Genomic DNA, 72,089 nt, shown 5'->3' with positions numbered 1-72,089 from the left:
TGATACTTTGATGAAACCAACAATCCCTCATTACAAAGGATGTCAATAAATCAATGATTGAACCATGTTCTTATGCAATGTAACCCTACACTAGATGCAAGCCTAAGTCTGATTACCAATCTTTGAAAATTATCGTCACCAAGCATGTAGCAAAATCCTAGATGTCATACAATTCCCACTAACATTGCAATCATAAGAATATGAATAGGACATATGTTCTAGTTTTATCGGGATTAAATGTAAGCATTCAAGGTGTAAGAAGCCAAAATGACTAGAACATTTGTCCCGATGATGTAGCGAGTGAACATAAGCATCAAAGCATAAATGCTAGGATGACTAGAATGTTTCTTGCATGCAAACACACTAGACACATGAGAGATCCTTCTTATGCTAAGTATTTAGTAATTATTGTGTCCTCAATGACCCTTGCATCTATAAGCTAAGAAAGAAGTGTGCTAAGTATACTCACAGTGACCCGTACATCCACTTAGCAAGATGAGTATCATTATTTATTGTAGCATGAAGAGTTCACTCCAACAAGTAAGGAGAAGAACCAACCTTACTAATTTATTGATATAAAAGGAGTCAAGGTACACATGCCTTCCAATATGAGATTGATGCAGGAGCATCCAGAGGTATAAGGGCAATCCTGTGTCACCCAAAAAAAAAGTACTTAGACTTAGTTTCTATTTCATGTCTTTACATTTTTGGATACCCATTTGGCTCAAATAAAGGTCCCAACTCTCACAGTTCAACTATCAGTGCGTTTGAAAATCTCAAAAAAATAAGAGCATGTATTTGGGCCATCATTTCGGTAAACTAGAAGGTGTGAATTGGCCAGATGAATGTAATCATGATTTAGAGAATTCTAGAAAAAGAATCAAGTCAACAGGCCCCATGGTTTGAAAGTTATTGCAGTTTTTCAGGTTTTGGAGACCTCCTAAGAATGCTTCAAAGTCAAGTTTGGGGCATTAAATGACCTCAAAAAGGGTTGAAAAATGGGGGACGAGAAAAGCTGGTCCATAGGGCTATAGAGCACTTTGAGAGCTTTTTGAAAATGTAAATGGTTCGTCAATCGGAGCTATGGTTCAAAAGTTATGCCTCCCGAAAGTTCGATTACCGTTTCTAGATTCTTCTAGATTTGCACCAACTTCTAATGCAACTTCCAGAACCTTCTATTTCATCGGTGGATGCCTACTAGCACTTTCTACAATGTACTCCTAGTTCTTAACCCTCTGGGGTCTATTTAAGGAGATTTTTGGCATTGTAAAAGGCAGTTCGGAGTGGAGTTTGAGAGGGGGTGCTAAAAGGAGAAATATTCTCCAGATTTATGCTATTGTAAGCCCTTAGGGAATGTTTTGAAGTTTATTTTCTCTACACTTTTTGTACTAGCTTATTTACTCAGTTAATATAATTTTCCCTTTCTATTGGTTCCATTATGTTCTTGGGTTGTGTCCCCATCAAGTGGTATCAGAGCGGGTTTTCCTGAGTGTGTAGACAGAGCGCTGACTGTGAGGCAGTTTGCACCAGGACTGTGTGGTTGTGGGATCGAGTTAGAAGATGCCTCCATGAAGAGAGAATGGCAGAAGGGCCAGAGCTATTGATCCTGAGGAGGTTAGAGCCCTCTAGAGGTAGGTAAAAGCATTGCAAAAGGAGCTTCATAGAGGAGAAAATGTTGCCGCAGCTGACAACAGTGAGGATGACAATGAAGAGGAAGTAATGGGACCAGAAGAGGAAGAAGATGGGGAAGTTTTGAATCCTATAGAGGAAAGGCTTTTTAGGGCCATTACTAAGTTTGGGAAAAGACCTACAATTGAAGTGGGTATATTTTTAGGAAATTTGAAACCAGATGAGTTGATCGATTGGATCAATGAATTGGAAGAATACTTTGAGTATGAGGATATAAGGGAGCCAGATAGGGTTAAGTTTGCAAAGGCCAAACTGAAAGGCCATGCCAAAATCTGGTGGCAAGAGGTTCAACTAGAAAGACTTAGAAGAGGAAAGGAGAAGATCACAAGATGGGATCACATGGTGGACAAATTGAAGAAGCAGTTCACTCCTGTGGACTACGAGCTTGATCTATTTAAGAAGATGCATGGGTTAAAGCAAGCAGGAAGATCAGTCCAAGAATATACAGAGGATTTTTACCGAATCTTGATTAGAGCGGGGCATGTAGAAGCAAATAAGGAGAAGGTTGCTTGTTATATCAGTGGGTTGCGACCTAGCATCCAGGAGGAATTAAGTCTGGTAAGAATGACCAGTGTTGAAGAGGCATACCAATTTTCCCTACGAGTTGAAGAGAAGCTGAATAAAAGGTTTGAAGGAAGACAAAGAGGGCGCGGTCAAGGAGGAAGGGGAAGCAGTAGATCATCTGGAGGCCGCAATGAAACCCAAAAGAAAAATGAAGATGTGGGTACTAGCGGAAACCAGAGGAATGAGGGTTTCAACCACTCCCACGATCAAGACTTTGGAAATTAAAGAGGAAGAGGTAGAGGACGTGGACAAGGAAGAGGAGGCTTCCGTGGTACCTGTTTCCATTGCAATGAAGAAGGACATCGTGCCTTTGAATGCCCTCAATGACAAGGAAGGACAGATAGGAGAGCTGAGGGCCAAGCTAGGGTTGCTCATGTGGATGAGGATGCACAATCTCACATTCAGAGGATGCGAAAACAAGAGAGACCTTGGTAAATGAAAGAGTCCTACTAAGCGGTGAAAATGAACCAGGACAACGGAGGAGTTTGTTCCGTACCAAATGCAAGTGTGAGGATAAATGTTGTGATGTGATCATTGATGGTGGTAGCACTGATAACTTGGTATTAGAAGAGATGGTCTCTAAGCTGAAGCTCAAGAGGGAGAAACATCCCCAGCCCTATCAAATTTCTTGGGTAAAAGATGATCATAAGGTCCTGGTAAGTGAACAATGTTTAGTAAAATTCAAAATTGAGAGTTACCGTGATGAAGTTCTCTGTAATGTTATTTTGATGGATGTTTTCCATCTATTGTTGGGTAGACCATGGCAGTTTGATAGACATGCAATCCATGATGGACATGCAAACACATACTCTCTGACAAAGGATGGAGTTCGCCACAAATTGAAGCCCATGAAAAAGGAAGGTGAAAAGGTATGTAGTAGTGTTAGGATTTGTCTTGTTAATGGAAGGAAGTTTTTAGATGGCATGAAACATCAGCATATGTGCTATGCTTTGATTCCTAGGAAAGATAAAGAAGGTAGTAGTGAAATACCATTTGAAGTTTCAAATTTACTAGGGGAATTTGGAGATATTATCTCTGATAATGTTCCAGATGGATTGCCACCAGTAAGGCAAATTAGTCATCAGATAGATTTGATTCCAGGAGCTAGTTTTCCTAACAAGGCTGCTCACAGGATGACTCCTACTGAAACAGAGGAGCTAAATAGATAGGTTTAGGAGCTGTTGAGGAAGGGCTTGATTCGAGAGAGCCTGAGTCCATGTGCAGTACCTATAGTACTTGCACCAAAGAAAGATGGAGAGTGGAGGATGTGTATAGATTCTCGAGCTATAAATAGGATAACCATCAAGTACTGGTTTCCTTTGCCAAGGATGGATGATCTTATGGACTGCTTGAGTGGAGCTCAGTACTTCACAAAGATAGATCTGAAGAGTGGCTATCATCAGATACGGATTCGAGAAGGAGATGAGTGGAAAATAGCCTTCAAGACCAAGGAGGTTCTTTATGAGTGGTTAGTCATGCCCTTTGGATTGACGAACGCCCCAAGCACCTTCATGTGGCTCATGAATGAGGTACTTAAGAAGTTCTTGGGAAAATTTGTTATTGTCTATTTGGATGATATTTTAATTTTCAGCAAGATTTTGGAAGAACATTTACTGCATATTCGTAGTGTCCTTGAAAGGCTAAGGGAAGAGAAACTGTTAATTAATCTAAAGAAGTGTGTCTTTGCAAAAAGGGAGTTAGTCTATTTGGGATTTGTTATATCACCTGAAGGTCTCAAAATGGATCCAAAGAAGGTAAAAGCCATCTTGGAATGGCCTACTCCAAGGTCTGCTACTGAGGTAAGATCATTTCATGGTCTGGTTAGTTTTTATAGGAAGTTTATTAAGAATTTCAGTGGCATATGTGCACCTCTAACTGATACAATAAGAGGGGATAGAAAAGAGTTCAAATGGACTGCAGCAGCTGCGAGAAGTTTTGAATTGCTGAAGAAGAAGGTGACTGAACAGCCTGTGTTGGCACTTCCAGATTTTAGAAAAGTATTCTAGGTGGATTGTGATGCTAGTGGTAGCGCTATTGGGGCTGTATTAAGCCAAGAAGGTAAGCCTATTGTATATTTTAGTGAAAAATCGAATGATGCAAAGAAGAAGTATTATGTTTATGATCAAGAGTTCTATGCAATTGCCAAAGGAATTTGTTTTGTATACTGATCATCAGGCATTACAGTACCTAAATAGCCAAGGTAAATTGAATCAAAGGCATATGAAGTGGGTAGAATTCTTGCAGAGTTATACATTTGTGTTGAAGCATAGAAGTGGAAAATCTAACAAGGTTGCAGATGCATTAAGTAGGAGACAGTTGTTGCTTACAACAATGCAGGTTGAAGTAGTTGGGTTTGATGAACTCAAGAATTTGTACCCCGAGGATCCTGATTTTGTTGAAGCATGGAAAGCTTGTAAAGAACCTGTTGCTGTAGATAGAACCAAGTGGTTAGACTATTTGATTCAGGATGGCATGTTATTCAAAGGTAGTCAATTGTGCATTCCAAGGAGTTCCATGAGGGAAAATCTGATTAAGGAGAAACACAGTGGAGGGATGGCAGGACATTTTGGTCAGGATAAGACCATTGCCATTCTTAGAGACCATTATTTTTGGCCTCAAATTACACAAGATGTGAAGAAGTTTTTACAGAGTTGCCAGGTTTGTCAAGTTTCCAAGGGGTTTAGTCAAAATACTGGCCTATATCAACCATTGCCTATTCCATCAAGGCCATGGGAGGACATAAGTATGGATTTTGTTCTTGGATTGCCGAGGACACAAAGGGGTAATGACTTAGTATTTGTGGTGGTTGATAGGTTCTCCAAAATGGCACATTTCATTCCATGCCACAAAACTCATGATGCTGTCCATATTGCAGACTTGTTTTTCAAAGAGGTGGTAAGACTACATGGTCTTCCAAGGAGTATAGTTTCTGACAGAGATACTAAATTTGTGGGGTATTTCTAGAGGACATTGTGGAAGAAGTTGAGAAAAGACCTGAAATTCAGTTCCACGCATCACCCATAGACTGATGGCCAAACAGAAGTGGTAAATAGAAGTCTGGGCAATTTGCTGAGATGTTTAGTTGGAGATAAGCCCAAGGGATGGGATTTGATTCTACCACAGGCAGAGTTTGCTTATAATAACTCTGTAAATAGGAGTACTGGAAAATCACCATTTCAAATTGTATATGGGAATAGCCCAAGGACTGCACCAGAATTGAGGAAGATAGAACAAGGGGAGAGGACAAGTGTTGAAGCTGAGGAATTTACTGAACACATCAAGCGTCTACATGAGGAGGTTAAAGCACACATTATCAAGATGAATCAAGAGTATAAAGCTAGGGCTGATCAAAGGAGAAGACATAAGGAATTCCAAGTAGGGGATCTAGTCATGGTGCACTTACGAAAAGAAAGATTTCCAGTTGGTACTTACAACAAGCTGAAAATGAAGAAATTTGGCCCCTACAAATTTTTGAAGAAACATAACTCATGAAATGCATATGAGGTGGAGCTGCCAGATGGTATTCACATTTCTCCCATTTTCAACATTGCAGATTTAATAGAGTATCATGATGATGGTGCAAATGAGGAGCTAGTTTTAGAGCCATGTCAAATTCCTGCTTCTAAGAAGGAGGAGATAGAAGACATTCTAGATCATCATGTGTGTAGGAGTACCAGAAACAAGCAGTATGAAGAGTATTTGGTCAAATGGAAAGGACGGTTGATCGAGGACTCAACTTGGATTTCAGTAGCTGAGGTTTCCCATTTGGGATTTCCTCTACCATCCATAAAGTGACAGGGTCACTTTTCAATCTACCCTGGGTGTCTGATGTAGGAGCATCTAGAGGTATAAGGGCAATCATGTGTCACCAAAAAAAAAATGTTCTTAGACTTAGTTTCTGTTTCATGTCTTTACATTTTTGGATACCCATTTGGCTCAAATAAAGGTTCCAACTCTCATAGTTCAACTATCAGTGCGTTTGAAAATCCTAAAAAAATAGGAGCATGTATTTGGGCCATCATTTTGGTAAACTAGAAGGTGTAAATTGGCCAGATGAATGTAATCATGATTTAGAGCATTCTAGAAAAAGAATCAGGTCAATAGGCCCCACGGTTTGAAAGTTATTGCAATTTTTCAGGTTTTGGAGACCTCCTAAGAATGCTTCAAAGTCAGGTTTGGGGCATTAAATGACCTCCAAAAGGGTTGAAAAATGGGGGATGAGTGAAGCTGGTCCATAGGGCTATAGAGCACTTTGAGAGCTTTCTGAAAATGTAAACGGTTTGTCAATCAGAGCTACGGTTCAAAAGTTATGCCTCCCGAAAGTTCGATTACCATTTCTGGATTCTTCTAGATTTGCACTGACTTCTAACGCAGCTTTCGGAACCTTCTATTTCATTGGTGGATGCCTACTAGCACTTTCTAGAATGTACTCCTAGTCCTTAACCCTCTGGGGTCTATTTAAGGAGATTTCTGGCATTGTAAAAGGTAGTTCGGAGTGGAGTTTGAGAGGAGGTGCTAAAAGGAGAAATATTCTCCAGATTTATGCTATTGTAAGCCCTTAGGGCATGTTTTGAAGTTTATTTTCCCTGCTCTTTTTGTACTAGCTTATTTTCTCAGTTAATATAATTTTCCTTTTCTGTTGGTTCCATTTTGTTCTTGGGTTGTGTCCCCATCAGAGATGGAGACTCTTATAGTAGACGCCCCTTTTATATGGATGCTTTAGATCATTGGAACTAAACCACAAGTGGAAATAAAAGAAAATATCATGCCCCCTATCCTCACTTCTCTATTCAAAAATGTCATCATTGAGTTGCTCAAAGAGACATGATAAAGCAAAAGAAAAACAAACAAAGAAAAGCTCAGCATATCCCAAATAAATTCATCATTTTCAATTCAGTTTCTATGTTATAGGACTAATGTCAAGTGTCAATGTTTGGAAGATTTATGAAAGAAATCTATTTAGTAAGATGATGATAGTAGACAAACATGATTAAAACAACCAGTGGCTGAAGTCAAAGAGAAATCTTCAGTAAGAAGAATCTTAGTAGGAACTAAGTGACAGTAGACAAACACAGTTAGAATAACTAGTGACTAACATGAGAGAGATCTTCCATGAGAGGTATGTTAGTTGTGATACTAATGATAGTAGGAAGATATAGTTAGAACAACTAGTGAATGACATGAGAGAGATCTTCCATGAGAGGAATCTCAAAGTGACACTAGTGATAGTAGGTAGATGCAGTTAGAACAACTAGTGACTATTGTGAAAGAGATTCCTATGACACTATAGGGTGTTGCCCTTGAGTTATAACAAGATTTAGTCCATGGGTGCATGAGTAAAAGTAGAAAACTAAAATAGGAAAGCAACTGCACAGGAAGCCAGAAGATGCACTACAAGATATAGCATTTGGAACAAGAGGCACCTGTATACCAAGTTTTCACCTTCTTGGCAGAGATTTTTTTTTTTGCTACCATGATGCCTATTTGTTAGGTTTTCATCAATGGCACTTTATTTTTCTTTTTCTTTTTTTTTTTGTATTTACTCCTTTTTATTTTTTTGTATTTTTGAATTTTTCTATGTCTTTTTGTAATTTTTGGAATTTTCCAATTTTTTTGGTACTACTAAGGTGCCTATTGCTAGGTTTTCACCAAGATAATGACTTTTTCGGGATATTTTGCAACTTTTAGACTTTTTTCAAAATATTTTCAAATTTTTAGAACTTTGCTAGAGATTACTATCTCTCAAGAAGGATTATATTGATTTTGTTCTAGTGTTTAGCAAGGTGTAGGATGAGATGTAGTAGCAAGCTGGTGGATAAGTAGAGATGGATAGGCAAGGAGTATAAGGTAGTGAATTTTACCCTCAATGAAATTCTTCACAAGATTACCCAATATAGGGAAAAAGAATATAGCAATATAAGCTCATGGTTTAATGAAGGATTCACATAAGTAATCCAAGAAAATGACCATGTCAAGATATTTCTAAGAACTAAGTTTTCTTCTTTCTTTCATTGATCATGACCAAAGGTTTAACTAAATAGGATAGAAAGTTTTTTTATGGAGGTTATGAGTGAATGACTTTAGAAATGATGAAATCTAAAGGATAAGCAAGATTATGATTGGATGTCATGGATGGAAGAATTTTGCATGATTTATGTTTACCAAGTTTTCATCATGGTATTTATCCAAGGTTCCACAAGAAGTGGTTTTCACCATAGGATGGACTTATTTTTCTTTTACTTTTGCTACCAAGTGCCACAAGAAGTGGTTTTCACCAAGGCACTTTTTAAATTTTTTTCTTGTTTGTTTTTTTCTTTTTTTTGGATTTTTAAAGTTTTCAAAAAAAATTTGAGCCTTTTTCAATTTGAATAGTGCTCCTATTGCAAGGAGAAATTATGATAAGCTAAGACCATAACAAGGTAAGCTCAAAGATGCTAATAAGGTAATGGAAGGGAAATGATATGAAAATGAGAGGTAGATGGAGGATAACGTTATTAGTTTTTGAAGATTGAAACAAGCAAGGATAGCAAGTAGATGTAATATTTAGAGGATTTCATGAGGGTGGATGAGATATTAGGCAAGATCAACATTGACACACACCTTGAAGGGTGATGGAATGATGGAGAAATCATGGACAAAATATATTGAGGCTTAGATATATGAGGTAGCAAAGCCATTTTGGAGGAAGGTGGAGTAGAAGGTTTCGAAACCTTTTTAGGAAGATGTTGGGAAGAAGATGAAGTGGAAGCCTTTGGAAGCTTGAATGTCAACTTTGATTTGTTTTCAATATTCAAGTCCTTCAAAAGAGACTTGGGAATCCATATAGCTTTTGATTTTTCATTAGATGCTTTGGAATACATTTCTTTAATAACATATTTAAGAACCCACATTTTCTTTGCTTGAGTTCTTTGAATAGTGGACCTTTGCAATCCCTTTTGTGTATTTTCCTTATTAACATTCACATGTCAATTAAAGGAGACATAGTGAACTTTAGAAAATAGATTTATGCACTTATTTTTGAGTTGATCATCCAAATTACATCCAAAGGACTTGGGACTTGTGGATGAATGAGGCCAATATGACTAGTTTAGATTGAAAGGTGAATGTGAAGAGTTCAACTATGTGTATCTTTGTTGATCTTGGGTAGGGTACGAGGAATGTGTAATGATCTAAGAGTGGAAGTAGGAAATAGAGTAACATAAGGTCCCAATATGGATGGAAGACTTGAAGGTTTTAACTTAGATGGATGGGGACCAAGGATAGATTTAGAAGATGTAAATGGACCATGAGTAGGGATATCAACATCTTTAGAGTGAGTGATATGACCAAAGCCAAAAATAGATTTATGAGTAACTATTATCGGAGTAATATCTTTGACAAGAGTATTTAAAGCTTGAGCATGATTTTGAATGAATATAGTGAGGTAGAAAAATAGGGTGAGGGAACACTTTTCTCTTCAAAAGGAATTTTAGGTAGCATAGGGAAAGTATCCTTTTGTTGGTCTTTAATAATCTCCTTAGGTATGGTAGAAGGAATATCTTGATCTTTATTAGTAGAGGTGCATGACATGGGAGATGGAGGACTATGTGGTTGTTGAGATGGAGGCACAAGATCTTGGAAGATTTGAAAGGGGGTGAAGGAATCTTGGTCTTGATCAACACTTGTTTCTTCATAGTCCTCTTGACATGAAACCAATTTTGAGGATGAGGAAGTATCTAAATCTGTATTTGAATCTATTTCTGAAGTTTGCATAATAGGGTCTTGAAGTTTAGAAGGAAAATTACTTGGAGTGGACTTCATAGGCATAGCAAAGCATGAAGATGTATGATTTGTGAAGGTAGTGAAAAGACTTGCAGCCCAATATTTGTTGGGAGTAGTGAGTTCTTTATTTGGTGAATATTGTAATCACCTAAAAATGGTTATCTAGACTATTAGCCCCCTTTTCAACATTTTGGCTAAATTAATTTAATCATTTATCTAGACCAAATTGCTAATAATCAATTTATTTGAATATAACCTATAGTTTGACTATGCTATCCTAAGTTCATTATTTGATTAAAAGAACATGTCCCCTTTTAATTAAATAAAAGACCCCATTATTCTAACCCACTTAAAGTGCACACATAAAGTCCTTTTTCTATTTTGCAATTAAAAGAAAAGGCTTTGTGACTTTTGTCTTATATGACAAGTCAACTTATATTCTATTGGTTGACTTGTGTATGCACATGGATCACACCTATTTTCGAATTTCATCGTTGATCATCCACCATATTCATCTTGATCTCTACCATCCATACATCTTTAAAAGGGAGATAGCTTTCCCCCTCAAAGCATCCATCCTCATTTTGAATATTGTTATACTGCAGGTTTTCTAATAGGTTTCTTTGGAGCTTTGTGGAGAACTTCTATTTCTTGTCTACATTCTCTCATCCATGGCATCATGGCATTCTAGCTTAGCTTAGCTTTCATTTTTACATGTAGCTTAATCTCACATAGCTTAATAATGGTATTGTAACACTCTCATACATGTTTTAGCATAGCTCCACTTTGCATCTTATTCTAGCTTAATTTTCATTTGCATTGCATTCTTGAGGAACTCCTTGGGACATTTGCATTCTTGCATCTTGTCTTTGGAACCTCTCATTTCATGGTTTACTAGCAAGAAGAGTATCTCTAAGGCTCATCTGAGAGCCCTTGAACTTGAAATACACTCTCTTTCACTCTGTGGATAGGGAGCTCTAAGCTGGCATCCAAACATTCCAACTCATGGAATCGTTTGGATAGAAGGGTTTAGAGTGGGACACTTTCGAGTGTACATTTTTGGCGCCCACCGTGGGGCTTGAATCAATTTTCTAGCTCCATTTGCTTTTATTTCTTATCTTTGGTTTTTTACAGCAGTATATTGAATCTAATCAATTGCTTTTGTAGAATGATCACTTTGGTTTTAAGGCCAACCCATAAGTAGATTGGTTTGAAGACCAAAAACTTAGTTGGTTTAAAGATTTGATCATATCTTTTAAACCGCTTGGATTTTGGTCCTAAAATTATTTTTTCAGGTTTCATATGTGTTCAAAATGTCTCAGTCTTATTTTTAGAGAATTTTGACATGATTTTTGGGAGTTATGATTTTTTCTTTTTTTTTTCATAAAAAGCTATTTCTAATGGAAAATTAGTGAATTTTTCAAAAAAACTTACATTTCCAGAAATATTTTTGAATTCTAAGAGGGGTACTCTCTTTGTGTTTTGACTTTTGAGGTCGTATTAGGGATCAAAAACTCAATTTGATAAATTTGGTCTGTTTTGACAAAATCAGTCTCTAGGGAGCAAATGAAGAGATTTTTTTGAATTTCTTGCATTTTTGGAAAGCTCTCTAATTTTTAATAGGGGTCTCTTCTTTTTATTTCTATTTTTGGATCCGAAATAATAGCAAAAAAGTCTAATCTTGTTGACTAGATCAAAAGCAAAGAGTAAAAATGAGAGCATTTGTAATTAGTTTGCCCTTTCTTTGCATACACTTGATTGGAAGATAACTTGGATATTTGAGGCAACTAACCACTTTTTATTTTATTTTTTTATGTTATTTCACACTAACTTTTGGTTCTAAAAAATTTTGATTGCAAGTTGCCATCCTTGTGAAAAAAATTGAAACATTGCATAAAAAGAACGCATGTCAAAGCTTCAAATGCACAAGGGCTACTAACGATTGTTTGCAGGGCTACCCAACGCATAAAAACCCAATTTTTCTTGTTCTTTACTTTTACATGTGTGTCATATACTAGTTGTTTATTTTTAGGCACATTAAAACTTACAATTGAGATCTTTTGGTGATAGGAGAGTATGCTCTTCACCCTTGTGGTGAATCAGAAATCTTGGTTTACTATTTGGTTTCAAGAGTAAGAGGTAACTGAATCTTCTTGGTGTGTTTGGGAGAAAATGATTGGAATAGGAGAGTATGCTCTTCACCTTTGAGGTGAATGAGAAATTTTGACTTCCAAAAGTTGATCCACTCTTTGTGTAGATTAGAATCCTTTAGAGGGCCTGCTCTCAGACAACCTGAGAGGAACGACCCAAGTGGGGACAAGCAAATTACCCGACTCTTCCAACCCACTATAAACTCAAGGCTATCAAGGACACAAAACCTTGATAGACATAGTGATTGTCTTCGTCTAGTGTGATCGCTTATGAGATTTTGACCATAGGGAGATCACTAGGTAAGAATGCTTAAGGTACTCTTGTGATCGTGAGATCGGTTACTCATCGCAAGGTGAGGTGTCCCATAATTGGGAGCAAGAGGAACACTATGAATGAAATTCCAATCTAAAAACCCTAAGTTAGTAACTACCCTTTTTTAGCCGCTCAACTTCTTAGTGCAAGGATCGATCCTAGTGAACTACCCGGATCACCCCAAGATTTTACACTCACCATCTGTGTTCCCTTGGTTATGCTTATGGAATTTCCATGATAAAGCCAATATCTCTTGTGGGAAACTACTTGGTTTGAGGCAAAGGAGCATCAAGTGTGGGCCAAGTTGTTGAGTAATGAACCATGTCCTTTAGGTAGATATTGCTTGATGTGTTCTCGAATGTGGAGACCTATGAAAATCTTTTGAACATACACATGATGATAGTTCTAGGGATTCATTTTAAGACCTCACATATGCTTATATCATGCAAGGTTGTTTTGTCCCTTACTTGATTGTTTGAAGACTACTTCATGTGTCCCTATCTTGCTTGGAAATAAATTATTTTTGAACATCAAACTTGCTATGCTATCAACTACTGTCAAACTTTGTCAACCAAGTCAAAACATCAAATTCAAACATTTTCTTGTGTTTCTTGCTAAGGGGAGTCTCATCATTTGATTTTTATTTTCTATATCTCTAGTTCTTGAACATGCTTAAAGTTACTCTTTGGTCTTGGTGCTCTTGGTCTTTTTGTCTTCATGGTCTATGTCCGCTTGCTAGTCATCCTTTTGTTGAAATGGTTACCTTGATTTCTTGACTGCACTCTTAGGTTGGGAAAGTTGTTCACTTGTCACCCCACTTGCTCTATCTACTTAGCTATTGGCTTCTTGCCTAGCTCTTGACTTGAGTCACTAGTGTCATAAGTAACTTGGACACTTTCTTGAAAAGTCACTTTACTCTATCATTACTATATTGGCAAGTGAATAATCTACCTCTCTAGTTTGGAAATCAAGTTATCTTGTGTCATCTATTAGCTTCCTCTAGTCTCCTTCATGCTTGATTATCTATCTATCACTATGGAATTCAAAGCTTGTGCTACCAAACCTCAACCAAATCTAGATGATCATGATATCCTCCATGTCACTAAAGAGTTTCAAGATCTATATGCACAATATAAAGAACTAGAAGAGACAAATGATCTTTCTTACCTTCATCTCTCTAAGCGCATGATAGAAATGAAGTCTAAACTTGAGAAAAGGTTAGAGGATAAGATCGCATCATTATATGAATCTTCCTTAAGGTCTTTACATGCATGTGAGGAGTCACCTTCTTTGAGGTCATCCTCTTCTTCTAGGTCTACATGCTCTACTTCAAGACATCAAATGTCTTCATCTTCTAGATCTAAAGACCTCTTTAGAGAGCAAGCAAGTGATACCTCCTTTGAGCCTATGCTAAAATTTCATGATGGACCTATCTTTGACCAAGATAATGATGAAGATATGAATGCATTCTATTCACTTGAAAAACAACAAGAAGATCCTAGACATACTTCTAATAGAACTTTTTCTCCCTTGGAAGATTCTTATGATGACACTTTGCAAAAACTTCTTAGCAATAAGATCATCATGTTACCAAAGTCTATCTCATATGGAAACCCATTCTTGGATATCTATTGTGGTTATCATCAACATAATGAGCATAGTACTTCAGATTGCATTGAGCTAAAACATAAAATCCAAGATCTTATTGATAATGGAATTATTGATACCTCTAATGATTCATGCGATGAGGATACTTTTCTTGAGCAAGATTACATTAATGAACCTATGTCTAGTAGTGGCTCCATTACATCTTCCACTTCTTCTAACACTCATGCATCTCTGAACACTTCAAATCTTTCCAGCATGCCTCCATCAAATAAAGAACCTAATGCTTTCCACATAGACTACATGTATCCTTAAAGACTACCTCTAAAAGAAACTCAAGCTAACCTTCACTTCGCTGCAAACCTTTTCCATGTTATTAATCCTAAACATCCTCAACCTTCATGCACTACTATGCCTAATCCAAGAACTACTCCATTCACTCTTCATTCTCCCTTGTCTTTAGAAGTGGCTCCATGTCAAGAGGACTCTCAAAAAGAAAAAGCTATAAATGTCAAGAAATATCAAGATCAAGCACCCTTTCATCTCTTTCAAGATTTTTCCCCTCCATATCCAATATCTTTTCCACCCCCCAAGTATGATGAAGATACCACTTCCATTATCTCCCTTGAGCTTACTGAAAATTATGAGAAAAGTTCTCTTCATATGCTATCCAAAGCTACTTGTCAAGATCAAAGCATCCCCTCATGTTCTACTTCTCCACATCCACTTCAAAATTGTGCTCAAGCTTCAAGTGCTTCTATTAAAAATGTTGTTCCTATCAAAGGTACTTATGAGTCTATTGATGGCTTTGACCATGTTTCTCATTCTAAAGATGTTGATATCCCTTCCCACTATCCATTTGCATCTTCTAAATCTATCCTTGGTCCTTATCCATCTAAGCTAAAGAATTCAAACCTTCCATCCATATTGGGGCCTTATGTTCCTCCATCTCCTACATTCACTCATAGCTCATTCCCTAACTCTCCTATAATACCTCAAGATCAACAAAGACACTCATTCTTGATGACTTTTCACCCATCTATACATCTAAACCAGTCATATCATCCCTATTCATCCACAAATATCAAGTCCTTTGGAAGTGAGAATAAACATAAGAATCTATTGAAAAAGAAAGATCACTATGTCCCATCTAATTGACATGTGAATTCTAAGAAGGAGAATGCACAAAAGAGACTACAAAGTTCCACTACTCAAAGAGCTAAACCAAAGAAAATATGGGTTCCTAAATCCATCATTATACAAATGCACTCTCAAGCACCCAAAGAACGAGGAAAATCTAAAGCTATATGGATTCCCAAGTCTCTTTTAGAAGACTTGAATATTGAAAATACTTCAAAGTTGACATTCAAGCTTCCAAAGGCTTCCATTCCATCTTCTTCCAAAAATCTTCCTAAAAATATTCTAAAGCCTTTCACTGCACTTTTTTCTAAATCTCTTCTACCACGTCATACATCTAAATCTCAAGCTATTTCATCCATGATTCCTCCATTATTCCAATACCCTTCAAGGTGTGTGTCAATGTTGATCTTGTCTAATATTTTAGCTACCCTCATCAAATCCTCTAAAGCTTACACTTACTTTCTATACATGAACTCTTATTCTCCATATACTCTTCCTACTACCATTTCTCTTTCATCACCATATCAACATATTTGAGCATACCTTTCTGTGGTCTCGGCTTATCATGACTTATCTTTTCTATAGGAGGACTATCTACAAACATCTTGAGCTCTTTCTAAAAATTTAAAAAAAAATACAAAAAAATTGAAAAAAGCCTTGAAAAAATCTATCAAGTGGTGAAAACCTAGAAACAAGCACTACTTGAGACCCTTGCACCTATGTCTATCTATCTCAATCATCCACTTCGCTGCACATTTCTTGGCTTGGAATTGTTTCTTATCCTCATCTTGAGGGCATAGCTACTTAGCCTATTGATGTATTCTTGTGCATTAGGGTTTCTTTGACAACTCACAAAACAGTGTTTCTCAACACTTCCCCCACTTTGACATCAAGTGTTTTTTAACACTTTACAGATAGTTTACCTACAGTCTCCAATGTCGCAATATTTCTCACTATCAGAATCAAGTCTTGAAGAAATGGCCAAGTGACTTGCACACACGCACTTTAACACTTAAACGACTGAGCTATGCTGATCTTTATTTACTTTGTGTGCTGTCTATGATGATTTCTTTGCCATGTGTTCCCTCCCTAATAGTCTTTCGAGGATGTCATTGACTAGAAGACTAGGGGCATGGGACATATTTTCTTGGTTTCTACTTGTGGGTATACTTTTGTTTTTCTATAGTGTTGTAAGCATTTATGCTAGTCCTATTCAACATGTTGACTTAAAAATGTATCATCCTTGACTATTTTGCAAGACCGCACTCAGGGTTTATCCTGGCCCTTATGCCTTGATACAAGTGTAATCTTGCTAAATTAAACTTAGGGAATCTAATCGTGTAATCTTGCTAAATTAAACTTAGGAAATCTAATCGTGTAGTTATCTTGACTTACATGTCTCTGATGCTTAGATTGGATTTCCACATACCTATCTAATATCGATCATATTCATATCCTCGTAGTTATACTAGTGATGATTGTATGATCTCATGATGTCCCTAATACATGCTCAATGATGAAATTAAGAGTCTAAATGCTATACACTTCTTGTTGGTAAACCACTTTTCATATTAGCTTGCATTTTAGGTTCATTTTCTAGCTTAGTCTTGCATTCTTGCATATGGGGAGAGCTCTCTCTTCATCTTTTCATAGATATATCGGCTAACTCCTTTCATATATTTCTTTACTTTCTTCTTGTTCATGTCTTTTCACCTTCTTAATCTTTCACTTCATCTCTTTTCTATCTTATCATAACATTAAATAAAGTTTTGAGATCTTAAATAATTTTGACGTCTTGGATTCATTTTCAAGATTGAAATCCAAATTCGAGTTCATCTTGATGGTCAAAATTGTCTTTTAAAATTATACTTTATTCTGAGCAGTTAGCTGACCTTTTGAGGTCTAATCCCTAAATCATCACTGGGGCATCTTCATTTCTTCATGTCTTCATCATTTCCATACTTCATATCTACTTCAATTCACTGTTTCATGTCTAAAATCACCTTTCTACTCGTTTCGACCTAATTTTTATGCTATATCCTTCAAGGTCAACTCTAGTCAAACTAGGGCATTTTATCATTTTTTTTTATAGTCATTCTTGGGTTCTAATCATCTATCTGTCATCTTGGACATTGCTATATTCTAATTTTCTCATGTCTAGCCAATTTTTGCATCCCCTTACCTCATTTCAATTTCGATCCCGAGGGGGCAAAAATACTCTATCACTGATTTCTACAACTATCTATTTCTTAGGAACATTTGTTTGATCTTCTCACTTGTTCTCGATCTATCTACTTTGCTAAGCATTAGCATTCTTCTTGAATTCTGACATCATCTTTTCCTAGTGTTCAATACTACCACTATCAGGCTGTACATTTAGGACTTGCTATCTTTTTCTACATTTCGTTCTTCAAAATCAAATATCTATATCTATCACCGCCTACTTGGCTTTCTATTTTATTTGACATAATGTGTTCTCAGATCGATCATGCATTAGTCAAAAAGGGGGAAATGTAATCACTAAAAATGCTCATCTAGACTATTAGCCCCCTTTTCAACATTTTGGCTAAATTAATTTAATCATTTATCTAGACCAAATTGTTAATAATCAATTTATTTGGTTATAACCTATAGTTTGACTATGCTATCCTAAGTTCATTATTTGATTAAAAAAAAATGTTCCCTTTTAATTAAATAAAATACCTCATTCTTCTAACCCACTTAAAGTGCACACATAAAGTGCTTTTTCTATTTTGCAATTAAAAGAAAAGGCTTTGTGACTTTTGTCTTATATGACAAGTCAACTTATATTCTATTGGTTGACTTGTGTGTGCACATGGATCACACCTATTTTCAAATTCCACCATTGATCATCCACCATCTTCATCTTGATCTCTACCATCCATACATCTTTAAAAGGGAGAGAGCTTTCCCCCTCAAAGCATCCATCCTCATTTTGAATATTGTTATGCTGCAAGTTTTCTAACAGGTTTCTTTGGAGCTTTGTGGAGAACTTCTATTTCTTGTCTACATTCTCTCATCCATGGCATCATGGCATTCTATCTTAGCTTAGCTTTCATTTTTACATGTAGCTTAATCTCACATAGCTTAATAATGGTATTGTAACACTCTCATACATGTTTTAGCATAGCTCCACTTTGCATCTCATTCTAGCTTAATTTTCATTTGCGTTGCATTCTTGAGGAACTCCTTGGGACATTTGTAGTCTTGCATCTTATCTTTGGAACCTCCCATTGCATGGTTTACTAGAAAGAAGATTATCTCTAAGGCTCATCTGAGAGCCCTTGAACTTGAAATACACTCTCTTGCACTTCGTGGATAGGGAGCTCTAAACTGGCATCCAAACATTCCAACTCATGGAATTGTTTGGATAGAAGGGTTTAGAGTGGGACACTTTCGAGTGTACAAATATGTATTGGAAAGATTGGACACTATAGAAGGTGATGTAATGTTGGAAGAAGTAGAAGTTGCATTTGAACCATTACTAGACTTAGTTTGATGATGTTGATCCTTCTTAAGAGCAAAATCTCTAGTAGATGAGAGCTTATATATTTGAATTATGCCATTATCAAAGAGATCTTGGATTTTATTTTTCAGCTCCTTACAATGTGAAGTTTTATGTAAATTATGTCTATGATAGGCACAATAGTTACTCATAAAGGAAACTCCCCACAAAGTGACCTTAGGTAAAATAATGAGCATTTCTTCAAGAAGTTCTTCCAAGGTTAATTCGTAAGATTTTCCCAAAGGTGTGAAATCACACTTTGGTTTAAAATCCCAAGGTTTTATTTCAAAGATACCTTTAGATTTCTTGAGTACACTATTTTCCAAGGGTTTAGTTTCAAAATTGTAAGAAGTTGATGGCTCATTGTCTTTAGAGGAACTGGAATAACTTTGCAAGGAGAAAGTGCTTGTTGATGTGTTTTCCTCTTCTTTTAGTCTTTGAAGTTGAGTACTTATTGTTTCAATTTGTTTCTTCATATTTCTAATTAGAATCCCTTCTTCCTCACTAGGAATGTTAGACCGAGTGTATTTATTGCTAGCCATTTTGTCTCTTCCACCCTTAGTGGCAACAATCATAGACAATGATGAAAAGAAAAATCCTAGATAAGGACCACACCAGAACATAGCCTCAAAGTGGCATAAGAGTGTTGTATACTTAGGTACAAGTCATTTGAATAATGGCTAGAATAGCCAAATATTATGGCTACCATGACACAAATTATGACAAATACAAAAAGACAGAAAAAGATAACTGAGAGAGGAGACTAGTTAACATGTATATCACAAGTTTTTGACTAAGAAAGAAGTCACAATTTGACATTGTTTATATATAGAGAAGTGGTAAAATATTGTAGACATAGATCAGACTTGGAGTGTAGATAACTCTAAAATAATAGTTTGATAGTTTTAGGACAAGATCTCATGTGAGGATTCATAGAGAACTGCACGAGAAAGTACATTAAAGTAGGCAAAGATTTAGAACAGCAAATGTTGACCAAATTTTCTCATGCGAGGACTTGCATAAAGCCATCTGAAGAGTTGATATACTGACAAAAAGACAAAGTGCTAACATAAAAGATAGTATTTTTCAAAATCTTGCATGGATATTTGTAGAGGGTCATGTGAGGACTTGAATAGAGCCATGAAAGGAAGTGAAGACAAGGTGTTTTCTCACGTGAAAATTTGCAGAATTGGGTGTGAGAATCTAGATAGATTGATGGTTTTGGATTGGATTTGAAGAGATTTTTTATGCTTTTAATAGTTTTGAATAGAAGGCTGATTTTTTTTACAATTTTTAGATAGATATTAGAGTAGTTTTAGAGTTTTGGAGAGCATTTTGGTTTTCAAAAAGATAGTTGTTTTTAGACAGACACGGGAAGCAAGCAGTAGTCACAAATAATCCAACTAAGGACAAAGCAACTTAGAGGGATGAGGAATTCTTGACCTTTTGTTTTTATGATAGATTTGGATGAGTTTAAATACTCAAAAAAGACACACTCTATACCTAAAACCAAAAATGGTAGAGAAGGAAAAAACTTTGTCTCACAACTTATGTGCATGTGCACACCTCACATAGCCATCACCCCACTAGAGGGCACCTATGTTTTTGGTGTATTCCAAGGGCTCGATAACATATACACTGAATGAACACCTTTTTGGAAGGGTTCAAGTAGATATACCACCTTCCAATGCCTAGGTACATGCCTATGGTAAGTATCTACAAGAGAGTTTTTTTCCCCCTCCTTGCACAAAGATTATGCCCCCTTTTGAAGTTGAATTGGGTAACAACTAAAAAAGAAGTTTTTACTTGGCTTCCATTCATATTAATCCCAATGGCTTCACAAGTGAATTTAAGACTAGTAGCCCACACTAGCATCTAAAAGTGCACACACTTGACTAGCAAGACTGGGGCTAGGGCTAACCAGTGCAATAGCCTCCTCTTGATATGCAATATCTGTTGGATACAATTGATAATTGCATGATTGTCTTTGATGTTACACAAATGTCATATCAGTCATCAGACAGAGTCTACCGAGCTCACTCGGTAATCAAAGGATTTGTTGCCGAAAGACAGTGTTTACCGAACTCACTCGGTAAACAAAGGATATAAGATAGGTTGTCAGTATTTACCGAGTTGACTCGGTCATCGAAGAAAAGAAGCAGACAGTGTTAACCGAGCTCACTCGGTCATCAAAGGAAAGTCGGAGAAATCGGTGTTTACCGAGTTAAGTCGGTCAGTGAAGGATTTCACGAAATTCTCTGTATTAACCGAGCTCAGTCGGTTAACACAGGAATTATTTTCTGTGCAGTATTTACCGAGTTAAGTCGGTCAGCGAAGGATTTCTCGAAGGTTAAGTAATTAAAGTTAATTACTTTATGTAATGTATGAAGTCGACTCATAGCACAATTATTTATAATTATAACTTGTATTTGAGCCGACTCAATAATCTGAAAGGTATATATGAAGGATCAAGTTGCGAATTCAAATAATGGAAGTATGAATGTGAAAAAGAGAGCAGATGTGATTGAATATCTAATATGCAAATTATAAGGAAGGTCAGAGCAAGTTTTTGAAGGATCAGAGATGCAGAGTTGCATTTGATTAGAGAGGATCTAGAGGAACAGAACAGAGATCTGTATCAGCAAAGATAAGTTGTATTTATTTCAGATCACTCATTGTTACTTTCTAACAATTGTAACAGTGTTTTCAAATCTCTTAACAGAGTGGGTTTAACAGCCTTTTGTAAAATCCTCTAACAAGGTGGCAATTCAGTTGAATTGATCTAAAGACCTCTAGCAAGGCCACTCCTAGCAGGGTGATTAAATCCTCTAACAAGGTCACACCTAACAGTGTGTTTTGTAACCTTTAACAAGGTTGGATCCTAACAAGGCTCACTTCAGAAGAGTGAAAAACAGTAACTAGTTACATTGGTGGTTTTTCCCATATTGGGTTTCCACGTTAAATCTGGTGTCTCTTGTCTCTTGTTTCTTGTGTTTTCAGTTTGATTATATGAGTATCAGAAATGAGTATTTCCTTTGACATCTTAAGGGACTTGTGTGAAAAGTTTTTGTAGTAACTGATTCACCCCTCCCCTCTCAGTTACTCCATTCTCATTTCCAACAATTGGTATCAGAGCTTATTGGTGCTTGCAGGAAAAGATTTCAAAGATCTAAGCCAAAGATCAAGATGTCTTACAAGAGAGAAATTCCAAGACTCAACAAAAATAACTTCTCTGCATGGCAAGGATTGATGAAACTTCATTTGGCTACTATTGGTGATACAAGACTGAAATATCTTGATGAAAAATACAAAGAACCTTCCGGCACATTATTTGTCAATGATATTGCTGAAAAGAAGACTCATAACAATATGATGATAGACATTGCATCTGCACTAAGCTATGAAGAATTTGATGATATCAAGGATTGCCAAACCGCTTTTGACATGTGGAACAAGTTGAAAGAAATCTATGGAGGAGATGACAATGTGAAAAGAGCAAAAGTAGAAAGTCTAAGAGGACAATTTGATCAAATGAGAATGAGAGAGGATGAAAACATTGCAAAATATGTTGATAGAATCAAAGCATGTGTCAGTGCAATCAGGGCATCTGGAGGTGATATCAAAGAAGAGATGGTTATAAGCAAAGTTCTCAGAACCTTGCTTCCCATCTATGCAATCAGAGTTTCTGCAATTCAAGAAAGAAGGTGTGAAGAAAATCATAATATCAATTTGGAGGCTATAGTTGGAAGACTAACCGCATTTGAACTAGACAATTTTGACAACTATGTTCCAGCTTCCAAAAACACTAAATCAGCATTTGAGGCCAAACTTTCACTCAAAGATAGAGGCAAAAAGAAATCAGAGTCAGAAAGTGATGATGAATCAGACCAAAGTTCAGACAGTGATCTTGAAGTAATTAAAGCTCTACTGGCAAAGAAATACTCCAGAGGTAGAGGAAAATATAAAGGTAAAGTTCCTCTAATCTGTTTTTCATGTGAAGAAATTGGTCATATTGCAGCTAGGTGCCCAAACAAGCAGAACAATGATGAAAAGAAAAGTCATAAATGGAATAGAAAGAAAGATTACAAATCATTCAAGAACAAAGGTAAGAAATCATGTTTCATGGCTGAAAATTCTAAGGATTCTGATAATAGTGAAGATGAAATTGTTTATATTGCTGTGAAAGATGATTCTGATAGTGATGAGGAAGATAAAATGGCTCTTATCTCTCATATAAGTATGAATGATACATGGATTATAGATAGTGGTTGCTCTCATCATATGACTGGTGATAAAACTAAGTTTGATCAGTTTGAAGATTATGATGGTGGCAGTGTAAGGTTTGGTAATAATGAACCTCGTTTCATAAAAGGAAGAGGAAGAATCTCTCTAACCAAAGAACTTATATGCAACAATGCCTATTGGGTTGAAGGTCTTAAACATAACTTGCTAAGTGTGGCACAGTTACTCAATACCGGATTTAAGGTGGAATTCATGCATGGAAAGGCAAGACTGTTAAATGAGCAAGGAAAGCTGATAGGATCTGGCACACAAACTAAAGGTAACTTGTTCTACCTAGAACTTGGTGAATGCTCATGTTTTATTGCTCAAATTGAAGAAAGTTGGTTATGGCATAAGAGGTTGTGTCATGTCAATTTTGATAATCTGGTGAAGATAAGCAAATTCAAAAAGGTAAGAGGCATTCCTAATATAAAGAAACCTGAGGTCGGTTTATGCAAGAATTGTCAGATTGGAAAAATGGGAAAGACTAGTTTTAAAAGTAAAAGCTATCAGTCTGAAGATATATTAGAAATTGTGCATACAGATTTATGTGGACCCATTGGAATTGAAAGTTATACTGGAGAAAAGTTCTTCATTCTTTTTGTTGATGATTACTCAAGAATGATGACTGTTATGTACCTAAGGAATAAATCAGAAGCTTTTAAGAAATTCAAATGGTACTTGGCAAGAGTAGAAAAAGAAATAGGGAAAAGATTGAAATGCTTAAGGTCAAACAGAGGTGGTGAATTCATTTCACATGAGTTCAATAACTTCTGCATTGAAAGAGGAATCAAAAGACAAGTTTCAGCACCAGGAACTCCAGAACAAAATGGGATAGCTGAAAGAAGAAATAGATCCATTATGGATTGTGCAAGGACCCTAATGATTGAAAAGAAAATTTCTATCAAATACTGGAAGGAAGCTATCAGCACTGCAATTCATACCTTGAACTGAGTACAACTGAAAAAGGACTCATTCAAAACTCCCTATGAATTATGGTATGGCTACAAACCCAATGTAAGTTATCTGAAAGTATTTGGAAGCAAATGTTATATTCTGAAAGAATCTAGAAAAGGTAAATTTGATGTAAAAGGAGATGAAGGAATATTTCTAGGTTACTCTTGTAAAAGCAGAGCATATAGATGTTTAAATCTATCTACTCACAAGGTCATAGAAAGTGCACATGTGAAAGTTGATGAGTTTGCAGAGAAATTAGAAGAAGAAAGCAAGAAGGTTCCTGAAGACTACAGAAGATTTATTTATATTGAACCTGATACTATACCAAGTACTCCAGTTAATCAGGAATCCTCAACTCCCGAGTCATCAATGACCGAGTTGCAGAAAATTCAAACCGAGACACAGGAAGTTTTTACCGAGCTAAAAGAATCCGAGTCACTTTCAGACTCTACCAAGCAAGTATCTACCGAGTCTGAATCTACCGAGCCAGAACAGCAAGAATCTGAAGTACAAAGGGACAACAATGAAATTCATTCAAGAAGTAAAGAACCTGTGTTAGCTAAATATGTCAGAAGGCATCATACTCCAGATCAGATCATTGGAGATAAATCTGAAGGAACTTTGACAAGAAGTAAATATCAAAGATGCATTGGCAAATGATAGTTGGATTGAGGCTATGAATGAAGAAATAGAACAGATAGAGAAAAACAAAACATGGACTCTTGTATCTAGACCCAAAGATAAGAATGTGATTGGAACAAAATGGGTATTCAGAAATAAACTAAATGAAGATGGCAAGGTATCAAGAAACAAAGCTAGACTAGTATGCAAAGGATATGCTCAAGAAGAAGGTATAGACTATGGAGAAACCTTTGCTCCTGTTGCAAGATTGGAAGGTATAAGAACCTTACTTGCATATGCTGCTCACAAAGGATTCAAAGTTTATCAGATGGATGTCAAGTCAGCATTTCTCAATGGAATACTGGATGAAGAAGTTTACATTGAACAACCTGAAGGTTTTGTTGATCCAGATATAAGAAAATGGTCTGCAAATTACACAAGGCGTTGTATGGTCTAAAACAAGCTCCTAGAGCATGGTATGAAAGATTGCATAACTATCTTATTCAGATTGGTTTTCAAAGGACTAATGACAACAGTAGCTTGTATATAAAAGAAGGTCCAGATAATAAGATTGTTTTGGCAGAAATATTTGTAGATGACATTGTTTTCACAGGTAATGATGATCTATGCAAAGAATTTTCAGAACAAATGAACAAGGAGTTTGAGATGTCTATGTTTGGTGAGATTAAATTCTTTGTAGGTCTTCAAATCCAACAAAGTAAGAATGGCATCTTCATCACACAGTCAAAATACATCAAGGAGATATTAAAAAAATTTGGTATGGAGGATTGTAAACCAGTTGGAACCCCTATGTGTACTGGATTGAAACTTACCAAGGAAGATGAATCCAAAGAAGTGGATCAAACACTGTATAGATCTATGATTGGAAAGTTGCAGTATGTAGTACATACTAGGCAAGATATTGCCCTTGCAGTCGGTATTGTAGCAAGATTTTCAGCAAAACCAAGAGAAACTCATATAATGGCAATCAAAAGAATAATGAGATATTTGAAAGGAACTGAAGATTATGGGCTATGGTATAAATTTGGAGGTAATTTGGATTTGAAAGTATTTACTGATGCTGATTGGGCAGGAAACCTTGATGACAGGAAAAGCACAAGTGGAGGAGCATTCTTTCTTGGAAAGAGATTGGTTTCTTGGACAAGCAAAAAGCATAATTGTACATCCCAATCTACAGCAGAGGCAGAGTATGTTGCCGCAGCCGTAAATTGTTCAAATATTGTTTGGCTTAAGCAGTTATTGCAAGGAATGAGGATGGAAATCAAAGAACCAGTTGTTATATTCTGTGACAATACTAGTGCAATCAATATATCAAAGAATCCAGTGATGCATTCTAAGACCAAGCATATTGCAATCAAATATCATTTTGTCAGAGAATTGGTACAAGACAAGGAGATCAGATTAGAATATGTCAATTCAAAGGAACAAATTGCTGACATATTCACAAAGCCACTACCTAAGGATGCATTCTTGTATCTCAGAGGTAAGTTAGGGGTTGCACCCCTATCCGAAATTCACTAAAAACAAGTTTTAGTGATGCATCAACGCATACCAAAATGAAAATCTATCTGTTGATGCAGTCAAATCTGGAAGCTTTGCATATGAATCAGTACTAAAAGTACATTACAATTCATTTCAGTTCTATTGTCTTTAGCATTTGTTGTCAAAGAGGGAGAGATTTACTTTACTGTCATATCTTTCTGAAATTTGTGTGAAAAAGAAAGTTCTTATGTAATTCCTTCACAGAGGGAGATTACTGAAAGAGGGAGAATCTATCATCTTAGAGGGAGAATTGTTTTGATGACACATTGTGCTGATAAGGACTTATTTTCAAATTTCATTCTGCTATGACATGTTGTGTTGCCATCAATGCCAAAGAGGGAGATTGTTGGATACAATTGATAATTGCATGATTGTCTTTGATGTTACACAAATGTCATATCAGTCATCAGACAGAGTCTACCGAGCTCACTCGGTAATCAAAGGATTTGTTGCCGAAAGACAGTGTTTACCAAACTCACTCGATAAACAAAGGATATAAGATAGGTTGTCAGTATTTACCGAGTTGACTCGGTCATCGAAGAAAAGAAGCAGACAGTGTTAACCGAGCTCACTCGGTCATCAAAGGAAAGTCGGAGAAATTGGTGTTTACCGAGTTAAGTCGGTCAGTGAAGGATTTCACGAAATTCTCTGTATTAACTGAGCTCAGTCGGTTAACACAGGAATTATTTTCTGTGCAGTATTTACCGAGTTAAGTCGGTCAGCGAAGGATTTCTCGAAGGTTAAGTAATTAAAGTTAATTACTTTATGTAATGTATGAAGCTGACTCATAGCACAATTATTTATAATTATAACTTGTATTTGAGCCGACTCAATAATCTGAAAGGTATATATGAAGGATCAAGTTGCGAATTCAAATAATGGAAGTATGAATGTGAAAAAGCGAGCAGATGTGATTGAATATCTAATATGCGAATTATAAGGAAGGTCAGAGCAAGTTTTTGAAGGATCAGAGATGCAGAGTTGCATTTGATCAGAGAGGATCTAGAGGAACAGAACAGAGATCTGTATCAGCAAAGATAAGTTGTATTTATTTCAGATCACTCATTGTTACTTTCTAACAATTGTAACAGTGTTTTCAAATCTCTTAACAGAGTGGGTTTAACAGCCTTTTGTAAAATCCTCTAACAAGGTGGCAATTCAGTTGAATTGATCTAAAGACCTCTAGCAAGGCCACTCCTAGCAGGGTGATTAAATCCTCTAACAAGGTCACACCTAACAGTGTGTTTTGTAACCTTTAACAAGGTTGGCTCCTAACAGGGCTCACTTCAGAAGAGTGAAAAACAGTAACTAGTTACATTGGTGGTTTTTCCCATATTGGGTTTCCACGTTAAATCTGGTGTCTCTTGTCTCTTGTTTCTTGTGTTTTCAGTTTGATTATATGAGTATCAGCAATGAGTATTTCCTTTAACATCTTAAGGGACTTGTGTGAAAAGTTTTTGTAGTAACTGATTCACCCCTCCCGTCTCAGTTACTCCATTCTCATTTCCAACAATATCAAGAATCAAGAGGAAGAAATTAACATGGCTTTGGAGTTGTTTTCTCTACAAATCTTCTTTATTATAGTGATTTGGAATCTTTGGCAAAAGGAGTGTGCTTACTTGGGTCATTCTTGGAGGTTGGATTGCTTCGGCAAGCCCTCTAAAGGTTGACTTAGACTGGTGGTTCAGATCTAAGGGTCCAAGTTTTTGATTTTCCTCAAGGGGAAAGAGCATACTTATCCACCTCATCACCTTTCCCAAACATGCAAGACATGTTAATCACCAAGTTAGCTTAATCGATCCTAACTTGTCCTTTCTCAAGATTTTGACCCCCTAAAAAGAAATCATCATCCCTTCATAGAAAAGGCTCATATAGGAGAACCACTAACTTGCTTGCCTCCCTTAGGTACCATCTTTCAAAGGCTTCTAGGTTTTTGATTTACTCTTGGGCATCACTTCCAAGTAGTAAAGAGCATACTCCCCTATTCCCCTATCTTGTACCCTACAAATTTCACAAGCCCTATTTATACTATGTGTGAAAAGAAATAAATGAAGACATGACATTTAAGTGGGTTTGAAATGAGTCTTTGACATGCATATCTTTGAAAAACATCCTACAATCACACAATCAGTACATGTTTCAAGTGTTTTTATAAGGTGTCTTTGACAAGTGTCTTGCAAACCACTATTAAGCTATAGAAAACTAGAAATCTGAATGAAAAAACTTTAGAAAATACTGTTAGTCAAAACATAATGATAAAGATTGAATTCTTCAAACTACAATTGCATGTGCTGATGTAAAATTTCATGTGAACGCATGCACAGACCTGCACAAGAAAATGATGTGTATTGCACAAGAAACCGCACATTTATACACTTTTTCACACCAAGAAGTGAAATGAAAGGGGAAAAATCTTAAATTCTTAATGTGAAAATGAGATTTCTTGCACAAGAATCTAGAAAATTATACGAATGACAGTGATAGAATAATTTAAAATGTAGAAAACACAATAGATCAGGCCAAAAAACTTGATTTCTTGGTCCCATCGTGGGCACCAAAAATGTATGCGTGAAATGTGGGCCTTTGATTCTCACACACACTTCAACATGGTCATTACTTGAGAGATCATCCTAGAGTAAATATGAGATAATTCATCTGAGTAATCCAACAGTTTGACCTTTTGCCTCCTAACTAGGTGGATTTTTTCATTGCTCTCATAATGAGAAGCTAGTGACCATATCTCTAGTATGAAGGATTTTATAAAGCTACATGAGAATTCAATTAATCTATATGAAATGCATTGTAATCAAAGAACATAAGAAAGAAATTTATATTAACTGAATGTATTTTAAAATCTAATATGAGATTGCAATGTAAGAAATTAAACTATGGATGTATAAAAATGAGTAAATATTCTAGCATTAATTTGATATCAATTCAATTCAATCTTTTTTCTTTGAGGAATTGAAGGCCTCTTAAATAGAATTCCAGAAATCAATCAACAGTCAAGATCAAGTAGAATTGACATTTGAGATTGGAAATGAGATTCAGTTAGAATGGAATCTTCCTTGTGCAAATGAAGTCAACTATTTTAGATCTGAGTGTGATGGAGAGTTAATTGATTCTCATCTATGTGTGAGAAAGAGTTAACTAAGTTAATTCCATTTCAAGTTCTAGTTCACTCAGAATTTCCATTTCTAAACTAAAGAGAAGATTTGGAGAGAATATTTAATTTAATAAAATTGGATATGACCTCATAAATGAAAAAAAATTAATAAATTCAATAATTAAAATGAGGACATTATCAAATTAAATAAAGTTAATTCCTTTGTACATTAGCTAAAGAAGTAATCTGAATTTAATTAAAGTATGAACACTTATAATTAAATTAAACTTAATTAATAGGTTTAATGCAGCTAATTTGAGTCAATACTTATAAATTAAATAAAGAGTGTGATTAATGCAAACTAGGGTTTTCTACATCTGACACCTAGGTCAAGTAGTGATTATCAGAATCAGAATTGCCTAGTAAAATAGGACTTAGGAATGATTGAATAGACCAAAATTGGTTGACATGGCAATGTGCCAATTTTTTGGTATTACAATTACTATATTTTTTTTATTTGTAGAGAACAAGGAGAAGATCCACATGGTTGGAGGATAGTGAACCCTAAAGTAGTGAATTCATATTAGCTTTGGTAGTGGGAATGAAGGCACAACTTATTGTACAAGTTTGTTCTTATGTAGCTACCTCCACTATTGTACTTGCAAATGTTTCTTGGCATACTAGGGGTCAATTTATCTATATTTTAGAGGAGGAGGAAACTCTTAAGGAGATGTAGAAGACTGCAAAGGAACTAGGCATGGAAGATATTGCAGAATTTTTTGTAGGAGATGACCAAAAAATACTTCCCACTTACAAAAATATAGATTTTGTTGTTATTGACTGCAAGATAGAAGACTATAGTCTTCCCTTAATGACTTTTATGACCTTAATGGGTCCATTGATGAAATGTAAAACCATATTAAAATTGCTTGCAATCTCTAAAAAAAAAACTACTTTTGATATTTAATATTGTAGACTGTTACAATAGTGGTGCTAGTTGCATGAGTTTATATCCATCATCAAAAAGAAGAGAGCAAGACAAGAGAATAGAATTCATCATAAGGATGGATATGATCAAATAAATTTTTATTGCATGTCACTAAATCTTATCAGTTGCACAAGTTAATATCCTTCAACAACCAGAAGAGTGCAAGACAAGAGTGCATAATCCATCATGAGGATAAATATGATCAAATTGATTTTTCTTTCAAGTCGCTGTGTCTTATCAATTACATGAGTTTATAACCATCATCAAAAAGAAGAAAGAAAGACAAGAGAACATAATCTTTCATCTGAATGTGTAATATGATCAAATTGATTTTCATTATGGGTTGTTGTTGAATCTTGCTCAATTGACCCTAGTTACAAGGTTAAATATTGGGGACAATCATTAGGATTGGCACAACCATAGATGATATATTGGCAAGTAACTCTACAACTCAAGGATTATATCAAATTGGGGTTGGAATTCATTCAGTTATACAAAAGGGAAGGTACCCAATAATCTTAGGGATTATATCAAATTAAGGTTGGAATTAGTAAAGTTCTACAAAAAATAAAGTGTCCAATAGTCTCAGCACTTCAAAGGAGGGTTTTCCCAATCTAAAGTGTATAGTACTTATAGAAATGCAACTTCATACATATTGCAGACCAAAATAAATGGGACTCCATTAAAGGCTTTTTGTTCCTTGACAAGCAAGGGATTCCATTCATCCCAAAACTCTCTCTTTCTTGATAAATTTCTCTTTTGAGGCTGATTGTGTGATAGTTTTTTGCATTGACATTTTTTATCATTGTCTCTTTCTTTCTTGACATTACAAGAAGGAAGGCCAAGGTAGAGGCAAGCTTGAGGGGAAAATTCCATAATAGTAACATTTTTTTTTCTAAGGAGAGCATTATACATGAAGAACAAGGACAAGGGGATGGGGAAAAGGAAGAAGTAATTGTTGGCAGCTTTCTAAACTTTGGTAATATCAGAAATGGACACGTGGTTATGGAGAAGAGTGAGATAAAGGTAGAAGAATCAACCCCTATTTTGACTAAGAGAAAAGTAGAGGCATGCATTAAATTGGAAAAGAAATTGAAGGAAATTGGAATGGAGGATGAAGAAAGTTTGGTGGATATTCAGGAGTTTATCTTCTATTATTCTAGACTTAGCACTCTTATCTTCATCAACATTGTTGACATGTTTTTTGCACAAATTTTGATTAGTCTATTTCTTGATGATTATTCATTTTTGGCCTCCATATCTAATCATTTTCCTATTCTTTTTAGTGTTGTAATCCAAATAAAATAGAGCCTTTTGAGGCACCCAAGTGTTGGTCTCAGTTTGGTTTTGACAACTGAGTATCAACACACTTAACCAATTTTCATATAGAAGTTGAGTACACTATATATGTCGAGCTACAGTATGTGTCAAGCTAGAATTTTTATAGGTATCAAGTGATCTTTAGGTACTAAGTAATCTTTAGGTTATGAGTGATGATCAATTTCTGAGTGACTTCAGGTGCCAAGCATGATATAGGTGTTGAGTGATATGTAGGTGCCAAGTCACAGTTGATGCTGAGAAAGCCAAAATGTAATAGGTGTCAAGCAAACTAGAGTCATATGTGTTGAGTACCAGCAATCCAGTATGTGTTGAGTAACATAGAATTAGCATATGATTTTGTGCCTTCACAAAATCATATGTAAACTATTTTTTTGAGCTAACATAGAAGGATCTCGAAGGATAACAAGGATAAGAATGAATCTTTTATATTTCCTATGCAATTAGCATGCAACAAATAAGAAAAATGGAGAAAGCATGCAACAATAAGAAAAGTGCAATGAATGAGTGGGAAATAAAGATTCAATATGGATCATAGATCCATACCTAACACTAAGTCTTTGTAATCTTTAAAATGAGGATGAAACCCCATTGTATGTATGGATGAGAGTAGTGTATGGGAAAACTATAGAAAAATTTAGTGGGAAGAGTTAAAAGACTTAGAAGAATAGAGTAGTATTGCAACATCTAGTTGATGAAGAATAAAGTATCAAAATATCAAAGAGTAGCATATCAGATCTCTAGGATCAAGATCAAAATGAGCAAAAACAGTGCCTAAAATTAGCAATTTGAGATTGTAAGCAATCAGGTTTATGAATCTAATACTCTCTAGCAATTGTATTGGAAAATGAAAAATCCTATGTTGATAGTTTAGCTTAACAACTAGTTTGTAGATCCTTTGAAGAGGTGATAAAATCCTTTAACAAGGTGACACTTCATGTAAAGTGTTTGTAAATATTTAACTAGGTCACTTATAGTGTAATACCTTTAACAAGGCAGGCCTTTGACAAGGAAAATCATCATAAGTGGTCAAACATTATTGTTGTAGTGATTTTGTGGGTATCATCCCCACCCCAGTTATACCTTCACATTTTGGAGGGTTTCTAGGTTACCAAATTTGGTGTTATGTGTTGTTGATGTAGGTTTCTACTTCATGTTTATTTGATATGTTTATATGCATGCAATTTACTTTCAGTTAAAAATTTTTAAAGTTAAAAATGTATTACTTTTCATTCACCCCCCCCCCCCCCCCCAAACCTCTCAAAAATATTCTTCCCATTTGATTAGTCCAAAAATTGATATCAAAGTAGGGTTCTCACAAGGAGAAACCTAACAACTTAAAGAAAAGATCTAAAGATGGAAGTCTTCAAACTTGGGAAGATTATAAAGAATCGGGTGATTGATGTGCATCTCACCCTACACAACTTGGAGGAAGCTAGAGAAGAATTGAGAAAATTCCTTTAAAAGAAGGAAGGATATAGCCATAACTGAAAATGACACGCACTACAAGGAGATTGATACCACAAAAGTGTTTGCTAATGGAGATTCCATAGAGTTTGATGCAGCAATAGAAAAATTAATGGAGACTAATAGAGCACAAGCAGAGGAAATCAGAATACTTAAGATTGAACAAGAATCACAAGCCATAATGCTTTGTGAAGTAACTAAATAGAAGAAAAGAGCCATTGAAGACAAGGCCATGCTAGAAGATGACAAGAGAAATCTTACCAATAGATTGGAGGAAAAGACAATTAAGTTTGAAAGAATCTCAAATATATAGCTAGACACCCTAAGCCAAATGATGAATGCACATCATGAGCTAAATATGAAGGACATTGAGATCTCTACACTAAAGATACAAAATGATAAATTGTAAAATGACCTGAAAAGAGAGGAGGAAGTTGCAAAAAGCTTTACAAATCCAATAAGGCTATCAAGTACTTTGAGTAGCTATTGAAATCACCAAGGGAAATTAATGATACCTCAAGACTTGGTTACACCAGCACTAAACAAGGAGAATCATCCAAGACTACAGAAGAAAGGAGCAACAAAGGTAAGAACACTAAACCTACTTGTCATTTTTGTGGTAAAAAGGGACACATTGTTAATGTATGTAGGAGTAATAATGCCCATCAACATGATAAGCCTAAGAATGAAAGCTATTGTCACAAGTGCAAGAAGCAAGGACATAGAGCATGTTGGGTTGCCCTTACACATGTGGGCAGAGGTTGTTAATATTGCAGTATATTTGATAAATAGAATTCCCTCTACTCCTTTGGGTTATGGTATTCCTGAGGAAGCATGGACTGGTAAGAAGGTGAGTTATTCTTTTCTCAAGACCTTCAATTGTGAAGCTTTTGCTCATATAGACTCTGAAAATAAAACCAAGCTAGAAGCAAAATCAAAGAAATGTGTCTTTGTTAGATATGGCATTAATGAATTTGGTTATAGGCTTTGGGATTTTAAAAATCATAAAATTGTTAGAAGTCGAGATGTCATATTCAATGAGAAAGTGTTGTACAAAGATCTATTGCAGAAACATGAGAAGAAAGAAGATGATTATGTAGTGTTGGATGATACTCCAAAAGCTAATGTTCTAGCCATTCCTCATGATGTGCAACAACTGCAACAACAAATACCACACACTCCAGTAAATGTTAGATGATCAATGAGGTAAATTAGACCTCCACAAAGATTTTCTCCCTCTTTGTATTCTATTTTACTTACTGATTCTAGTGAACCTGAAAGTTATGATGAAGCTATGTAGGCGGATAATAAGATTCAGTGGGAGTATATAATAAAAGATGAAATGGACTCTTTGCTAAAGAATAAGACATGGGATCTATGCAAGTTGCCTATAGGTAAAAAGGCTTTACAAAATAAGTGGGTTTATAGGTTGAAAGAAGAGGAAGGAGGTAAGAAAATATTTAAGGCCAAGTTAGTTGTAAAAGGATTTGCACAGAAAAAGGGAATTGATTTTGATGAGATATCTTCTCCTGTTGTTAAAATGACTTTTATCTGTACTATTTTAAGTCTTGTGGGTACTAAAGATTTGCATTTAGAGTAGCTAGATGTTAAAATAGCCTTCCTTCATAGTGATTTGGATGAAGAAATCTATATGGCTTAGCCATGGGGATTTGAGGTCAAAGGTAAGGAGAACTTAGTGTGCAAATTGAAGAAAAGTTTATATGGCTTGAAGCAAGCACCTCGGCAATGGTATCTGAAATTTGACAGGTTTATACATGAGCATGGCTATAATAGGTTTCATTCAGATTATTGTGTATATTTTAAGAGGTTGGATGATGATAGCTACATTATTTTATGTTTATATGTTGATGATATGCTTTTAGCTAGGTCTAACATGGATCATATTAAGGGGCTGAAATGCCAGTTAGCACATGCATTTTCTATGAAGGATTTGGGGGCAACAAAATAAATCCTTGGTATGAAGATTTGTAGAGATAAGAAGAACAAAACATTAATGCTATCTCAGGCTAATTATGTTGAGAATGTGTTGCAATTTTTCTCTATGGAGAATGCTAAAGCTGTAGGCACACCTTTACCTAGTCATTTGAAGTTGACTAAGGAGATGTGTCCTAAGACACAAGAAGAGGAGGATAAGATGTCCAAGGTACCTTATGCTTCAGTTGTAGGAAGCTTGATGCATGTTATGGTATGCACTGGGGTAGATATTGCACATGCAGTGGAAGTCGTTAGCAGGTATATGAGTCATCCAGGATTTGAGCATTGGAATGTTGTCAAGTGGATTCTCAAATATTTGAGAGGAACATCCAATAAGTGTTTACACTTTGGGGGCTCTACTAATGATTTATAGGGCTATGATGACTTAGATTTGGTAGGGGATATTGATACCAAGTAGAGTACTATAGGTTATGTCTTTACTAGTGGTGGGGTAGTTGTGAGCTGGGTTTCTAGGTTACAGAAGATTAATGCTCTATCCACTATAGAGGCAGAGTATGTTGCTGCTACAGAGGCAGCCAAGGAGATGATATGGCTTCAGTTCTTCTTGGAAGAATTGGGACATCCTCAGAAGGATAATTATTTGTTTACAGATAGTCAAAGTGCCATTCATCTTGCAAAGAATTCAGCTCTGCATTCTAAGACCAAACACATACAATTGCGGTACCATTTCATTCGATCAATTTTAGAGGATGGACAGTTAAAGCTGGAGAAGATAAATACCAATGACAATCTAGTAGATATGTTGACAAAGGTTGTAACAAGGGAGAAGTTGAACTCCTCTTCAGCTTCGGTTGGTCTTGTAGACTGAACATGAATAAAAGAATAGCAGAGTCCAGGTTGGTTTTGATCTAGTGGGAGTCCCATGTGGTAGTGGTATTGCTACAAGATCAGTCTCCAAGTGGGAGATTGTTGTTTAGTGTGGATCCTGATCAGTCCCCAAGTGGGATATTGTTAGATTGTGGTGACTAATTAGGAAAGTACTATACATACTTCATAAAAAAAAAATTGGTGCTATTCGCCATTCGTAGATTCACCACTAAAGTTATGGCTAATTTATGGCTGACATGTTATAACCCTAAAGTAGTTTAATACTTGTATAATAGGGTTTAGGGTTGGGTATTTTCATTATTTTGTGATGCAAAATTGGTTCTTGTGGCAGTATTGAGTTGTAGTGATTACGAATTGTAATCAGGTTGTAATCATTGGATTGTAATAAGATCAGACTTGATGTTTGGTGGACGTAGCCTAGGGATTGGGTGAACCATGTTAAATCTTGGTGTCTTGTGTTCATTTTTTTGTGATCTATTATTTTATGTTATTGGTTATATTTGCATGTAGTTTTTTATTTCTATCTATGGTATATCCCAACAGAATCTGTGTATGCCATTATGGCAGAATTCAAATACACACCTCTTGAATTAGACAATACTATGCCTAAGGAACTATATGAGATTATTGATAACAAATGGCATTATTGTCTTAAAATGGAGAAGGAAATAAGAGAATCAATATTAGCACAAGTGATGCCTGACTTGACAAGAGGTCAAATAACTAAGGCTAATAAGAAACATGGTGACAAATTTGCACCAAAGCATAGAGCCTTTAGCATCCTACAAAATAAAATTGAAGATGTTGTAAGCAAGTCCACAAAATTGTCAAAGACAATATACAAATTGACTGATGACAAGGATGGAGAAGAAAATAAGGATGCAAATGCAAATAAGGTAGAGACCAGTGAGAAGGAGAAGGAAGAGAAACAAAAGGAAGAAAAATAAATAAATAAAGGAGAAGAAGAAAAGAAAGAAGAAGAAGAGAAGAAAGAGGAAGAGGAGAAATAAAAAGGAGAAGAGGAGGAGACACAAAAAGGAGAAGAAATGGCAACAGTTGAGCAAGAGCAGCAACAAGACCAGAGTGTGCAAGACACACAGTTGCCACCTCCTAGACCTCTGCATATAACCATCACACTTGTAGACACTATAACTATAAAGGATGTTACTAACAAATCATGTTAGAACATCAATCCACTAACTATAGAGGATCTCACAAAGATCCTTTACCAATTTACACAACAAGTAAGATTATGCAATAACCCAATATTGGTCAATGTGGATGAGTTATAGAAGGCAGTAGCTGACTCATCAAGGGACAAGGTGAATCCACAAGAACCACCTTTTGTCTCTACAGCTACTAGCACTAAACTCCTAATGCTTCCACCACCATCACCAATTACAATAGTTGATACATCTATAACAGTTGACACCATTTAAAAGCTAAGTGTAGAAGCATAGAAAGACATAAAGAAAACAAGACATATTGCTACATCTAATCCTACAGTATAGACAATAGGTACAGCCCACCAATTGTTGTCATTGATCAAGGTAAATTTGAAGATGAAAAGGAGGAAAAATCAAAAGAAGAGGAGTATGCTACAATACAAACATTGGTAGAGTTACCAAAAATTGGCACTCCTACTAAAACTCTTCAAAAGCCAAGCACTAAGATGATACCATTGCAAATCTCTACACCAAGCTTGAGCTCAACCATAGTGACCAAGGCACTTCACTATGGAGACCCTAAGTTAGATGAAGAAATTGTCATACCTACCTATGACTCCAAGACAATCAACATTGAGCATACCACAGAGATACAAGATGCATTGAATAGGAGAAAGAAGCAAGAAATACTCAGGAAGGGGTATAAACATAAACAAGCATTGCATGAGATTAAGGACATCTTTGTGGATGCCTTTAGCTTGCAGTCACCAAATGAGACAAAGCCTATAATGGAACAATTGTCAGATATTGTTGACCAAGTGACAAGTGAAGACTAGGAGACAAATGTGAAACTCATGGAATGGTCTGAAAGGAAGTTTCAAGGAAAGGTGAATGAGAAAATATCCAATGACATAGCACTTCAACAAGTTGAGTTGGCAAAGAAGATTGAAAAGGTTAAAACTATACTTGAGAATATCTTCTCATTATACAACAAGCTATGTGATTTTTCCAATTTTACACAAGAGATAGGCCAAAGAATATTGATCTTGGAGAGAAATCTAAAGATTTCTAGCATGTAGCTACCAAGAGATCTAGCTCAAAGTGAGAAGCATTTTTCCCAATCACTTCACACCCAAAAGGAGTTAGCTACACTCAAAAGTGAAGAGGCCAATATAAAGGCCAAATTCATGCAGATTCAATCTTCCATAACCCCACATTTGGAAGTACTCCATAAAGAGAAAGTCTATGTTGAAACTATTTTAAATAAATATCCTAATCTTTCTACATTAGATGGACTTGTACATCTTGCTGTAGAGACTGCCATCCAACATAAGTCACTAGAAATTGCTTTGGAAAATTGGGATGCAGCTCTAAAAATTATTATGGAGGTAAATAAAGGGGGAGATATAATGAGGGAGATATAACAAAGGGGGAGATACTAAGTATTTTAGTGATTAGATTCTTTCATTCATTCTTTTGAGAATAAAGGGGAAAGATTTTAGATAGGCAAAAAGGGGAGATAAGAGAAAATATATAGTGTGGGGGAGATACAAAATTTTGATGATTTGAGGAGTTTGTAAATAAGAATGGGAGATAACTCTAATACAAAACATAGGTACAGAGCACAGAAATAGGGAAAAGGCAAAGAGTATCAGATACATCAGCACAGGAATTTTGGTTACATAAATGAAATACCACATCAACTCAGGGGGAGTTATAATAATTTTAAGGTATATTGTTTCCTACAAAATTTTGAACAAGTTTTTGAGAAATTTTATATATGTCGAATAGATTGGATAATGTACTCATAAGGTCAGATAAATAATGCTTATTAATTTTTTTTGACACTCATGTCAAAGGTGGAGATTGTTGGTCTCAGATTGGTTTTGACAACTGAGTGTCAACACACTTAACCAATTTTCATATAGAAGCTGAGTACACTATATGTTGAGCTACAGTATGTGCCAAGCCAAAATTTCTATAGGTGTTGAGTGATCTTCAAGTACCGAGCAATCTTTAGGTGTCAAGTGAAGATCAAGTGCCAAGTGACTTCAAGTGTTGAGCATGATATAGGTGCCAAGTGATATGTAGGTGTCGAGTCATAGTTGATGTCGAGCAAGCCAAAATGTAATAGGTGTTGAGCAAACTAGAATCACATATGTGTTGAGCACCAGTAATCTAGTATGTGTTGTGTAACACAATATTATTGTATGAGTTTGTGCCTTCAAAAACTGAGATGCAAACCATTTTTTTTGAGACAACATAGAAGGATCTCGAAGGATAAGAAGGATAAGAATTAATCTTTTATGTTTCCTATGCAATCAGCATGTAGCGAATAAGAAAAATGGAGAAGGCATGCAACTAATAAGAAAAGTGCAAGGAATGAGCAGGAAATAAAGATTCAATATGGATTGTAGATCCATGCCTAAACCTAAGTCTTCATAATCTTTAAAAGAAGGATGAAACCCCATTGTATGTATGGATGAGAGTAGTGTATGGGAAAACTATAGAAAAATCTAGTGGGAAGAGTGAAAGACTTAGAAGAACAGATCAGTATTGTAGCATCTAGTTGATGAAGAATAAAGTATTAGAATAGCATATCAGATCTTTAGGATCAAGATCAGAATGAGTAGAACCAATGTCTAAAATCAGCAATTTGAGATTGTAAGAAATCAAGTTTATGAATCTAATACTCTCTAGCAATTGTATTAAAAAAGGAAAATCCTATGTTGATAGGTTAGCTTAACAGCTAGTTTGTAGATCCTTTGAAGAGGTGATAAAATCCTTTAATAGGGTGACACTTCATGTAAAGTGTTTCTAAATCCTTTAACCAGGTCACTATTGATACAGTGTAAACCCTTTAACAAGGTAGGCCTTTAATAGGGCAGATCATCAGAAGTGGTCAAACATTATTATTGCGGTGATTTTGTGGGTATCATCCCCACCCCAGTTTTACCTTCTCATTTTGGAGGGTTTTTGGGTTACCAAATTTGGTGTTATGTGTTGTTGATGCATGTGTTTACTTCATGTTTATTTGATATGTTTACATGCATGCAGTTTACTTTTAGTTAAAAAAATTTAAAGTTAAAAATGTATTACTTCTTATCACACCCCCCCCCCCCCCCTCTCTCAGAAGTATTCTTCCCATTTGATTATTCCAACACCAAGGTGGTAGGTTAGAGTTCTGTCAAGCTTATGATTAGGATGGAGAGTCTACCATTGATGGTTAAAAATAATATTAGCTTATCAACAAGGGGTGGATGATAAAAAAATTTCACTACTGTTGGCAGGTCATACTCAAGTAAGTTGGATTCCACTAGAAATAACATTGTACTTGTTGCCCATTATAAAATGAACTACCTATGGTACTTAAGATTGTTTTTAGTGTAAATTTTGATAAACAAATTTATCTTTTATTTCAAAAGTTATAAAATAGATTATATTTCCTTTGAATGTGAGCTTTTTTTTAATGATAAATAGTGTGTTTAATTTATTAATATAAATTTACATACAATTATTTGAAAAAAAAAGTGGGTGGATACATGGCCATTTTTCATAGTTACATGTGTAGTGTTTGGAAAGCTAAAATACAAAGGTAGTATCACCACAAATGCAATTGGAAAGCATAAAGGAAAAAAAAGTTGGCCAAGTGTCAAGAGAAATACCAATGTGTAACAAAGGTGGGTCTTTGTCATTTGGCTTCCCTAATACATCAACAAGATTAAGTGTGATGTCAACGAGTGAACTCCCCTCATCAACAATAGTCCTCTTTTATCTTTATTCTTTTGAAAAAATGAGATTACCAATGCTAGCCTGTGGAACCTTTTCGAAGAGTTTGCCATTGATGCATATTGGAGGCTATTGGCTATATTAAGTTTCCTTAAAAGCTAATCTCGTATAGAATACATTTACCTTTTATGTCATAATGAATACAAAAATGTTGGAAATATCTAACAATTTCTAGCATTGGCTATAGCTTGTTACATATTTTGTCTTTATTTTTTGTGTTTATATTTTCTACGAATTTCTATATTATTAAGTCCTCTATAAAAGAGGCACATGTAAATATTTTGAGACAAACAATAAAAGAATGTTCTATAAAGTAGCACATTGGATTCCTTTTATAGCTAAGTGTCACCTCCACCCACTCACTAGTGACTAGCTGCACAAGACTATTGAATAAAAGCCATCTGCAATTTTTGATTCTTCGGCACAAGGAGGAAGTCTTTGCATGAAATCAACATCACAAATCAGTGTTTGAAATGGATTCACTCTAAGAGAGTGGATGAATCAAAGTGAACAAATAATATCTAACACTCTACACATCTTTTTACATTTCACATGAAGGAGTCCTTTTACTTGACAATGCAGAGCAGATTTATATAAGTTAATTGAATGACCATACCAAGGGTAATATTTCACTTTTCTTTACAATATAAATTGTGATCAAAAACATTAACATTAAATTTTTGAAAGCAATACCTTAGAATTGTTTAAGCAAAGAAAGATCAAAGATAACAATATTTAAAGTATCAAAGCATGCATATTTACCTAAAATGCAACAAGGACATAAAAACACATAACATGATTTTTGTAACGAGTAGAAAATCATCAAAACTTACCTGGTTTTGTTATGGAGGGGAAACCCATCCAAAATCTATATCTTTATTGATTCAATGACTACCAACTTATTTAAACTTGTTTAACACCAATGATTACAAGGAGCACCAAGCACTATCCCATATTATAACTAATACAATATCAAAATGCTATTGACCTCACAAATGTCTTGATACTTTTGCAATCATAAGACCAATAACATTTTGTTGACTTCAGATATCAAATTGAATCTAATGCAAACATAGTTATTTTCCTAGATACATAGACACACACTCACACACTGAATGTGCATGCATATACACCCTTTTTTTGCTTCAACAAAGTACACTGGTTAGGATGAGAGATGATGGTTCTAGAGCTTAGCAAACAAACATGAATGTGCAAAAAATAAAACCAAATTTTCTTTCTTTTTTTGCTTCCTATATTATTAAACCCGATTTGGTAGAAATTTTGACCAAATTTGGAAACCCTAATTTGGTCAAAATTTTGACCAAATCGAGCAAAAATAATAATTTAAAAAAGCATTCATAGGCCAATATTTACATTGGTCAAAAATTAGGGAAAATTTTACTAGTGCAAGAATTCGGGATGTTTGAACCACATCTTTTCAAACATAAAAGATGACATATGAGAAGGCTTAGTTGTCACACTCGCAATTGAAAGTGCTATGGAAAATTTGTTAGATGCTATCAATGTTAATGTTTCTGAGGAAATGGTTAATTAAAAAAGGAACCAAGTGTGGGATAGGAGAAATATGTCCAATCTACATAAAAACCTTCCTTCTGTTTGTCCAAGTAAATGATCCATTTTTTGAATGGATGTCAATACCATTTATCTCTATAAAATCTACACAATCAGACACAAATTTAGCCAGAGTGAATATACCACTAGTCTTCTCCATTGCAGATGTGGTGGTGTTGAAATATCCTGCTAGCAATAATTTTCCAATCTAAATAGAAAAAATTGTACAAGTTAAATCATTCCATAAAACTACTTTCTCATTTGTAGGGTTTGGACCATATACAATGAAAAGGGTGAACTCGATATCAAAGTAAGATACTTGTACTTGCATCTAGTTTGGTTGAGTACGGGACAAACTTATGTTACAACTAGTAGGAGGCCACAAAATACACAAGCCCTTGAGGCACCCTATGCCTTAACATGAAAAGACCTCCACTTCATTTGCCAACGGTGTTTTTGTAAGTATGCTTTGATAGATTTGTCTCTTGTATAAGTATTGCACCTATTCTACTCGCATCCAATTTCTCATTGATACAAGATCTCTTGTCTAAGGAGATCAGATGGCATTGTCTTCCTTTCTCATTCATCAAATTGATTTTTGATGGTGCCTCAAGGAGAAATTTGCAGAGACCTTTCGGAAGCCTAGATGAGTTATTATTATTTTTTATAATTTATTATATTTATATGTTGCGCACTCAAGGGAATTTTAAATCAAGACCCTACATAAGAGGCTCACAAGTCACCATTGTGTTGTAGGCTCTTGCTTAAAAGAAATGAAAAAATACTTAGCTATAATTGGTTAATATAGTTTGTTTTAATAATGAGTTAGTAAAATTGATTTCAATAAAATATTAATACACTAAAATACAACTAGGTTATAATAGTAACATAATAAATTAATCTGCAACTTTCGTTCTGCAACTTTTTTGCCCATTTTCTTTTTTAATTTTGAATGATGGAGGGCCCTAAACCTCCGGATCTACCACCATGCCTAGACCTGCAACTGGTGCTTGCGGTGTGTAGAGATGTAGACTAGTTGATTGGCGGTGGGTCCATTGATGTAGATGGGTTAGGTAATGTCAAGTCAGCTTTGGAGGAAGGACGGTCGAGAGTGGACATCCCTGAGCTAGGGGGAGGAAGTTCTACTTGCTATCAGTAGGGGGGTTCCCAAAAGTTGGATGTGGATTCTCTATCAGGATGGAAGAGTGCGCTCATGGGTACCAAGATATCTAGCCCCAACACAAAGAATCCCAAGGTAACTCATGGACAAGAAGGTCATGTGATTGCACTCCCTGATAGTATGATGGATAATGTGACTGTTGGCCTCAAACTTTGTGTTGTAGGCAAATTTGTTGCTTTCCACCCTTCTATCGAAATGATAAGGAAATGGGTGGACCATAAGTGGAAGGTCAAAGGAACTATAAGTGTTTCTGCCATGCCAAGTGGTCTTTTTTGTTTCAAATTTACCACAGAAGAAGATCTCAATGAGGTTCTTTTTGGGACTTGGTATTTTGGGAAGCACTGTCTAGCCCTGACTAGATGGCATCTGGGCTTTGATGCTAGTTTGGAGCTAAAAAAACTTGCCCTAGTGTGGGTAAGATTACCTGGCCTCCCTCTAGAATTTTGGGATGAAAAGATATTAAGATGGGTGGGGAACTCTGTTGGTCATTTTTTTACTACTGACAATGTGACAATGCAAAAATTGAGACTTGTCTATGCTAGATTCTGTGTGAATGTAGCACTGAACAGAACACTACCTACTATGGTCACTTTAAAAACTAAATTGGGTGAGAGAGTTCATCCCATAGAATATGAGAATGCAGGCTTGTTTTGCCAAAGATGTGGGCAATTTGGTCACCTTATCGTGGATTGCAAAGCTAAAATGAAAAAAGATAAATAGAAGGAGACCTCTTCAAGGATAGTTATGGAGACCATTGGGGAACCTTCAGTACAGACTAAGGAGACAGTAACGAAACCTTCTATGACCTTGCCCAATATGACCTCCACGCAGGATAACTGCTTGAGTCCTAAGGGAAAGGATACTAAGGAAGATGAGAAGGCACCGGAGGAATACCATTTTAAAAGAGATTTGGAGGATCTTCTGGGCTCACCTTTGGTGAGGACTTCGGTGGAGGAGTGTTTGGAAGATGGAGAAATAGAAGGAACCAACACTCTATAGAATTTAACAACAATCCAGATTGGGGGGAGCAAGCTCAAAACCCCTTCTAAGGAGAAAGGGGTAACCCCCTCTATTATGGGCTCCTCAACAACACGGGGGAGGGGGGGACCATAAGCCTAAGGAAGGTGATTTAAGGGAGTTAGTTTGCACCCCTGTGAGGATGGTCAAGGCCTTGTACACTGAGATAGCGGTGAGAGTAATGGCAACCATTGATAATACAGATAAGGAGATGAGCTCCTCTTTGCCTCAGGAGGAGGATAATGGTGAATGGGAAGTGCAAAAGAAGAAGAAAAGGGGGGGGGGGGGGGGGGGGAAACTAGATATTGGATTATCAGGAACAGCATGAAGACCATCAAGTAGAGTTACCAGGACAAAGCAAACTGCTAGAGATGTAGCCAATGGTAAACAACTTACACTGGAGACAGTAACAAAAGGTAAGAAATGAAAATTCTATCATGGAATATAAGGGGATTGAATAATCCCCAGAAGCAGTATGCTCTTAAGCAATTAATATCTTAGGAAAAAATAGACTGTGTTAATTCAAGAGACAAAAATGTCTAGCTCAAATTTTGAAAAAATTGCTAGCTATATTTGGCCAGGGGTGGGGTATTTACATAGGGATTCAGATGGAGCATCGAGGGGAATTGCTACCATGTGGATTCTAAACTCATTGAAGGGCTATGAGATCTGGAAGGAAAAAAACTTTATAATTACTCATTTCCAATCGAATAGCCACAGTTGGAAACTAATTAATATCTATGCACCTAATAGCAGATTAGGGAGGAAGGAAATGTATGACAATTTGATAAGGATATCTAAAACTATGTTGGAAGAGCAATGGATGTGTATGGGTGATTTCAATACTCCTCTTTACCATTTGGAGAAGAGGGGAGGCAACAGAGAATGTCAGGAGAGCTTGCAAGACCTAAGTGAATTTATGAGGAAGTTGGACTTCATGGATGTGGAGCTAAGGGGTAACCCATACACCTGGACTAATAATAGGAAAGGTGAGGATCTCATTCAGGTTAGGCTGGACAAATTATTTCTATTAGGGAATTGGAATAGCATGGGTAACTCCTACTTGGAGAATCTCAATAGAACGGTGTCTGACCACTCACCCAATTTATTCCATTGGGAGGATGGCTTTAAAGGGGGAAAGAAACCTTTTAGATATGAAATAATGTGGGAGTCACATCTAGAATTCAAAGATAAGATTTAGGAGTGGTGGAATATAAGAATAGAAGGTACTGCAATGTACAGACTTACCCAAAAACTTGATAATATTCAAAGAAATGTCAGAGCATGGGCTAAAAGTTTATTTGGGGACCTTTTTAAAAGTAAAGGAGAACTAGAGGAAAAGCTTTAAAAACTCCAAGGGGTTATTATAGAAGGGAATAACTTGGAGGAGAATATTCAGGAAGAGGAGAAACCCTGAAGGAGGTGGAAAGAGATCCTCCAAAAGGAGGAAATTTTTTGGAAACAAAGATCTAGAATTCAATGACTGAAGGAAGGGGACAAAAATACTACTTTCTTTCACAGATCTGCTTCTAACCACAAAAGAAGAAACACTATCTCAAAACTAAATGAATAAGGGGGGAGGGTGTAGAAAGAGCAAGAGGAAATGGGGAAACTTGTGGTAGACCACTTTAGTAAGGCGCTTAAGAAAGATAACTTCGCTGGCAACTAGGTGATCAGGAGAAGTCTAATTAATCCAATCCCAAGGAGTATAAGAGAAGAGGAAAATGATCTAATCCTTGGTAAGATCACAGAAGAGGAAGTGAAAAAGGAAGTGTTCTCAATGAAAGCTTTCAAGGCCCCTGGCCTCGATGATTTCCCACTGGCATTCTTTCAGCATTTCTAGGAGGTGATCAAATCAAAGGTAATTTGGGCGACTAGGATTTTTTTCAAAATAGGTAAACTACTACGAAGCATAAATAAGACCTTTATTTCCCTAGTTCCAAAAAATTCCAATCCTCTAAATTTGAATGATTTTAGACCTATAAGTCTATGTAATACTATCTACAAGGTCTTTGCCAAGGTTTTAGTGAACAGATTAAAGCCTTTCTTGGAAAAAAATTATTGGTAGTGCTCAGAAGGGGTTTGTACCAGGAAGGCAGATCCTTGATGTGCCTATTACAACCCATGAGGTTATCCATTCAATGGAAAAGAGTTGACAACCAGGAATGACATTCAAGTTGTACATTTCCAAAGCTTATGATAAGGTCAATTGGGACTTCCTACAGGATGTACTAGAAAGAATTGGATTTAACAATAGGATTATAAACCTGATCATGTTGATGGTGAGCTTAGTGTAGTACTCTATCCTACTAAATGGGTCCCCATGGGGTAACATAATGGTAGGAAAAGGCTTAAGACAGGGTGTCCCACTCTCACCTTACGTGTTTATCATGGTAGCAGAAGTCTTGGGAAGGTCATTTGGTGAATTAGTGGATTCGGGCTGCATTAAAGGTGTTAAACTAGCCACCAATGTTGAAGCTGAGGTTATACAGCAATTTGTGGATGATACCTTCCTATTTGGGGAATCTTCAATCATGGAGGCTAAAGCCTGGAAAATGATTTTACATAATTATGAAGAAAACTCAAGGCAACGGGTGAACTACCATAAAAGCAAGATTTATTTCTTTAACACTGATTCTTCACTTCAAAGAAGGATTAGGAAAATCTTGGATTGCCAATCCACTTGCCTCCTAGACACTTATTTAGACCTCCCCCTCACTGCCAAGGAGGTTTTTAATGAATTTTGGAATACAATAGTGGAGAGAATTTAAAAGAATCTTGCAGGGTGGAAAGGGAAGATATTAAGCAGTGCCGAAAAACTACAACTGATTATTGCTGCTCCTCAGGGAATCCCTAGTTATTTCTTATCCATATTCAAGATTAATCTAAATATGGCTGAGAAAATTGAGAGAATTCAAAGGAATTTCCTATGGTCAAGGATTGAAGAGAAAAATAAATTGAATCTAGTCAACTAGGAGGAGGTGTGTAAACCAAAAGCTAAGGGGGGGCTTGGGATTAGAAGAATGAAAGACCTTAATAAAGCTCTTCTCACAAAAATTGGATGGAGACTAGTAGAAGGAAACATGGGATGGGGAAATATTATGAAAGCTAAATATTTGTCTAATACCTCCTTTCAGTGGAACCTATATAATAATGACCTCCCGGGAGGTTCAAAGATCTGGTAGAACATTGTTAGAAATATAGGGCTGCTAAGAGAAGAATTGAGGTGGATTGTGGGCAATGGCTTCAATATAAGGTTTTGGGAAGATAAGTGGATAGATGGGAAACCATTGGCCTTAAGTAAATATAACGGTTTAATGGAACTCCTTAAGGAGCACATAGGGGTTAAAGTGGGAGACTACATTGATCAAGGAAGGAGATGGAAGAAGCTATATAAGGAGGACTATCCACGAGAGATAGTTATTCGCATAGAGGAACTGGAAGAATTAATAAAGGAACTGAGACTCCTATTATTGCCACAGGAGGATATCATGGCTTGGGATTTAACTCTAAATGGGAACTTCATTGTCAAATCTGCTTATACCTTAATGTTTAATAAGGAACTATGCCCAACTACATGGAGCAAGGTATGGATCAGTAACCTTATACCTAAGATTAATTTCTTTTGGTGGATGGTTCAACATGGAAAATTTTTAATAATTGATAATTTGAAAAAAAGGGGATTCTACATAACAAGTCGTTGTTGCCTTTATGAACAAAGGAAGAAAGTATTTACCACCTTTTCATTGAATGTCAATTTGCGGTTGACATATGGACTAAGGTTTGGGAAAGATTGGGGGTGGCTTGGGTTATGAAACATAACTTGGGATAGTTTGTGGACAATTGGGATTGCCCATTCCATCATCCAAGACTAATCCTTTTATGGAAGATTATCCCACCATATATATGCTAGCACATATGGAAAGAAAGAAATAACAGGATATTCGGGGAGGAAAATAGGATGGTTGAAGTGGTTTTTGGAGTGATGAACAAACTATTGAAGGAAAATCTAAGGGTAGCTAAATACAAGATGCCAAAGGAGGAACCCAGAAGACTTGAAGGCATTGTGATTGAGAATTGGGGTTGTCAAGAGTATTTCTTCCTATTTGATAACTTTTCTAGGATGAGGAGACAATAGACAATATGGAGACCACCCACCATCACACAGTATAAAATAAATTTTGACGGAGCTGGGAAAGGAGGATAGGGAGCAGCTGGAGTTGTGTTGAGAGACAGGAATGGTGATGTGCTCTTGGTTTATGCAGGCCAGGTGGGGATTGGTAGCAATAATGTGGTAGAAGCTACGGGGTTATTATGGGGTCTTCAACTCTCTAGGGAAAGAAACATTTTAGAGTTAACTATAGAAGGGGACTCCAAACTAGTGATCCACTGGGTAAGGGGGAGGCAAAATTGGGATGGAATATTAGAAATATCATCCTAGATATTAAAAATATATTGGAGGAAATGAGAATGGTCCACCTGCAGCATCTTTACCAGGAGGGTAATCAAGTGGTAGACGCTGTAGCTACCATGGGGTTTAACATTAGGGCAATCATGTGCTAGAAAAATTTAGTTGATATCAATGAAAATCTAAGGATGTTGATATCCAAGAAAAAGGTGTCAAAATTCAAAATGGTGATCACTAAATTTAAAAGTAAGGCCAAATTTGGCAAGATGGAGAACTTTGTTGCTAAATTAAACTTTAGCATTTTGGAAATAAGAGATAGATGTGGCCATACAAATGACAAGTGGAGTAATTACGAATTAAGGAAATTGTCTTTTCATAATTATGGAAACTCGTTGCAAGCTTCGAATCGCTCTCCAAAAGGAAGTACGATAGATATTATGGATTGGGATGTCAAAAATCAATGGGGAGAGAAAATTAGGTTTTTTAATACCCACAAATCTCATAATAAGATGTTATGGGATTCTGGAGCACATCATACACGGGTCTGTAATTTTGATCCCTATTTCCTCAAAGGATTTAAGCAAGAGAGTAGCCACAGAGAATTTGAAAGTGATAAAGTTCTGATGCATATTTCTGAGGAAGAGAGGTCAGATAGTGGAGGAATTGAAATTGGAGGTGATCTAAATCAATTGGAACCAACGAGATTAGAGAACTTCAAGGATAGGATGGCGACCTGGTATCTTTTGAAAGAAGGGGGCTTTTTTCCCTATATGATGTCCATGGTTGGGTACGATGAAAATTGTGCATTACAATTTGTGAATAATTGGAACGATAGGAAGGTTACAATCAATAGCATTACATTTCAAGTTACGGAGGAGGTAATTGCCATGGCAACAGGACTCACAGTGAAGGGCAAAAAATGGAAGAAAGTCACTAAAGTCTAGGATGAGGCTAGCATGAATAACTTCTTTGCGGAGAATGAGGAGTCGATTCACTACAGAGGAGGGTTTAAAAGGGATAAGTTACTTGAGCCCTGGGATGATGTGTGTTTGGTCCTGATGAAGTATCTCACACTGGAAGGCAGGTTTGGAGTGTGCTATTATTATCATTTTCCTTTGTTGAATCACTTTAGAAATAGGGATTTCATATCCATTCCGTTTTTCCTTTTGCAGTCGCTTGAGGATATGATTAATGATATTAGGAAAAAAAGAGTAAAGGCTTAAACTTCACCATTATTCATCAGGGGTTAATTTTCCATCTGTATTAGTTCCTCTTAGCTTTGTGTCCCCCGAGAGAGGTTGTAGTGGAAAACCCCTACCATAGTCCAATTTCCCCCTCGAGCTCCAATACGGGGACGAAAATCTATACTCCTAGGCCATCTCCTAGCAAGGATACCAAGAAAAAGAAAAAACCTAACATAGCCCTAGAACAAAAGGGAAATAAGAAAATTAAAGTTGATAAGGTGGTTGAGGTTGTTGGAGAGGATTCTGGTGAGGATATTGGGGGAAAAGCAAGAAGAAGGTCTGGTAGGTTAGCTTAATCCCAGGCTAGGGTTAAGAAGAAGTCCATCAGATACCCTATTGAGGAAGTTGAAGAAGATAGCTCAAACAATAACAGTGACAGAAGGGAGGAAGAAAATATTTCCAACTCCAAAAAGGATGAAGATAATGAGGAGGGGGGAAAAAGTTTCAATTCTAGGAACATTTTGATGGATGATACTCAAACTCAAGTGTCGGACGACAAAGAAAGGAATACTGAGACAAAACATGTTTCAGCCAGCTTCTCACTTAAACCTATTACTTTTTGTGATGAGATGAGCAAAAAGGATAATTCCCCAATTACCATTTCTTCCCCTATTAAGGAAAATTCGAAGATCTCCTCTAACCCATGGGTGTTGTAGGATAAACCACAGGGACAGAAAATGAAGGAGGTTGTTGCAAAGAAGGTTGAGGAGCATAAAGAGGAGACTGAGGTGGTGGAGGAGTATTACATGAACCTGGAGGAAAGGGTCAATGCTTTGGAAGAGGGGTTTTTCACCTTCTTCAAGTTTGGACTTAAAGTTACTCATGCTGCTACTACTACCCTCCAATTGTTGGCACAAGAGAAGGAGGAAGCTGGCTTGGACATGGAGGACAAAAAATTACTCTTCAAGTTTCTTGTCGATGATTGGGCCCAGATTCTACTTCATGCAAGGGGAAAAGGGAAAAAAGAAATCTAAGTCTTTTTTAGTTCTGTTCAGTTATGGGGATCTAAGGATTCAAAGACTTTATATACTTTTATGGCAGTTATGGTTTTGCGGGTAATCGGCTGTATTTAAGATTTTATTAGGCCTGGATGCCTTTATGGACTATGTTTTTAGTAGCTAGGTTGTTTCCTTTCTGGTTCTAGCTTTCTGGTTTCTGGTATAAGTCTATGCCTGCTGTTACTCCTATTCTATTTGTATGTTTTTGTTACTAGCTGGTAATGTGCTAGTTACCAACCTTTTGACTGTTAAGGGCCAACCCCCTTGTTTTTGGTCACTTTTAATTTCAAAAACATAATAAATTAAAATTATTTTGAATTATAAATTTTTTATATTAAAAATATTATTTTTCAAATATTTATATAAATGTACTTTAAAAATAATAGTTTTCAATCTTTTAAAAAACTATGTAAAAGTTATATAAACATATTATAATGTTAATCAAATATTAAAATATCATTTCATTTAACTCAATTTTTCTATTGTAACTATTAAATTTGTACTCTTGTTACTCTACTTAATTAAACTGTATGACAAATAAAGCCACTACTATGTAGTACTTGTTACTATTCTTCTGACAACCACTCTCACTATTTTGCTGATGTTTATGATGGCATCAAAATGGCATTTTTAAATAAATTTAAATTTCAGATACAGTTTAAAATTAATTTTTGTTTTTTTTTTTAAATGAAAATTTGTTGTTTTGATGTCGGCATAGACATTGGCAACTAGTTTTGCTAACTATCTTCAAGATACTAGAATAGTTAAGGTCTTTTATTTATAGTTACCATGATATAGTATATTTTTGACAACTTTCTTAAATCTAAATATGTAGTTTTGTTACTTTCTAAAATTACAAAAGTAGGAGATTAGTTAATGATGCTAGAAAATGTGTAATAAAGCTATGACGGATTTTATTTATTATTTATGGTGGTTTTGAAGGGAGTTTTCCATTGTAATGATTTAAGTTTGGATTTGGAAGTGGTTTACATTATTTTCATTTATATTTTCTTTTATTTTTAGTCATTATGTGCTTCTTTTTGTATGCTACATTGTTGCCTAAATCATAGTGTTACAGTCATGTTATAGAGCTCTAGGTTTTATTATTATTTTTTTATGTTGTTAAACACACTTGATGCTAAGAGTGTGAATTAAATTAACATTAAATAAAATTTAACCTTTCATTAATCTTCACCACACAACAACAGCAAGATACGTACATGCAAAACTCAAGGAGGTAGAAACCATGATAAGGATCAAGTCACACAATATAAAACAAATATTAATTTTTTATTTTATTAAGCTGATAGGCTTTATGTGGGAGCTTTGCTCCCAGAAATTACTTTTTCAACAGAAATGTTGTAAGACTCCTCTTTTTTGCAATTTTCAAATTGCTTTTCTGATCAAAAATATTTTCTTAGAAGTTTCTAATAAATTAACTTTATTCTTCTCATACTGTCCTTTTACCATTATCAATGTTAGTGGCAAGTTTCTAATATTTCTTTTCTCTCAATAGGTTTCTAATTTTTCTAGGTTCCCATATATTTATAAAATGTTATAAAAGTTTTAGAATTCACATAAATTCTTGAATGACTTTTTATTATGATGTTTTATTTTATCTTCTTGATAGTTTCAATTTCACTCTATAATACCATTTAAGATATGGATGTTAGATTTGTACAATATGTAAGAAATTATTTGAATATTTTTTTAAAATAATTTGTGTAGTTAATGAAATTGTCTTGTTCTAGATGAAGCAATTGTCAAAGAATTGGATGGAGATTATAACTTGTCACTTACTTATTTTAATTTATGTTATCCATAAGAATGAGCTTAAGTGACTTTGTAGATTGGATTTCAATAATTTGATTAATTTTCAATAAAGCTTGAATATTGTTATTGTGAATTAAAATTAGACTCACAATTTTTAATTTTTTTCTTCTTAAAATGTTAGCTTGTTATGCAATAAAATAATTTTGAATAATATTTAAGAAGATCAAAATATATTTAAATTCTCTTTATTATGTATATTAGAGTTGAAAGAGAATAAATATAAGCTTACAATTTTGTAATGGTAAATACTAAAGTTGTTATATAAAAATTATATTCTCTTTTAAAACAAAATAATAAATTGAATTATCAATTCTTAGATAAAATAAATAAACTTTTATTTACAGTCAATAAAACAAAAATCATAATATACATAAAACTTTGTTATCTTTCTCTCACTTTTATAGATTACATTAGGAAACTTTCTTCTCTTTGAAACTAAAAATTACATTTCAATATAGAATCCATCTATTTCAATTATATATAGTAAAATAAACTTTCTAATAATAAAAAAAATGTCACATATTCTTCATAGATGTTCTATCTTAATAATTAAAAAATAATCAATGTTTTTGACAATTTAAATTTAGTTGTTTTTCAAGTTTAAGTTAAAGAATGACTTATTTGATAGATGAAATATTTAAAAAATTGTACAATTTATATTTGCAATTTTTTATTGTATTGTATTTAATTTACAATTTATTTTTTTCAAAAGTGTGTAAATGTGTAGTTTTCAAATGTAAATGTGTAATTTCTAAAAAAAAATATGTAAATAGATAATTTTTTAAAATGATATAAATCAATAATTTCAAAAAAAAATTACTTTAATTTTATCAATTTATCATTTTTTATTTTAAATTATATTTTGTTCTAGATCTTTTAGTAATTATATAAGGACTTTTTGTACTAGAAAAAATTACAATAGTATTATATTATGTGTTATGTTTATTCTTTAATTTCTACACTACCTTTTACAATATTTATTAAATCAAAGTCTTTTTTAGTATTATTTTTTTTAATTTCAAGATTATTTTTTCCTATCTTAAACTTCACATTTGAATTTTATCTATATTTTGTCATATAATAGTATTGTGTTTTAATAATCTTAAACCCACCTCTTGATTCATAGTATGTCATGTATACTATTTTAAATTAATAATAGTCATAACAACAATAGTTAATCTTAATATTAGAATTAAGCTTATAATTATAGTGAAAATTTTAATTAAAATTCTCTTAAAAAATGAGCATAATATTTGTTGTGTATGAAGTTTTTATACTTTAAAAAAATATAATATCATTGATCTTAAATTTTGATTAAAAAATGAAAAAGTACTCTATTGTTATTTTATATTTTATGTATATTTCTATATTTTCCTATATTCTATTTTAGATTTTAGTAAAATTTTAAGATCATTTTAAAAGAAATTAATTAATTTGAAAAATATAGTTTTATGAGATTAATTTTATTGATTTGAGTATTTTTTATTGCATATAATTTATATTAATATTATTAATTTTTATTTTAAATCTATTATCGCATTCCAATTTCATCTCCTTTTCCCGTATTTCATGTATTTTAATATTTTAGTGGAATGTTTTTAGTATTTATAATTAGATTTAATTGTTTTAGTTGATTTTAATTATATATTTCTTATTACGTATAACTTATTTTTACGCAATCTCCTATTGGCTCTGTGTTGCATGCACAAAAGCATGAGACTGCTAGTTTTAGGCATATTTTTAAAGAAGGTCGATTCTCCCTAAATGACGTGAGCTAAGGAATAAGGTCCTATGGAAATATACAATTCACTTGAAGTAAAATATTACTTCTCCAAAGAAAGATAGATGAGAAAAAAAAAACTATATAAGCTAAGATTCTATACAAAAAGAATCAAACTAATGCTTCTAGTCCATTTTTTTCATCATAGATAAAAAAATTATTTTAATACTCAATTGTAATGAACCCAAAATTATTATTTTTTGATGGAGGTTCAACAATTTTGGTTAGCTCATCCCTTGTAGATGTCATTGGTGGGCTCTTTGTGAGCATTTCAACTTCACTAGTAGACCAAAGGCCATTTGACATGAACTCAAAATTTCATAGAAGAAAGTTTCCAGTAAACTTTTGTCCATATTAACCTTTGTCAACTCAAGATTATTAAAAAAAGTTTCCAATACTTGACACAACAATGAAAAAAACACCTTAAATAAATAACTCTTCTTTATGAATAAATATTTCAACTTGTGTGCACATTCATATCATAGAAATTGTAATTTTAAAATATATCGCTAGTGAATGTGTTGTAATGGGCTCTTCATTATTTGTATGCATTCTTATTGCCTTCCTTAGATATATGCACATTTTAGTTTATCTTATAATATTTTCTTTTTATTTGTACAAATTAATAAAGTTACAGATTTTTGAAAAAATAGTAATATAATGAAAAATGGAAAATGAATGAAACTGGGAGATTTAAAATATAATAATTAAGTTTGATTTGTTTTTCATTTTGTTTTGTAAAACATTACTTATGATGAGAAGGGAGTGTAATATGAGGTTTTAAATTAAAATGCAGGTGCTCCAAATTGTTCCACAAATGAGTCATCTGACGTACATTTGCAATTGCACTATTTGTTGCCAAAACAAAACTGCTTTTGTAATGTATTGTTGTGACAATTTGCATTCATTTTAAGTATTATTATTTCATTCAATTATAACTAGTATAGATATCTTTAAAAAAATCTATCTGAAGAAATGTCGATAGATATCTATTATAAACATGATTAAAATTTGATTTACTAGATTTATTTATTTTTTAAATTCTATTTTTTTTTCACTTTCTTAAGTTTTTAATATTTTGCCTTTTTTTGCACTTAAGTTTTTTTTTAAATGATTGTTAATATCTCTTAAGTTTATAGTTTTAACAAATAGTAATTTGTTTCCTTAAATATCGTATTTATAATAAATATTAAGGCTTTGACATGTAGATGGTTGTCAAATTTAACCTAAAAAGTAAATGTTAACATTAACACACTCACACTCTCACACTCCACCCATTCTACGATTGAAAATGCCTATGCACATTAACTAAAAAAATCTTATGTGATGACTTTTACTTCTAAATAAATAATCTATGTTAGTATAATGTTTTCTAAAAAGAGGGAGTATATATTTTGATGATTATATTTTTATTTCTCTGTATTTAAAAATATTAGTAAATATAATACAAGAAATTTCTTTTTAAGTATTTTCTATTTATTTTAGAAATGTAAAATTGTTTTGTAAATTTAATAATTTATGTAAAAGTAAAAACATTTTATAAAAGTGAAAAAAAAAAATTGTCTTGAATAAATTATTAAATTTTTAATTAGAGATTTTCATAAAAATTTAAATATATTTTATAATTTAAAAATGAAAAAGAAATAAATTATTTTTTTCCTAAAAACAAAGAAATGCAAGAATTTAGTAAATATATTTATTTTCTTATAAATACTCTTTCTTGTAAGAAGAATTTTTTATTATTAATCTAATGGGGGTTATCCCTTCCATAAATTAATATTATATTGTTAATAACTTCTTCTTCTTTTAACATAAACATCCTTAAAAATTAGAAAAATAATCAAAAAAATTGAGTCATTTATAAATTTTATTGTTTTTGAAATAAAAAGTGACCAAAAACAAGGGGGTCAGTCCTTACAAACAAAAAGCTGGTAACCAACGCATTACCAGCAGTGACCAACAACAAACAAAAAACTAACTAAAACTTCACAAAACCACAGAACAACTAACTAAAGAACAACTAAACTAAAATAAAAGTCCAAAAGACCTAACAACTATAGAAGTTCAAGAAAAAAATTGTTGGCATCAAGCCAACCCAAGTCTTAGTTACAGTTGGATACCAGCAAAATCAGAAACAACAAAATAACATAAAAGTTTTGGATTTGAGGATCCCATTAAACTAAAAAACTTGATTTTCTTTTTTCTCCTTCTCCTTCGCAGCCAGCAGAATCCAAGACCAGTCTTCAGCAAGGAATTTGAAGAGGAGCTTATGGTCCTCCATATCCATCCTAGTATCTTCCTTTTCCTATGCCAGCAGCTGGAGGGTGGTGGTCAGAGCGTGAGTGACTTCGAGGGAAAATTTAGAGAAGGTAAATAACCCTTCCTCTAAGATTTTAACCCTCTTATCCAAATTGGTATTCATCTTCATCTACTCCTCGGTCTCTTTGTTGATATTCATTTCCACCTTTTTTGCTTCTTCCTTTGTTTTCTGTACCTAGATATCATCCTACAAAACACTAGGATTAGTAGAAATCTTATATTTTTCCTTAGACGGGGATGAGATAGTTATGGGGGAAGTGTCCACTTTGCTACTCTCTTCATAAAAGGTTATGGGCTGGAGGGTGAAGCTAGCGAAAACATGGGTGATCTCCATGGTAGTAGCATTGTCAGCTGACACCTGAATCTAAGAATTTTCAACAGAATTATCCTTCGAGTTAAAACTTTTTTCCACCTCCTCATTTCTATCTTCTCTTTTAGAATTAGAGTTTTCTTCCTCCTCCCTTTCTTCTTTATTATTTTCTGAGCTTTCCTCCTCAACCTCCTCAACTCTAAATTTATTGGATTTTTGTTTGCACCTTGCCTAGGATTGGGCAAATCTTCTGGATCTCCTCCTAGTCTTACCCCTGACCTCCTCCTCCAAACCCTCTTCTTCCACCTCAACAATTTTTTCAACTTTTATCTTTTCGTTGCCCTTCTATTTTTTAGTTGTATCGAGTTTTTTCTTTTTCTTATTTTTTTGACTAGGGGAGGGACAAGAGGTATGAACTTTTGTGCCAATACTAGTGCTCAGGGGTGAAGTTTGGCAGTGGCGCTAGTTGTCAACCACCACCACCCTAGGGGGCATAGGGAAAGGTGGAATTGGTAAAAGCAAAAAATTAGTGCTCGATAGATTATTGTAAAGTTATGCCCTCTATTCCTCTTTTCCCTAACATCAGCTACCATATCCTCAAGAGAATGCAGAAGGAAAAATGGGATAGAATTGAAATCCCTATTCCTAAAATGATTTAACAAAGGGAAATGGTAGTAGTAGTAAACACCAAACTTTCCCTCTATCATCAGATAGCTCATGAGAACCAAGTACACATCATCCCATGGGGCTGGCAACTTGTCCCTTTTAAACCCTCCTCTATATCGAACCGATTCCTCATCTTCCATATAGAAATTGTTCATACTAGCCTCATTAGTAGTTTTAATGACCTTTCTCCATTTTTTCCCTTTCATTGAAAGGCTAGTCGCCATGGAAATCACTTCCTCATTCAATTGGAAGGTGATTCCATTAATAGTGACCTTGCGGTCATTCCACCCGTTAACAAACTGGAGGGCACAATTCTCATCATACCCTACCATCGACTACATGTAGGGTAGAAAACCCCCTTCCTTTAGTAGAAACTAGGTGGCCATCCTATCCTTGAAGTTCTCCATTTTCATGGGCTCTAGCCTATTCAAGTCCCCCCCATATCTATTATGTCAATATCTCATTCCTCTTCTTTAGTGGTACGCATCTAAACTTCCTTCTCTGCGAAATCTCTACAACTACTTTCCACCCTGAGACCTTTAATAATCAGCAAAATAATTTTACAGTCTCATGCTTGATAAGTTTCAAAATCCCATGCAATTTCATTATGGGAATTGTGATTATATAGTATCATAATTTTCACACCCCAAAAATCTTTGACAATCTAATAAAATATATCATTCGTACTTTTAATTAGGAAGTAATTTGAATTTCGTGATGGGTTACCATAATGATGAAAAGACATCTCTCTTAATGTGCATTCACTCGTTTTTCCATTTGCATGACCATGTCTTCTAATCATTTCCAAAAATCCTTTGTTAAATTTAGCGAACACCAAAATAAAATTGCCAAAATAAATTTATAGTCATAATTAAATGATATTCCCACCTCTTTCTTTGGTTATCAATGACTTAATGTCTTTGTTAAGATCTATCATATCCCTCCAGAATGTGATTGTCGTTGATTTAAACCCCATGGTAGCTGTTGCGTCAACCACCTTATTTCCTTCCCTATAAATGTGTTGCAGGTGGACACTTTCCATCCCTTCCAAAATTTGCCTCATATCCATAATGATAGTTTGAATATTCCATCCTAGTTGGGACATTCCCTTAACTAGATCAATGATTAATTTGAAGTCTCCCTCTATTGTTATTTCCCTAATTTGCATTTCACTAATTAGTTGAAGATCCCAAAACAATGCCATTACCTCAACTAGATTATTGCTTCCATTTCCCACCTTCCCTGCATAAGCCAATAGTGCATCACCATTCTTATCTTGCAGCACTCCTCCTGTTGCTCCTATACCTCCTCTTCTAGCACCATCAAAATTTAGTTTATATTGTGTAAGGGTAGGTGATTTCAATCTCGTTTGTTGTCTCCTTAGCATTTTTTAGTTATCAAAGAGGAAAAAATATTCATGACAACCCCACTTTTCAGCAATCAGTCATTCTTGTCTACCTAGTTCTTCCTTTGGCATTTTACATTTAGCGACCTTTAAATTTTTCTTCAATAATTTCTTCATTATTCCAAAAACCACCTCCACCAATTTATTCTCCCCTCTAAATATTATGTTATTAATTTCTTTCCATATATGCCAATAGACATATGGTGGAACAATTTTCCATAGAAAAATTAATCTAGGGTGATAAAAAGGACAGCTCTAGTTTTCCACAAATTGACCCAGATTGTCCTTCATAACCCAGTCCAAACCAAATCTCGCTTGGACCCTAATTGATATTTCTAAGGCATACTGGCATTTTAGGAATAGGTGAGAAATACTCTCCTCTTTTTCCTTGCAAATATAACAATTGTTTGTTATATAAAATCCCCTTCTTTTCAAGTTATCTAAGGTTTAAAAATTTCCATGTTGAATCATCCACCAAAAGAAATTGATTTTAGGAATAAGGTTACTAATCCATACCTACTCCACAATGGTAGGTAGAGATCCTTGCTAAATAAGTGTAAGTAAGCTGATTTTACAGTGAAGTTATCACTTGGAGTTATGTCCCAAGCTGTAATGTCCTCCTGGAATAGACCTGGGGGTCTCTGTTCTCCTATTAGCTCTTCCAACTCCTTGAGAAGCTAAATATCCTCTTGGGAGTAAGTTTCCTTACAAAGTTTCTTCCACTTCCTCCCCTGATCAATATAGTCTCCATCTTCCCACATCTTCTTTAAGAAACTCTATTAATCTTCTAAATTTTCTGAAAACCAGTGGTTTCCCTCCCATCCACTTGTCTTCCCAAAATCTAATAATATGACCATTCCCCACAATCCACCTTGTCCCTTCCCTTAATAATCCTCTACTCCTAACAATATTCATCTAGATTTTAGACCCTCCTGGGAGGTCATTATTAAAAAGATTTCAATTGAAAGGGAAATTTGACAAATATGTAGCTTTCATAATATTACCCCAATCTGTATTGTCTTCTCCCAACCTCTAGCCAACCTTCGTAAGGAGATCCTTGTTAAGATCTCAAAGTCTTTTTATTCCCAATCCCCCCTTAACCTTTGGTTTACTCACCTCCTCCCAATTGACAAAACTGAATTTGTTTCTCTCTTTTTTTCCTGACCAGAGGAAATTCCTTTGTATTCTCTCAATCCTCTCTGCCATGTTTTGGTTCATTTTGAAGAGGGAAAGGAAGTAAATGTGAATACCCTGGAGAGTAGCTGAGAGAAATTGTATTTTTCCAACATTTCTTAATGTCTTCCCTTTCCATCCTACAAGATTCCTCTAAATTCTCTCCACTATCATATTCCAAAAGTCATTAATCACTTCTTTAGTAGTTAGTGGTAGTCCAAGATAAGTATTCAGAAGGCTGGCAGATTGACATTCTAGGATATTCCTTATCCTCCTTTGTAATGAGACATTAGTATTAAATAAATAAATCTTACTCTTGTGATAATTAACTTGTTTTCCTAAACTTTCTTCATAATTGTGTAGTATAGTCTTCCAAGCTTCAACCTCTATAACTAAAGATTCTCCAAATAGGAATGTGTCATCAACAAATTGTTGTAAGACTTTAGTATGAGCAGTAGTAGCAGGCTTTACCCCTTTGACACAACCAGTATTCACTAGTTTATAGAAAGACTTCCCTAAGACTTCAACAACCATAATGAAGAGGTAAGGAGAAAGTGGGTCACCCTATCTCAGGCCTTTCTTCACTCCAAAATTGCCCCAGGGAGAACCATTTAGGAGAACAAAATATTGAACTGAGCTAATCATCATCTTGATCAGATTTATAACCTTGTTATTAAACCCCACTCTTTCAAGAACCTCATAGAGGAAGTCCCACTTAACCTTATCATAAGCCTTGGAGATATCCAATTTAAATGCCATCCCTAGTTTTTTTCTTTTTTCCATTGAGTAAATAACCTCATTGTGGTTATGGCTGCATCTAGAATCTGTCTTCCTGAAACAAATCCTTTCTGAGGGCTGCCAATTATACTATCCAAAAAAGGCTTTATTTTGCTCACCAAGACTTTAGAAAATATCTTGTAAATAGTATTACATAAACTTATAGGTCTAAAATCAAGCAAGCTCAAAGGTGTGGGGATTTTAGGAACTAAATCAATAAAGGTCTTCTTGACCCTCTTTAGCATCTTCCCACTTTTGAAAAAATCCCTAGTATCCCAAACCAATTCAGATTTAATAACCTCCCAAAAATGCTAGAAGAACATGGGAGGGAGCCCATCCAGACCCAGAGCCTTATAAGCTTTCATAGAGAACACAGCACATTTCACCTTCTCCTCTGTAATATTGCCAAGAATGTGATTGTTTTCCTCCATACCTAGTATTTATGGAATTGTATTAATCAATCTTCTTTTGATCACCAAATTCCTTATTTTATTGTCCTTAACATAAGCCTTGCTAAAGTATCCCACCGCATGTCTTCCCATCTCCTCTTGATCGTTAAAGATCCTTCCCCCTTCACCATATAGCCTATTGATTGTGTTTCTTCTCTTATGGTTAGAGCCTGGCCTATGAAAGAAAGTAGTGTTCTTATCCCCTTCCTTAAGCCATTGAACTCTTGAACTTTGTTTCCAAAAAATTTCCTCCCTCAAGAGAATATCCTTCCACTTTTTTCTATACTCCTCCTCTTCCTGAATTGCATTGTCTAGGTTAATCCCTTTAGCAATTTCCCCTTGGAGTTTTTTAATCTTTTCCTCCACATCACCTTTGATTTTGAACAAGTCTCCAAATAAAGTCTTAGCCCAACCCTTTGCATTCCTCCTTATGTTATCCAATTTTTGGGTCATTCTATACATAGCAGTATGATGTATCTTTATATTCCACCAATCTTGAACTCTTTCTTTGAATTCTAGGTGAGACTGCCACATTATTTCATATCTAAAAGGTTTCTGCCCACTTTTGAAACCATCCTCCCACTGGAAAATAATAGGGGAATGATCTGAAGCTATTCTAGTGAGGTTATCTAGATGGGAATTCCCAAGACTATTCTAGTTCCCTCTCACCAATAACTTGTCTAGTCTAACCTAGATAAGGTCCTTCCCATTTCTATGTTTAGTCCAAGTATATGGGTTCTCTCTCAGTTCAATATCTATAAAGTCCATTCTGCTCATAAAGTCATTAAGGTCTTGCAAACTTTTTGGGAAATCCCTATTACTACCCAATTTCTTTGAATGGTACAGGGGGGTATTAAAATCTCCCATACACATCAGTTTCTTTTCCTTCATTGTTTTAGTAATCCTAGCTAGTTTATCATACATTTCCTTCCTCCCTATTTTCTATTAGAAGCATAAATATTGATCAACCCCCAATAATGAATACTAGAATGGAAATCAACAATTATAAAATTTCTATCCTTCCAAACCTCAGCTTCCATCATAGAATTTGGATTCCACATAGTAGCAATACCCCCTAAGGCACCATTAGCATCCATATGTAAATACTCAATACCTGGCCAAATATGACTAACTATTTTGTCAAAACTAGCACTAAACATTTTAGTTTCTTGTATTAAAACACAGTCTACTTTTTCCTAAAATATGCATTGCTTCAAAGCATATTGCTTCTGGGGGTTATTTAACCCCCTCAAATTCCAAGAAAGTAATTTCATTTCTTACCTTTAGTAACTATCTCCAATGTAAGTTGCTTACCACTAGCCACATCCCTTGCTACTTGTTTTGTCCTGATTGCTCTACTAGATGATCTTCCAACTATCGCACAAGCAACAACAATGATTTTTCCCCCCCTCCTCTTCTTTTTCTAAACCTCCCATTCCCCATTATCCCTATATTTTGGTGAGGTAGGGCTAAGCTCCTTTTCAACCTTATCAATGCTTACCATAACTTTTGTTGCAATCTCCGTTGGGGAGGCATTAACAATCTTTAATGGGGTACAAACTCTCTCCTGAGTATCACATCTTGTGGCCATAATTTCCTGCTAGCTGTCACCACCCAAATTTGTTGGGGAGCCAGGAAGAGGGTGGCACACCTCTATTTCACCTTCCTCCAACAACTCACCATCCTTAGTCCCCCCTAGGTGGACTCAATAGTTCCTCTAAATCCCTTCTAAAGGGGTATTCATCCATTTTCGTCTTATCCTACATAGCTTCCCCATCCCCTGGGACCTTATTTGTGTCCAATGTGGAAAGCATTGATGGAATCTCCATAGTATGAATATCAGAAAACTCCACCACCTTTTTAGAGGCTTCTAAAGATTCCCCCAATGTTTCCATAACAATCCCTAGAGAACCCTCCTTCTATTTCTCCTTCTGCATTTGGGCCTTGCAATCGACAATAAGGTGTCTAAACTGACTACATTTTTGGTAGAGCAGGCCCGCATTCTCATATTCTATAGGCTGAACTTTCTCTCCCCATTTGGTCTTCAATGTAACCACCATAGGGAGTGCTCGGTTCAAGGCGACATTCACACAGAACCTTACGTAAACCAGCTATTTTTTTGCATAGTCACCTTGTTCACCATGACAAAATGACCAAAAGAATTCCCCACCCACCTTAGGATCTTATCATCCCAAAATTCAAGGGGCAGTTTAGGTAATCTAACCTAGACTGGGGCAAGTTTATTCAACTTTGCACTAGCATCAAAGCCCAGATGCCATTTTGTTAGGGCAAGATAGTGCTTCCCATAATACCAAGTACTAGAGAGAATGAGGTTAATATCCTCCTCCATGGTGAACTTAAAACAAAAGAGGCCACTAGGCATTGCAAAAACACCAACACTACCCCTAACCTTTCGTTTCTAACTCAGCTATTTATGTACCATCTCTATAGTGGGTTTAAATGCAATCTACCCACCACACAAAGTTTGAGGCTAGATGTCACATTATCCACCAAACTATCAAGGAGGGGGATCACTAGACCATCTTGGCCATGGGCAATCTTGGGATCCTTTGCAAGGACATTAACCATCAAGGAGCCCACAAGTGCATTCTTCCAACCCGTCAGGGTTCCATCTGCCCGCATCTGACCATTCTCTAGAGGACAACCAGCAAGGCCTTCATTATCCAATGCAACTGTGTCAGCAATCTTCCCATCAACCCCTATGGACCCACAACCATCCAACTTGTCCTCCATGTCCCTGCACACTGCAAGCACGAGTTGCAGGTCTGAGCAAGGTGGAAAATTTGGAGGCTTAGGGCCCTCCATCATTCAAAATCCAAATTCAAATTCAAAGTTGGGTGGTAAGTTGTAGAGCACTCTCTCACTTGTCTTATTATTTTGTTGTGTTGTCAAATAGATTTATTTTATGTCGAGAACTAGAGCAACAGCTCAATTGCTTGGGGCAAAAATATATTTATTGTCCAACTTGAGAGATTAAGAGTGTAGATCTTATGGTATATAGAAATCTATTACTCTGCATCTCTATAATAATATATTTTTTCAACTTCAAAATAATCAGATAAATATGTGGTAGCATTTGTTGCAACTAAAAAGACACAATAAGGGTTGCAGAATGAACAACCCTAAATGAGGAGATGTTTGAAATTATTTTTCTAAACTGAACAAGGGATGTAGTGCAATGTCAAGTTCATCATATTCTTGCCAAACAACTCATTGTTAACATAACCTATTAGATTGTTTAACATATCTATTAACAAGAGATTTTACAAAATAATTTTTATCATATCTTTGACATAAACTTTAAATTTTATTGTTATACATGTTTTATGAAAGGATACTATTTTATAGTGTCTAATTTAATAAATTAAATGTTTTTATGAGTAGTACATTTAAGTTATTCTTTTTAATTGAACAAGAAGAAATACCAACTTTAACTATTTTTTAATATTAATAAGTGTCACTTGTCCCATAGTTTAATTAACAAAAACAATTAATAGGTTAAAAGTAAAATTGAATTAATTGTAATGATTTGATTTAATATAATTTAATTAATATTTTAAAACTTATTTTAAAAAATTTTAATTTTTTAGTAGAACTTTTTTTAAAAGATTACAATTTTTTAAAGGTATTTGTTTTTCTAAGTATTTATTTTCAAAATTTAAAATGGAACTTTTACATAATTTTATATATTTGAAAATTAAACTCTTTAATATAAAATATTTTTAAGTCAAAATATTTTTTAATTATCATCTTGCTATTATAATTTGATTATATTTTAGTGTACGCATCTTTTATTTAAATTGACAAATTATTAAACATATTTAATATGTTTTACATTTTTGTATATATGTACATCCTAAAATATGTGTATAATAGAGTAGTGCTTCCTTAAAATTGCTACCTCATATATATGAAACAATTAAATTAATCTAAAATAAATATAATAATTTTAGAACTTATGAATCTTCAATTTAAACATTAGAAATATCAAAAATTAAAAATAAAAATAAAAATAAAGAATATTAATCACAAGTTAAGAAGAAGTGATTGAAATAGTAATAAGAAAAAATATTTTTTTGATTCTAATTAATTTTACAAATAATAATGAATTTAGAATAAAAAATAGTTTGAACAAAACTTAAAAAATTTAAAAAATTTACAATTTTTTTTTTAATCATCTAAATCAAAACAAATCAATAAAGTCAACTTTTGATTTTTTAAATCATCAAAATTGGAAGAAATTAATAATTTTATTTGTGTACACAAAAGCTTTACCTACTTAAAATATGTTATTCTAATAAATTTAGTGATAAACTCGTCAATTTTCTTAACTTCATCTATTATCATTTTTTCACAATGTATTACTCTTTTCAAGTGAAGTAATTGTTTCTTGATTGTGTTTCAACTACTACATTATTTAACTAAAGCGTTAAATAACTTCATTTTATTTAGTTCTTGGTGTTTGTTTTTAAAATATAAAGCGACCAAAACAAGGGGGTCGACCCTTACAAAAAAAGCTAGTAACCAGCAAACACCTACAGAAGTAACAAGGTGCAACCCAGCCACATAGACAATATCAACCAAAAAGCACCAGCAATAAGGAAGCAAAACTAGCAGAAGTCTAAAATAATCTAATCAACTAATGTTCAAGATCGTATAACCAAACATAATAGCCAAAAACTATAGTACTAAACAAACTATAAAGTTATGAATAAAAAATTGTTGGCTCAAACAAGCCAACCCAAGTCTTAGTAATAGCTGTGAACCAGCAACTATGTTGCAGCAAAAAACAAACAAAAAACTAGGATCCTTAAATCTCATAAAAACAGTCAATTTTTTTCTTTTCCTTTCCCAGTGCCAGAAGGACCTGAGCCCAGTCATCAGGAAGAAACTTGTAGAGGAGCTTATTATCTTCGATGTCCATCCTTGAATCATCCTTCTCCTATGCTAGCAATTGGAGGGTGGTAGCCACTGCATGAGTGAACTTTAGTGCAAGTTTAGAGAAAGTATGAAATCTCTCCTCCAAGGTTCTAACTCTTTTTTCCAGCGATGCAGTCTTTTCATTTCGTTCCTCCTCTTTTTCATTTCCATCCTTATCAACCTTTCCAAGTCCCTCATTAGTCTTTGTCAATTGATTCTCATCATACAAAACTTGAGGGTTAGTAAAAACATTACATTTTTCTTTAACCAGGAACAAAATTGTGATGGGGGAAGTGTCCACTTTATTACTATCTTCACAAAAAGTAATGGGCTAAAGGGTGAAACTGGTCAATACATGAGTCTCATTGGTAATGCCTTTACCAACTAATGTCAGGGTATTACCAGCAGATGCCTGGGAATTATCCGTCGAGTTTTCACTTTTCTCTTTTTTCCCTTCCTCATTATCTCTCTTGGAGTCAGAGAGGTTTTCCTCCTCCAGCTCTCTTTCCTTGCTCTTAGAACTCTCTTCTTCCTCATCTTCCAACCTATATCTTTTGGACTTCTTCTTATACCTAGCCTAGGATTTAGCCAGCCTTCCTGACCTTCTCCTACCCTTACCCCCTTTCTCCTCTTTCAACTCCTCAATTTTCACCTCTACAAGTTTTTTAGGCTTAATTTTTTTACAACCCTTTTTTTCTATAGCCGACTCTAGTTTTTTCTTTTTCTTAACATCTCCACTAGGGGAAGGGCGCAGGGTGTAGATTTTGGTACCTATGCTGGTACTCAAGGGGGAATTTTGGTTTTGGTGCTAGTTATCAACCACTATAACCCTAGGGGGACAAAGGGTGAGGTGGAACTAATAGAGCCTAAAAATTAAGCCTTGGTGGACAATGGTAAAATTTAGACCCTTACTCCTTTTTTTCCTAACATCGTTAACTATATCCTCTAGTGAATGTAAGAGAAAAAATGGAATAGAAATGAAATCCCTTTTTTTTAAATGATTGAGCAGTGGAAAGTGCTAGTATTAGTAAACTCCAAACCTACCTTCAAACGTAAGGTATTTCATAATCACTAGGAAAATGTCATCCCATGGAGCCGTAAGCTTGTCCCTTTTGAATCCTCCTCTATACCTCATTGGTTCTTCATTCTCCTCAGAAAAGCTGATCATACTAGCCTCGTCCATAGTTTTCATGACCTTCCACCACTTTTTCCCCCTCATGGATAGCCCAGTAGCCATTGCAATCACTTCCTCATTAACTTGGAATGTAATGCCATTTATTGTGACCTTGCACTCATTCCACCCATTCACAAATTGGAGTGCACAATTTTCATCATATCCTAGCATTGCTTGCATACAAGGAAGAAATGCTCCCTCCTTCAACTGAAACTAGGTAGCCATTCTATCTTTAAAATTTTCAATCTTCGATGGTTCTAGTCTATTCAAATCTCCACCCATCTCCTCCTCACTAATTTCTGACCCTCCAACCTCAGTAATTCACATTTGAATTTCCTTACCATCAGGATTCTTGTAAATATTAATCACCAATAGCATGGAAATTCTATGATTAACACAAATAGGGGTTTTAATTGTCTCCCAAACTAGTTTTTTAGGTTTCTTCAAAATCCCAACCAAAATTATGATGGGATTCGCATGTACTTAGCATTATTATTCTCACATCCTTGAATGTACTAACAACCTTGGTACTGAAAGCTTTCATACTTTCAAAAAGGAAGTAATTCAAATTTTGCCTTGTGTTACTATAATGGAGAAATAACTACTACCTCAAATCACCTCCATTTATTATCCAATTATTATGGTACCATCTTATCAAATTCCCCTTAAACTTTCCATTAAATTTAGCACAGTTTGTCTTCCTAGTTATAATGTTTCCAAAATTGGCACTGACCTTTATTTTCCAAATCATGCTTAACTTTTTCTCCCTTCCTTTTCCTTGCCAATCAAGGCCTTCATTTTCTCCTTTAAATTTTCTAAATTTCTCCAGATGTCAATTTCCTTAATTCAAATCCCATGGTAGTGGTAGCATCTGCCACCATATTTCCTTCTCTATAAATATGTTATAATTGGACTTTCTCCATCCCATCTACAATATGTCTTATATCCATGATAACATTTAGGATATTCTAGCTAAGTTTAGAATCTCCCTTCACCAAATCAATGATTAATTTGGAATCCCCTTCTATGATTATTTCCTTTATCTGCATTTTCCTTATCAATTGCAAGCCCCTGAGCAAAGCCATTGCTTCAGCCAGATTATTACTTCCTCCTCTAGCATTCCTAGAATATACTAGCAGCACATCTCCATTTCTATCTCTCAACATGTCTGTTTCTCCTATACCCCCTTTTGCAGCACCATCAAAGCTCAGTTTGGGTTGTGTTAAGGTTGGTGGTTCCCATTGTGTTTTCTATCTCTTTAAGACCTTGGAGTTATCAAAATGATTGAAACCCTCCTGGGTACCCCATCTCTCTGCTACTTATGTTTTATTTCCACCTAGTTCTTCCTTTGGTAGCTTGCATTTAGTAGTCATTATATTTTCCTGTAGTGATTTTTGCATGATTACCATGACAACCTCCTCTAGTTTTTCCTCCTCCTGAAAGATTCTATTGTTTCTTTGTTTCTAGATGTGCCAGCAAATATAAGGTGGAACACTTTTCCATAGAAGTATTAGTTTAGGGTGATATAAGGGACAATCCCAGTTTTCCACGAATTGACTTAAGTTATCCTTCAAAACCCAACATAGTCCCAATTTCCCCCAAACAAACTCCCATATCTTTAAATTATATGGGCATTTTAGAAATAGATGGGAGATATTGTCCTCTTCTCCTTTGCAAAGATAACATTTGTTTGGTACAATAAAACCCCCTTTTTTCATATTGTCCAATGTTAGAATTTTGCCATGCTAAACAGTCCACCAAAAAAATTTAATTTTGGGGAGGAGATTGCTTATCCAAACTTTATGCCATATTAGGGGGTACAAGTCTTTACTCCATAGATGTTTGTAAGCCAAATTTACTATAAATTTTCCACTGGGAGTTAAGTCCCATACCACTTTATCCTCTTGAATTAGAATTGGTGTTTGTTAATGACATATTTGATAAGAGGAAAATTTTGGTATATTTACATAATTTTTAATCATGGGTACTTATCTAATTGAGATGATTCCAATTGGTTTTCCACAAACTCATTTATGTCAATGGTTTCTTAGTTAAGAATTTCAATTGATCTGTATGATGATATTCTTTCAAATGAGGAGTTGTCCACAATCAATAAAGTTGTAATGAAAATTCAAATTTTAAAAAAAAAAAAATTGATCCAATTTTCAAACTACATAAGTTTGTACAATTTTTATTTCTCTACACAAAATAAGTGAACTCCAATTATTATTATTATTATTTTTATCAATTTTACTACTTTTCTTAAGCCTTTTTCAAGTTTTAAAATCTTTACTATAAAAAGTTCAAGACTTCATTATCAAATGTTAAGTCTTTGATAGGAATTGATATTAATAATATTTCTACTTCAATAAATAAAATAGTATTGAATATTTAAAACAATCATATTTTAATGACATTGATTAAGGAAAAAATAGTTTTAGGATAGGAAATATTGATTCACTTGTAAGCCCAATACTACAAATGACCCATGCAACAAGTGGCCAAAATAAATACAAAGGGCACATCATTATTATTCCTTGAATTGTATCTAATAGCAAGTTTTTTTAAAAAAATTCCACACAACACAAAATTTGTCTACTATTATCGTTAGCAATCAACGTGTCACATATTATAATTTTATATCAACAAAGATCATGTTTACAAAGCACTAAAATGTAAAATAGATTATGACTAATTTTATTTAGATGTTATTATTGATGAAAATGCTTTCAATGACCTACCAAGGAATATGAATGAAACACCTTTTTTAAATAGATTAAATACAACAAGAATTTGGTTTAGATGCTTCATAAATAATACATCAAAGAAATCGACATGTGACTTCATAAATAATTTTGTCTAAAATATCTCATTGCTATATGCCATATTTTTTTTTAATAATCTAACGATATAATGAATATATGAAATATATTTATTTCAACTATAGGCATTCCAAAATTTTGGTCGACGTCCATGTCTCAAAACTACAACACAACTTGTTGAAATAAATATATTTCAAAATTTAAGAAAAGAATAAGGAAAGATGGTTTGCAAGTGATTATTACACCAAGTAATATTTGTATATGACATTCTAATATTTATTTTATAAAATAATAATGTTTTCACCTTTCTATACTATTTTCAAATATCATGTTGGTTGGCCATTGGATATCCTTTCCAAATAGGAGCTAAGGGAAAGAGAAGCTATAGTTGGATATTCCTCCCAATGTTTGTATCGTTTCCTCCACATGGCTCAGAAAAAAAAAAAAAAAAAAAAAAGGTCAATTTTTGTTTTATTGAGTTTTTACTATACAAACCATTTCATGACATGCAAAAGGATATTGAAGAGGATACCAACTCTATAATAGAAAAGTGGGATGCATTCATTTATAATGCTTGGAATGTGCAAAGTGAAATTATTATAGAAGAAGATAAAGATAATAATGATTAAGAAATTGAAGACAATGAAGCTATTGCAAATAATACTATAAAGAATGAATGGGAAATCATATCTAGACTTCATAATGATTAACATATACAAGTTTTAGAAATAGATATGTTAGGAAGAAGAGAAGTCAATAAAAATATAAATTGGTCTAATAAATCAAGGTGGAGAGTATACAATGGGAGCTTTCAATTTCATTAAAAATATGAAGGAACATGAATGACTCATATATGATTATATTCTAGAATGCATCAACTATACAACCATTAGCAATAAACAACAAAAGAAAATGAACACAATTATGGCATACTAACATAACAATGAAAACATAGGGCCTTTGTTCATGATTATTCAAAGGACAAAAAGAGTGGGAAAGTCATATATGATTAGTTTCATTTATGAAGTCCTTCAAAACGAGATAATTTCAGGTCCTTCTCCCCTTCTTTTATTAGTACTAACAAGAGTTGTCTCATTCAATAATGGAGCTTTTACAATTCATTAAAAACTAAGAATACCAATAAGAGATTTTT

This window comes from Cupressus sempervirens, chromosome 7 (assembly GCF_028749045.1).
Source record: "Cupressus sempervirens isolate cs-2001-9-10 chromosome 7, ASM2874904v1, whole genome shotgun sequence".
NCBI lineage: Eukaryota > Viridiplantae > Streptophyta > Pinopsida > Cupressales > Cupressaceae > Cupressus > Cupressus sempervirens.
The sequence above is the reverse complement of the archived record's forward strand: the minus strand, read 5'-3'. Positions refer to the sequence as shown.